The following is a 72089-nucleotide window of genomic DNA, read 5'->3' as shown; positions in this document are numbered from 1 at the left end:
CTCTCTTGAGCATGTCCATAATAAACACCCCTCCCCTGACTCGGCCAAAGCATTCAAAGACTTACAAAACAGCTATCATCACCCATAAAGCAAATGTCTACAATGCTCGCATCAACAATGCAGCATCAGACTCCAAAGAGCTCTTCTCCATCCTCAGAGAACTTGAAAATCCACTGCCGACTGACACACCCACCAACGCAAGCAAAGAATAGTGTACCACCATACAAGATGCACTTGCCTCCAAAATTGCTGTGCTGCAAAATAAAATCAACTCTAAAAGACTACTCCTAGCAGTTAAAACCCCCGCACCCCTAAACCCAGTGCCTCTTCCAGTGACAACTCTAACCCCCCTTCCAATTCACACCCGTCACCCAAGATCTTGTATTTGGCACAATCTTCAAACTAAAAGCGTCCAACTGCAAAGGAGACACTGTCCCAGCCAAACTAGTCAAAGCCTGTGCCTCTACCCTGCCCCCGTCATTACCAAATGTGTCAATGCCTCATTTAATTCCAACACAGTTCCTACCTGCATCAAAGAAGCCTGGGTTACCCCGCTTCTAAAAAAAACAAATCTAGACCCCACCATTCCGACTAATTATCGCCCCATAACCACGGTTCCATTTTTACTCAAAATCATCGACAAACTAGCCTATACCCAAATTCAAACCCACCTGGAATCTAACCAGCTCCGCGGCACCAGACAATCAGGCTTCAGGCCTAACCACAGCACTGAAACAGCTCTCTTGGACCTCAAAATTCAGATGGATGCCATCAGAGATTCTGGGAAACTCTGCATTCTCCTGCTGTTGGACCTCTCAGCCGCGTTTGACCTGGTGGACCATGACAAACTATGCAACTCACTTGCCCGTGAGTTTAACTTCTCTAGTGAAGCCACTGCTTGGGTGAAATCCTTCTTAACCAACCGCACGTCCAGTGTGTCCATAGGCAAAGAAGCAGCCAATCCCATCCCAGTCCCCATAGGAGTGCCCCAAGACTCTTGTACATCATCACACAAAATTGGATGGCGCGAAACAGCCTATGTCTTAACAATGAGAAGACAGAAGTCCTCACCGTAGGATCTCCAGCCAAAATAGCAACCCTTCACCCAGAATACTCAACCATCAATATCGATGGTACCAATATTCCCGTGCTGAAGCAAGTCAAAACACTGGGCGTGTACATTGACGCCAGCCTGACCATGACTAAACAGATCAACGCGCTCGCCTCTTCCACGGCTTACAACTCCAAACTAATTGCTCTCAGCCATCAATTTCTGACTCCAGCTAACTGCCTCACTCTAGCCAGAACATTGGTTCTATCGGAATTGGATTATTGCAATGTATTGCTACTAGGCACCTCCAACACTAATTTAGCCAAAATGCAAATCTTACAAAACAAAGTCTTGAGGGCAGCTCTAGGCATAAAAAAATCAGACCATATCTCCAAGACTAGGAAAGACGCCCACTGGCTCCCCATCAAACCCAGAATTATCTTCAAAACATTATGCATCACATACAAATGGCTGACCAAAAAAGGACCTATTGATCTCAAAAATACTCTACATCCCAAAGTTGACAGGAGATCACTAAGATCTAATGACAAATTCCTCCTGGACCCCCCTCGCTTCAAAACCACCAGAGCGGGGGGTAGCAGTTTCACCACTCTAGCCCCCAAACACTGGAACACCCTACCCCTTAATATCAAAAAAGAATCCTCCTTCACGGTTTGTAAGAAACTGCTAAAAACCTGTTATTGAACCAATATTAGCATCTAAAGACAAGATTCCTTTCCACTAAATATTGTTGTGAATATTTGTAAATTGTATCTTTGCACCAACTGTCCACTAATGATGTAATGTAACCAATGTAATGGTGTTTTTATTAATCTCTAAGCTGTCTTATAACCACGCCGTGACACCCGAGGGTCTGGGCATGTAACAAATTAAATAAATAAATAGATAAATAAATAGATAAATAGATAAATAAATAAATAAATAAATACCAGAGCAGAACATCTGGAAAGATTTCAGCCTGATAGTGAATCTTCTACCCCTAGGAAGTTACAACCCAAAGAGCAAAGGGTAAGTTGAAGAGGCCAAATAAAAACTCACTATGTGGAGGAACAAAACAAAATGATCCGCTTTGAAAGAGAAGAATCCCTGGAGGACTTCAGTAAATGGGAGACCCCTCCCAAAGAAAAATTGGTTCTAAGAGACCCTGAGTTTGACACAGTAAGTAAGGACACTAACCCAGATCAAGAGGTTGCTAGACCCCAACTGTGCAAGCCAGATCATAAACTATATAGGTATCCTCCCCGCAAGCAAGTTCTGAGAACTGTCTTCAGGTAAAAGGGGACAGCGAAGAATCTGGGGAGAAAGTGAATCCCCCAACTCTGCACATTTAGAAATGTCAATTCTTTCCAACAGATTCCTGACCACCAACACGCAAAATGGCTCAAGATCACACAGTGTCGGAGTTCAACATTGAGAAAATGACAGCTGAACTGGAAATAACTCAGACTTTCTCTGTACACTTGAGGAAAAAGAGGAAAGATTGTGTGCACTGGTCAAGGTACAGGGTCAGTGTGAATTATCAGCTCTATTGGATCCTGGAACCCGGGACACCCTTCTGTGCAAAAAGGCATTTGACTAACTGAATGTAGGAAGGGGAGGGTCATCAGATTTCCAATGGGAATGATATTTCCGTCAAAGGGACTGAGGATCTTGAAACAAAAATTGGTCGACATCGATAAAAACACCCGGTGACAGTCAAGCCTCCACACCTTGTTTACTAGACAGCTTCGGCAGTTATCACCTCTGATCGACTGTGTGAACAAGGTCCTCTGAACCCAAACTAACTGGCCTATAAAACTAAAAAAAGAGTACAAATTATATGAGTGTGAATGGCACCTGCCATTTAATCGAACAACTCTCCTAGCAAGTGGAAATTTACTTCCAGAATAATCAAGTCCCAGACATCACTATCAGTGCTCCAAAACTGATCTGTCTCCAAACCGGCCTCTGAGCCAACAGAATTCACATATCCCTTACTATATCTGTCATAAAGGAGCGGACACAAAGTAAGAATAGGCCTTGTGGTTTCAACTGAACTGCTACACAGAGGACAGTGCCTATGAGCATAGCAGATCCCATGCCATGCGCCAACATATTCGAATGTAGGTAATATATTTAGACCTACATAAAATATAAAATGCCTAAGCACAATAGAGCACAACCTTGTCAAATAAGAGCAAGTAGTGTTGGGACGAAAGCCTTGTATGCTATATTCGATGTACCTATGTCTCACACAAAGCTTAGCAATATTTCATGATCTATCCCACACTGCGGTTTTATTCTTTAACTCCTGCAGGTACAGATAGGTATATGCATCATCAGGGATTGCAAGGTCAATATGTTGGCGGTGAGAAATGACCGATTATTTCAGATCACAACAGGCTTGATTTGATAAGTTGTTAACCTCATTCTGTGCGATGGTCCCAAGCAGGGTGTTCGTCCCCCTGCTGGCACAACGCAATTTAAGATATAATTTGGTGCGTTGAATCAGCCATAATGCCCTGTGGGAGTGTAGACCCAGCTCGCACCTAAGTGCCTCCACAGGAACTGCACTAGGTACTCCAAGCAGGAAACACAGTCATTTTCCCTCAAGACGATCAAGCCAATCAATCAACTGAGTCGGCAGACTCTCCAGATCATATAATATGCTGGAGACAATTACGATCCTATATATCTCCAAGAACCCCTTCACTTTGTGTTCACCCTTGTTGGAAATAAATCTACGGTTGACTTACCACATTTAAACATTTTACATTTTATATAGTCACCCAAGAACTGAGCAGTGGGGCATGATTTAATTGGGATACTGAAGTAAATATATGTATTCACCAAAATAGAATTAAATGGGCCTAAAAAGTGCAGAACCTGGAACACTCACTGTGAACTGACAGACAAAAAGGCAGTATTTTACTTGCATCTGCACAAGTGCATGTACATTTAAAAGCTAGTGTGCACACACATTAAGGGCCTGATTCATGGAGCGTTTTTCTATGGGATTGCGCCATTATAAAACACTTCCATGAATCAGGCCCTAAGTGGGGACATAGGCATTAGATTAATAGGACATGGACCCCGGACATTTACTCTAGAGCAGTAGAAATGGCATGTAACATTTATTAACCCAGATGTCAATAGTTTTTGAACCAAGGACTGGATATTAACATTTAGATTTGCAGATGCCTGTATAAATAGTTGAAGCATGTTGTTCCTAAATTTGTTTGCTTACTCAGTTTAGAACTTTTATGTTTTGCATTTTCTTACTTCTCCTTGCACTGATTTTCTTTCAGCACAGGCACATTATTCATGGCTTAGTGCACTTTAATATTGTATGGTATACATTATATTGTTTTCAGATCAGAGGTCATGTGTTGATCCCTTTCAAGAGGCCGCATTAGTCGGGCCATTTGAAATGATTTCATTGAGAAATGCAACTAAATCGAACATGTTTAACTAATTATAGTTTAATGAATGTGTTCTTCTCTGCAAGTGGTAGTGTTGCATTGCAAAGAATAAGCTATCATGTTTTTACTTAATACCAAGGATGACAGGTATGGATACAGCTTCATGCCAGAAGTCTCCATGTAATTATTGTGTTGGTCTCTTGTCCTCAGCTCTTGGACATTTGTCATGACCGCAGCCTCCAAGGAGTCAGGTTTAGCCCAACTGCCTCAGAAGCTGGGTCACAACTTCATTTCCAGGCACCCATCGGCTCCCATAGGGGCCTTATGGACCTTGTCCTGGCGCCAGTGGTGCCAGGCTCATAAGGGGACTCCGTCCCGGCACAGGATGTGCCGGGCTCATGATGTAGAGAATGGTGCTTGGGTGGACCTACCTGCTGCAGACCATGCTGCTCACTCACCTGCAGGATGAAATCCTCATCCATCCATGGCTGGAACTACTTTACCTTCTGGGTGTGGCCAGCACCACTCCCTGGGACTGGATACTGGAACTATTCTGGAAGCTGGGACTTCTTACCTGGGCGAGGCTGCTGTGGAAGGAGACACCTAAGCACTCCAGTAAGCTATTTAAACCACGCCCGATCAGAGCAACGTGCTTCGCGTTATTGTGCAATAGCAGCAGGACGCTCACCGTGTCAGCTCCAGAGAATCTTCAACTTCTGCATGTGGGGAAGAGAAATCCGCAATCTGACCTTCCGAAATACCATCTTCGTCTTCAGCAGCATCTGAAAAGGGAAAAGAACACCAGGTTAGCACGAGATAAAAACCAGCGCAGCACTTACCCAGTCCATCGGTGCATCTCAAGCCACGGGCTGCAGCTTTCCATTTTTTTTTTCCGGCACCCTGTGGAAGCAAAGACATTGGTTAGTAAACCTCCGTGAAACTTTCCTTACCTGCGCTGCATTCTTCTCGCCTCCGCCGACGCTGCTACTCGCATCTGCAAAACAAAAGGACATCATTAAGAAATACAAAACTCCATCTATACGCACGTGTTTTGGGCAGCGCTCATCTTTCTCACTCCTCGGTGCATTCCTCGACATTAATTTTTCTACCCAGCTGCTTCTGCGACCTGAAAAAGGAAAAGAGACATTAAGAAGTGCTTTTAACTTCGAATTGACATTTTCTACTTACTTGTCTGCAATACCTTCGCCATTCCATCGCTCTCCGGACCTTCATATTCAAGCAACCGCCGTTCGTGCTGCTAACAACGGCCTAGCTCCAAATCTTCATCCTCTGCAACCAAGAGGCTGGACAATTAACCAGTGAAGTAACTGGCTTCGGCGCCCCTGCACAGACGCAGGATGAAGAGCTCTGCTTTCACCTACATAAGGTGAGCACATTTAGCCTACGAACTACTTGGGAGTACCAGGAAGGGGAGGCAGCTTACCCAGTCAGGCTTATATATCCATATTAACCCCTTGCTCTCATAATTGCAGACACCTCACCCTTCAGATCAAGATCTCAGTGAGGAAAGGGCCTTTCCAGGGTGGCATTCGAGGCCTGCGCGTGACCCTAGAAGACTCAGAGAACCCCCAGCCCAGACCTGCGCCTCCGAGGGATTCAGGTGAGCGTTACAGAACGCGAAGCCTACCGCAATTTTCCCACCCAGGCGCAATGGAAACCTCAGACACAGATCAACTGGCTCAATTGCTTGGGGAACTAAGGGCAGAAGTACACGCATCTCGCCAAGAAACAAACGCTTTACGAAGGGAGTTGATCATTGCCCAGGAACAGACGGATGATCTGGCCAGACAGTTGCTACAGGCTCAAGCGGGACAGACGCCACTGCCTCCCTATGGAGGGGGCGGCACTCCTACAACCTCAAGTAATCCGGTGCAAATTAATCTGCCAGGGAATGTGCCTTTGGCCCCGCCCGAACGTTTTTCCGGTGATCCAAAGCGATATGCAGTATTCATCAATCAATGCCGCTTGCACTTTCTGTGTAGACCCGCTGCATTCCCAACGGACCAAGCCAAGGTAGCGTTTGTACTTTCCTATCTTAGCGGTAGTGCTGCAGATTGGTCCATTCCTCTCGTGACACAGGATGACCCGCTCCTCTATAACTTTCAAGACTTTCAGACCAGTATGGAAAAGTTGTTCGCAAGACATTCACAGGGGCAGGCCTTGGACAATGAACTCCTGTCACTCAGACAAGGTAATCAGGATCTCCTGGCTTACATAGCATCCTTTAATAGACTGGTGGTTGAGACCAGGTGGCCTGAAGATAAGAGAATCACGCTCTTCTACAGAGGTCTACGTGGGGAACTTAAAGACGTTTTAGCTCAGGTGGTTAATCCGCCGCAAGACTGTTCAGATTATATCGACCTAGTAGTCCAATTAGATCATCGGCTACAGAACAGGAAGACCGATCGATCCAGATTTGAGACCCGGGTACTTTCAAGACCTCAGAGCTCCGCTAAAGGGAATGACTCCGTGGAACCAATGCAAATAGGAGTAGTAAAAGGACCATTAACTCAGAAAGAACGGGAAAGAAGAAGGCAATTACAGCTGTGCCTATACTGTGGGAATTCTGGACATTTCCTTCGTGATTGCTCAGTGAAACCGGTCAAGAAGACCGTAGGGGTTTCTGATAAAAATGCTGAGAAACTGGAATCGGGAAACGACCTCGCCCGACAAGCGTAGAGGTCCGCTTGCCGAGCGTTAAAACCAGTTCCTTGACCTCGCATTTGGTAATGCCTATGGTCCTCATAAGTCCCAATAGACCAGATCGCATGCATGCTATCAAAGTATACATTGATAGCGGAGCAATCGGTAATTATGTGGACCAAGACTTGGCTATCAGGATGGATCTTCCCCTACGTCCCAAGATGGTAAAGGACGTAATCAGTACAGTGGATGGTACTGAAATAGCTTCCGGACCAGTTTCTCATACCACCATGGAGGTAACGTTGTTATGTCAAGACGGACAACGGGAGAAGATCGTGTTTGATGTAATCAAGGCCCCGCAGTTTCAGGTGATTCTGGGAATGCCTTGGTTGGAAAAGCACAATCCTCAGATAGACTGGCGATCCAAGGTAATTCGGTTTCCAGAATGCGCTTCAACCTGTTATCCTCAGCCCGAAATCAAGCTAGCAGCCATCACTTCCGAGGACCCCCGATTACCTCTGGAATACCAAGAGTTCAGCGACGTCTTTCAGAAAGATCAAGCCAACACCCTGCCTCTGCATCGGTCATACGACTGCCAGATAGACCTAATACCTGGGTCCACCCCTCCGTGCAGTAGAATATATGCCCTCACTGAACCAGAAAACCTCCATCTCAGGCAATACTTGGACCAGTACTTGGCTAACGGATTCATCCGCCCCTCGAAATCCCCGGCTTCCTGAGCTTTGTTCTTCGTCCCGAAAAAGGAAGGTGACCTAAGAACTTGTATCGATTATCGCGCCCTGAACCAGATTACAGTCAAAAACCGATACCCGTTGCCCTTGATTCCTGAATTATTGGACCAGGTAAAAGGCGCCTGCATATACACAAAGTTAGACCTCAGAGGAGTTTACCATTTGGTACGCATTAAGGAGGGCGACGAATGGAAGACGGCCTTTCGCACTAAATATGGATTATTTGAGTATCAAGTAATGCCCTTCGGACTATGTAACGCACCGGCCGCTTTCCAGTTTTTCATGAATGATGTCCTCAGAGAACTTATTGATGTGTGCGTAGTCGTTTATATTGACGACATCCTGGTATACTCAGCCTCAGAAACTGATCAGCGTAGACACGTCACAGCGGTTTTACAGAGACTTTGCCAACACCGCTTGTTTGCTAAACTGGAGAAGTGCACCTTTCACGCAAAGGAAGTGGAATTTTTAGGGTTCATCTTGTCACCCAACGGAGTTCACATGGACTCAAGAAAAGTGGATGCTATCACCAAATGGCCTTCCCCAACTTCTGTGAAAGGTGTACAGAGCATGCTGGGCTTCGCTAATTTTGACCGAAGGTTCATTCCTGAATTCTCTCGGGTAGTCCAACCTATCACGGCTCTTCTGAAAAAGAATAAAAAATTCGAGTGGACTCCAGAAGCCGAACAAGCCTTCCAAGAATTAAAAGCCAAATTTATCTCTGCTCCAGTCTTAAGGCATCCCCGTCCAGAACTTCCCTACATCGTCGAGACAGACGCTTCCAGTCTTGCAATGGGGGCGGTGCTGTCACAAAGAGACCCCGAAACGCACCAGTTACACCCTGTAGCCTTTTGGTCTCGCAAATTTTCGGCTCCTGAGATCAACTACACAATTACGGACAAAGAACTCTTGGCAATTAAGTCCACCTTTAAGGCTTGGCGGCATTATCTTTTGGGAGCCCGGCACACAGTAACTGTAGTCACGGATCACCGTAACCTCCAGTACCTGAAGTCAGCTAAAGCTCAATCTTCGAGGCAACTACGCTGGGCTTTATTCTTCGCAGAATTCGATTTTGTAATCACATATCGACCAGGCGTTAGGAACGGAAAAGCAGACGCCCTTTCCCGGATAGGGGTAGACGAACTTACAGCTAATCCGGAGCCGGTGCCAATAATTCCTGAACAAAAGATACTAGGAGCAATCAACACACTATCCCTCGAAGAGATTAAAGCAAGGGTCAATCAAACCATAACTCCCGAAGATTCATCGAATTGGCAATTGAAAGGGAAGGATTTTACAATAGATCAGAACCTATTGTATTTCCAAGGAAGACTATTCTTACCCTGCGTTGACTTACAAAAACAGGTCATCACCTGCTACCATGATTCTCTAATGGAAGGACATCCTGGAGTTGCCAAAACCTCAGAGGAAATTAAAAGGCATTTTTGGTGGCCATCTTGGAGGAAAGATGTTAAAAAGTTTGTGGCTTCTTGTGGTATCTGCGCACAAAACAAGAGTCAGAAGGAAAAACCAGCAGGATTACTACGTCCAATAGACATTCCACCAGGCCCTTGGCACACGCTCTCGATGGATTTTATCACGGATTTACCCCCTTGCTCCGGATACAACACAATTCTAGTGATCGTGGACCTTTTTTTCAAAAATGGCTCATTTTATCCCACTGAAGGGTTTACCTACAGCTTCCATTCTAGCCCGAGAATTTCTTGAAAACATTGTCCGGTTGCACGGTTTCCCTTCAGTACTAATCTCTGACCGAGGGAGCCAATTTATTTCCCATTTTTGGCGGAGTTGTTGTCGTTTAGCACAAATTGATGTACGACTTTCCACCAGCCATCACCCTCAAACCGACGGGCAGACTGAGAGAACTAACCAAACTTTAGAACAATATCTGCGCTGCATGTTGCATCAATCCGAGGGTACTTGGAAGGATGTCCTTTGGATTGCTGAATACGCTTACAATAATTCAATCCATTCTGGGACGGGAAAAACCCCTTTTTTCCTGCTGTATGGAAGTCATCCTCGAACCTCAAATCTGGACCCACCTCAAGCTCTCGGAACACCTGCTGTTGACCATCTGCATTCAACGATAACTCAAGCATTTAAAGAAGCCACAGCTCATCTTCAACGAGCTAAAGAATCATACAAAAAAGGAGCAGACCAACATCGAAAAGAGGCTCCTCAATATCAAAAAGGAGATCAAGTCTGGCTGCCCACTAAACATTTATCTTTAAAAGGGCCATGCACCTTCAACCCAAGATATTTAGGACCCTACTCGATCACGGCCGTGATTAACCCAGTGGCTGTCAAACTAGAATTACCTACTCGAATGAAGATACATCCTGTCTTCCATCTTTCTCTCCTGAAACCTGTGCAACCCGGAACCCGTTTGACTAAACCTCCTGAGCCAATCCAAGTTGACGGAGAATCCGAATTTGAAATTCGAGACATCTTGGACTCCAAAATTTCCAAATCAAAACTATACTACTTGATTGATTGGAAGGGATATGGACCCCAGGAGAGATCTTGGGAACCCTCAGAATATGTACATGCACCTCGTCTAGTCCGAAAATTTCATTGGGCTTTTCCCAACAAGCCAAAACCTCCGGAAAAGACAAGCTTGGGAGGGGCCTTGAGGGGTGGTGCTGTCATGACCGCAGCCTCCAAGGAGTCAGGTTTAGCCCAACTGCCTCGGAAGCTGGGTCACAACTTCATTTCCAGGCACCCATCGGCTCCCATAGGGGCCTTATGGACCTTGTCCTGGCGCCAGTGGCGCCAGGCTCATAAGGGGACTCAGTCCCGGCACAGGACGTGCCGGGCTCATGATGTAGAGAATGGTGCTTGGGTGGACCTACCTGCTGCAGACCATGCTGCTCACTCACCTGCAGGATGAAATCCTCATCCATCCATGGCTGGAACTACTTTACCTTCTGGGTGTGGCCAGCACCACTCCCTGGGACTGGATACTGGAACTATTCTGGAAGCTGGGACTTCTTACCTGGGCGAGGCTGCTGTGGAAGGAGACACCTAAGCACTCCAGTAAGCTATTTAAACCACGCCCGATCAGAGCAACGTGCTTCGCGTTATTCTGCAATAGCAGCAGGACGCTCACCGTGTCAGCTCCAGAGAATCTTCAACTTCTGCATCTGGGGAAGAGAAATCCGCAATCTTACCTTCCGAAATACCATCTTCGTCTTCAGCAGCATCTGAAAAGGGAAAAGAACACCAGGTTAGCACGAGATAAAAACCAGCGCAGCACTTACCCAGTCCATCGATGCATCTCAAGCCACGGGCTGCAGCTTTCCATTTTTTTTCCGGCACCCTGTGGAAGCAAAGACATTGGTTAGTAAACCTCCGTGAAACTTTCCTTACCTGCGCTGCATTCTTCTCGCCTCCGCCGACGCTGCTACTCGCATCTGCAAAACAAAAGGACATCATTAAGAAATACAAAACTCCATCTATACGCACGTGTTTTGGGCAGCGCTCATCTTTCTCACTCCTCGGTGCATTCCTCGACATCCATTTTTCTACCCAGCTGCTTCTGCGACCTGAAAAAGGAAAAGAGACATTAAGAAGTGCTTTTAACTTCAAATTGACATTTTCTACTTACTTGCCTGCAATACCTTCGCCATTCCATCGCTCTCCGGACCTTCATATTCAAGCAACCGCCGTTCGTGCTGCTAACAACGGCCTAGCTCCAAATCTTCATCCTCTGCAACCAAGAGGCTGGACAATTAACCAGTGAAGTAACTGGTTTCGGCGCCCCTGCACAGACGCAGGATGGAGAGCTCCGCTTTCACCTACATAAGGTGAGCACATTTAGCCTACGAACTACTTGGGAGTACCAGGAAGGGGAGGCAGCTTACCCAGTCAGGCTTATATATCCATATTAACCCCTTGCTCTCATAATTGCAGACACCTCACCCTTCAGATCAAGATCTCAGTGAGGAAAGGGCCTTTCCAGGGTGGCATTCGAGGCCTGCGCGTGACCCTAAAAGACTCCGAGAACCCCCAGCCCAGACCTGCGCCTCCGAGGGATTCAGGTGAGCGTTACAACATTAGGGGACATCGCTCCAGAATATTCATTTTAAAATATTACATTAGACATAGAAAATAATCTGGCTCATAACTTTGGAACCATACCAGTTGCAAACATGAGACTGAGTGTATTTTGAAGCTGAGAGTCTCCCTTTTAATCTGACAAATTCCATACTTTTATAAAAAAATGATTCGAATTATTACTATTTATACAATTATGAATACATGTGCTATAAATTACGTTTCACACCCATACGTGCGACTGCAAGGTCTGATTACAGAAATCCATATCTCTTTGAGGTGGCAGGTTGCTACAGTCAACTGTGGAATAAAAACAATTTAGCATTTAAAGTATTAAGAGCAGATTGGGCCCCCATGTTTTTCTGGTCAGGGCTGCAGATGTGAAGATTTCAGTCCTCAAGGGAACCTGCAGGGAGGAGATCCAGAGAAAGTCCTAACTTCACTAGAGAAGATCCAGAGGGGTTTGCTCACTGAGCCTTCCATGGGAACACTTAATGGTTTCTGTTGGCTCCATGCCTTTAAATATAAATCCAAAATGAGTATGTGAATTACCCACATGAACTGATATCTTCTCTCTAGCCATCAGTTTTATTTTTCTTGTTTAATCCCAGAAGGGCGTGGTTTGGCAATGTGCTGCCAAAATAATGAACAGTACATTCTCACTTTGTGTAAAATCAAGTTGAGAGGTCATCTGAGTCCAACCCAGATACATTTCTGAGCTGTGTTTGTAGTGGTATAGATGGCATTTTAAGCAGTTTGTGCACAATCTTTTGTAAATTATAATCTCATTGACCCCAGATATTGAGACATGATGGGGGTGAGGCTGGGATGTATCCTTGCCTCTGCCCTTTTCAATTTCTTTATCTCTGATTTTGGAGACTCTTTTGTGGATATTTTAGCTGATGCGCCCAATTTAGCTTCTAGACCAATATCTGCCATTTTGTATGCTGATTACCTTGTTCTTATTTCGAAATCACCACAGACATTGCAGAGAATGTTGGACGCCCTTCTTTATGTGTACATGAAAATTGACTATCAACTTGACAAAAACTAAAGTCCTAATGTGTCACAAAAATAACCACAAACGAAAAAGGAAATATAAGTGGCTATTACAGGGTGAAGTGTTGGAACAAGTACATCATTATATATACTTGGGTGTAACTGTAGCGGACCAGGCAGATGACAAAGCTCACTTTCAATGCTTAGAATTAAAACTGAATAGATCCATTCCACAGGCCACAATTATTGATGGCAAATATGGAAAATTCTCACTTGTATCCACTCTGACATACTTTTTACAAAAGACAGCTCCCATAGTTTTGTATGGTGCAGAAACAAAACATCCTTTGGCTGAAGTGATGTGGAATAAGCTGGAATTTAGATTTTGGAAATGTCTTCTTAAATTGCCTAGATGTGTTCCAGGTGTAATGATTAGACATGAACTGGTAATTATCTCATTGTATGCACGCTATATTTGGCTGACTATTGCACTTTTAAGGAAGTGCCTCATGGTGATTGAATCAACATTCCTTATAGGTATTCTATCAAGGCATATGTTTCGATCTCATGATTTTTTTGTCAGAAGATGGAACCAGACAGCCACTTGTGCTTTAACCTATGCTAATATATCCCTGGACACCTTGATACTCAACACCACTAAGATGAAGACTCTACTATTCCAACTAGACTGGATACAGACTAGACACAAATGTATGAAGTACCAAGATTTTTGTAATCACCCATATGCCTATAAGAAATATAGCCAACCAGAAAAATATCTGGAGTTCTCCCCGTCTACACAGCATAGAGCTGATAGTATGCGATTACACTTCAATTTGCGGCCTACCAAAGAAATACAGAATAGGCGTAACATAATGGTAACAAGTGTACCAATTTGTCGATTTTGTAAAATAATTGGAGAGACAGAGACTCTGAAGCACATACTCACATCATGCAAAAACTTAAGTACATTTTTATTGTTAAAGGTTTTTACTGGTCAGATTCTTTATTTTTTAAACTTCTACCAACTAAAATTCATTTTTCTTCTTTCTTTCTTTCTTTCTTTCTTTCTTTCTTTCTTTCCTTTCCTTTCCTTTTCTTTTCTTAGTAAGACATTTATGTTAGCAAGATTTTATATCATGATCTGAGTTTGGACCTTTTGTTTTAAATCAACAAGCTGCCATTTGTGAGAATGTATTTAATTCTGTTCTTCTATTTTTTGATATATATGTTAAATTAAATTGTAAAAATTGATTATATCAGCAAAAAACAATAAAAAAAGAAAGAAAATTATCTCATTAAATTGTACCCAAAGTGTTTTCTCTGAAATAGTTAACATTACGCTGCGATATGAAGATGCCTGCAGCATAGGCTATGGGCTATGCCTGATAATGTGTGTTCTGTGATGCCATAGCTATTTAATAAGCAATGGGGAATGAGAGCAAGTTTAATTGTGTTATTTGTACTCTGATAAAAATGATGCAAATATAAATCCCATATAGGCCTCATTTTTGTAATTGTTCATTGACATTCTGTTAGTGAGGTGAGAGAGGGGGAAATGTATACATGTTAAATAAATGTATCAAATCATTCTCTGGGGGTGGGTGGGTGAGTTGAAATTGTCTGTGCATTCTAAATTGATGCCATCACAGCTAAATATATAACCTTTAGTGAACATCTGCCCCTGAATGCAGTTTTCTGCCCGGTGCGCGTAAGAAATCATTCACAATCAAAATCAAAATCAAAAATAACATTGATTCCCTAACTCAAACCTGCAAAATTCACATGAAATGCATAATAGACTACATTCAATTGCAAGCACAAACTAGAAACCCACAACCCCACACCTTACAGTAGGTGGTATGTATAGAATTATTCTGATAAAAAAATATGTATATAAACGTCATTTTTCTATGCACAGTTCTTGGATTCCATACATTTCTAATGTTATTGGCAAAGGCAAAGTTCTTGGATTCATTTGTAAATATAACTTGATGCGCGATATTTATGGCTGACAAGTGGCAGAATTAAGTCTAGAATGCTTACTGATATCCAGAATGAAACAGAGATTTGATTATATAAAAGCATGTTTGCGTGAGATATTGATATTGATATTTTATTTGTATCGCGCTCGTACACAAGTGTTTTAGAGCGCGATGAGGCAAGGGAGGAGAACAAGGGAGAACAAAACAACGATCTTACTAGGCCCAGTGAAACTGAGAACGCGCAAGAGTGCATGGGAGAGGGAAAGGGGAAAAGTGCATGGGGAGAGGGAGAGGTAGAAAGTGCTGAGCAAAAAGAATAAAAATAAATAAACCCTAAATAAATACGAAAGCAACAAACAGTGGTAGTGCAGCCAACAAGTGGCAAGTGCTAGGTTTAAGGCAACAGACCGGGTGTGTCTTATAAGTGCAGAAAAACGGGGGGGTTGTGGGGGAACTGTAGGGTTACAGATACAGACCCCAGTGCAAGGGATTGCCAGGAGGCAGTGCGGGTGGGAAGCAGAATGAGCAGGTACCTGGGACTGAAAGTCAGAGGGTGACCAGGTGTACAATGCCGAAACAGAATAGATCAGCAGGGGAGAGGAGGAGAGAAGGCAAAGGCAAAGAGGAAGGTCTTGAGGTGCTCCCGGAACTGGAGATGGTTCTCCTCAAATTTCAGAGTGGCAGGGAGGCTGTTCCAGAGGGAGGTCCCAGCCGAAGACAGAGATCTACTGCCAGCTCGTTTCTTCGAAAAACGATTGACCCTGAGGGAGTTAGAGGTGGAGGAGCCAAGAGCTCCGGAGGGAAAGTATTTACGGAGGGACAGCTAAGGTATTTTGGGCCCAGGCCCCAGAAAGCCTTGTGGACAATGCAAAGGGTCTTGAATTTAATCCTTGCAGCCACTGGAGTCAGTGGATAGATTTCAGGGCTGGAGAGATACCATTGCAGGGCTTGAGACCAAGGACAAGTCTTGCAGTCCTGTTCTGGATAAGTTGCAAAGGGTGGAGAGTAGAAGCAGGTAGATTTAGAAAGAGGGCTCGAGAGACAGTCAGCTTCTGGGGGGAGGAGAGGAAAGGCAGAATATCTCTTAGGAGGTGCAGTAGGAAGTTTGACTTTTTAGAGACATCGGAGATGTGGTCAGAGAAGGAAAGCGTCGAGTCAAAGATGACCCCGAGGTTCTTAGCCTCCAGGGTTGCTCGCAGGTGGGGGTAGGAGGAGCGCCAAAGGAGGCTGGCCAAAGAGTGACAGGAAAAGAGGGTGAAGGTGTGCCGGTGAGGAGGATCTCAGTCTTGCTGGCATTCAGGCACAGATCATTGGCGACACACCAATGATCGAATGAGATAAAGTGAGATTCAAGCAGGCAGGTTATTTTGATTCTTTGTGGACAAGCTGCCTGTGATTTTGTAATAATGTAGGGACTTCTATATAAAGCTTGGGGACAACGTTTAATTCATTTATTTAAATAAATGCAATTTTTTTTTATTAAACTGCTTGTTTCTTGCCCAGAATTGTGGGGTGGGACTGTATATTAGGGGCATTAGACCAGGGGTTCTGGCTTTGTGAAGAGGCCAAACATTAACCAAAATAGATCTTACAGACCCCTTTGTGGTTTGAACCTCTCCTCTGGACTGCTCTAACTATGCCCCTTCCTCTGTCTGCCCATTTCAAATGTACTCCAGCTATCAGCTGTTTGTGTGTGGGGTATATTGTCATACCAGGACTGTCTTTGAAGTACTGGTTCCCATGGGATCCCTTTGGGAAGGCTCCTGTTCCCTGTAGGATAGTGTTGACTCTCCACATGGAGATCAAAAAAGATTTCTTATGGGCTGGGTCCCACATAGTTGTGGGTACACCCAGGCCAGATGGCTAATATACACCCAACCCTGTCATGCATGAGTCACTTCTCACCAAGTTAACAATATATGATATCCACATGCCAGTGGCTGTATAATTGTGTAAGCTCAGTAGCCACCATGTAAAACCCAGACATGGGATGCATTTAAATATTAATAACTGCCACCAGGGTTGCTGGGTTACACAATTATGATATTTCGAACCAGAGGGGAAGAAAGTGAAGAAATCACCTCTAGCAGCTGTGCGCAGGAATGCAAATGCGACCTTTAAACCTGCCCTGCTGCCATTGGAGGGCAGCTGCTGCGGATGTCAGGAGAAGGCCACAGCATGATTAAAGTTTTCTTATTGATTGATCGATTGATTGACATGTTTGTAACTCCGAATGGTCATAAAGCAACGCTAGTGAATAAACAACAAAGGCCATTGGCATAAAAGATGGACTTGGGAGGATAGCTCAGGGGCAACGTTCTCGCCTTGAAAGCAAGCCCACAGGTTTGATCCCCGGGTCCGCACTTAGAAACCTCAGGGTATTAAGCGCGTTATAAATAACCTATCAAATCATATCATGAGATTTTAGAGTTTTGGCATGGAGTAAATGGCACGTTCGCATATGGCCCAACTCCTGCGAGAGCTACACTGGCTCCCCATTGAACAACGGATCCTATTTAAATCTATGTGCCTTGTTCACCGGACCGTCTATAAGGCTGTAGCTGAATATTTGCAGGAGAAGTTTATCCGCTATGTGCCTAACCGCCCTCTGCGCTCCCAGACTGCGCTACTCCTTCTGGTGCCTTGCGTCAAACGCACTCGAACTGAAGGCTGCGCCTTCTCGGTGGCCGCAGCCAAATAATGGAACGGACTTCCTTGGGCTCTCCATGCTACTGCTAATCATCTGGCCTTCAGACGTGCTCTGAAGACTCTTCTTTTCTAGTAGTCTAAGAATCTTTTTTTTCACCTGCTACCACCTAGCCAAGATGCCTTTGGCGTACGCTGCGCTTTATAAATCTACATAACATAACAGAACAGTAATGGAAGTGGGATCTGATTAGCAAATCTCACTTTCAGAAACAGAATTACACGCATTATTTTATAATTAAAAATAAAACAAGCTACACAAATGCTCAGGCTATTTTACACTCGTAGATAGCACAGAGAGAAGGAAGGCAATTCAGATATTTGTATGTTCTGGGTGTGAATGGAACGCCATGGCAGATGGCTTTTCTCTTAAGTGCTAAATACCGATGGTTGATGGAGGAAGAGTGAGTGAGTTACGGAGAGTGAGATGGAGATGGGTGAGAAGGAGGAAGAGAAAGAGAGAGTGAGAGTGAAAGGGAGAGAGAGAGTTGGATGTCTGGATGGATGAATGATTGGCTTGTACAGACCAGCCCTGCAGAGTACACAGCCTGCAGCCAGTTCTGGCCTGGAGAAGGGATACCACAAAATGGAACAAGACAAGGCCGCGGTATAATTACAAGGGCTTCAGAAAAGCAGTGTGCTAAATTCTGCTGTTGGCAGGTATTCTTTAAACGCCTGGAATGCCCCCCCCCCCCCCCCCCCCCCCGCCATAGATAAGGCAACCGACACTTACACAGCAGGCTTCCTGCATTCAAGTTACATAAGTGCACAGGAGACATGAACGGATGTGACACCCACGGGAAGCGGAGAACAAGCAGTTTTGAGCGGTGTTTCCCGGGAAACATCAGGCCCCATAGAGCTTCATTCAGCCATGTTTTGCCGCCGTAGGCGTTCTTATGTAAAATTAAATTCTCCTCAGAATGGAAATGCAGCAGGCTTTGCGGATTGTATTATATAAAATATAAATAGGAACTTATTACATTTTTAATTTACTCCAAAAGGTAATATTATTTTACACGTTATCTGCTGAAAATATGTGTCAGTGATAGGTGGAAGCATTGTGAGGCTGCGCTGTAGCTGCTGTACTTGGTATGCAGAAGGCGTGTTAGGTATTCCCGCACTCAGTGGGAAACCCCCCCTAGGCTTTCCCAGGAGCTCTCCGGCGACAAGTCTAGGGAGATTATTCTCTTTGCTTTAATAATTCAGCATCGCTCTGTGCCTAAGAAGGGCTTTTCTAAAAGACTGAAGAAAAACATCGCGTGCTCTGTCTGCCCCCCCCCCATTATTCCTAATACAGACTTTCACGTGGGGCCGTTCAGTAAGCTGTATTGACATTAGCTGACCTTATTTGTTGCCACGTGCAGCAGGGGGGGAATAGCATAACGATCTTTGCATTCATTGTGAAGTACAGTAAAGCAAGCATTGCCAAAGTGAACAGTTTTGAGGCGTATGAGAGACACTGACATTGTGGGGGTGGCGTGGGGGGTGGGGGGGGGGCTACAAGGCACCGCCTGGGGTGGGGAAGTTGCACAGTGATTTTCTTGATAAAGAAAAACTATTTCAGTGCTTTAGAGAACGATACATCTTATTTCCCCACTATATTGGTAAGGCAATTCTTAGACGGTGCTATGTGCTTTTGGCTTGTTTAAACTGCCCTAATGTTCACCATAGGCTGGTTAGGGTAGTTTAAACGTTGCTGGTAACACTATCAGAAGCCAGGGGAATGTGTTTCCTTTTATAACTTTCAATTTAATTTGGCCACAAGACGCTGCTGTAATTGCCAAAACATGGGCTCTGTTGTTAGTCACAGCAGAGAGGGCAACCAAAGGTTGAATGTGCATGGAGTCCAAACTCCCCTCAATCTAACTGTGGCAGATTTGAGGCGCATACATAGAGCCTCCTTGTATGGATATTTGTTCCCCTAACATAAATCCCTAATTCTTCTTACCCTTTTGGATCCGTGTGAAAGATGCAGAAGTCAGATGAGCAGCTTCCCTCACAGAATGTACAAGTGCTTAAGCATGGGACAAGGCAGCGATTGGAAGCAATGAGCCAGCCACACACACCACACCATTGCCAAACCAAATGGATCAGGAGTTTCCAGCAAGGGTTACGTACCCGCACATAGTCTGAGATTAGAAGATGGCCATCGTTTTCAAATGGTTTTGCTTTTAGCGAGTCAAGTGACTTTGTGATGTGCGATATGTGTGGATGGTCGCTATTGATATAAACCAATGAGGCAGCTTTGAAGAGCATACACTGAGAACAAAATCACACTTAAGGATTATTCACTCTGGGACTGCTAATGTTGACAGTGTAGGCACTGTGAGATGAAATGAGTTGCCCAAGGCCCAACACAGTGTTAAGGCTGGGATCTGAGCACAGTCTGTTATTTCGGCGCTTGACCAGATTCTTTCCCAGTTGTTGTCATACAGCAAGATGCATTTACGTTTGACTGTTTGACTTCTAAATCACTTTGAAAGTATACCTAGGGCACACGATGAACCAACATGACACTATTTTTTAAAAAAAAAATCTTTATTGAAACCTGTTCTGCAAATGGAGGGTTATTGTAGATATATTTTTTCATTATAAATGGAAATCTTAGAGAACCGGAATCGTAGCTCATGTGAGTTTATATAAATCTCCTCTGAGTTTTACTACTGTATTTTAAAGCTTTTGTGTCTCTTTTCAAATAGGTATTGTGTCTAGCCCCTTGAAGCATCGCGTGTGCTAGATGGAATTACCAATACCAATAATAATCTCAGACCCAAACCAGACAGACTCAAAGAATACGGGAAAGTACTACTTTATTGTCCGCTCTAATAAAGTAGGGCAATCTAGCAAACATAAAACTGTAGTCCACGCACTCACACTTCGGTTTCGATAATACAGATGCTTGATACCTCAATGTAGGTTTTATGTTGCAAACTGTAAAACCTATTGAATGGAGGCATTGCTTAAGGGAACATACATACCTATAGATTATATAAGTATTAGTAATATTACTGGATGCTCCTTATCTAATAGGCACGGCTTGAACCACCTCTAAATACATACAATACATATAATACAGATTATAGCAGAATGACAGCAATGTGTTGGCTTGTACAACACTGTACAGTATGTTGATATGTAGGCCCTCTGATTGATTGGCATTCTCTTCCAAACTTGAACTTCCGACTCGTTAGCAGCATGTAAGCAAAACGGAACTCGGGTGCAGAGAGCAGGATTAGACTACTACCCTTTTGCCCAATTAGTCCATCATCTCTCTTCGGTCAGGCCCAGAGCCAAGACTTCTTTTATAGTTGATGTTTCAGCCTGTTCCCTGTTCTGGGACTTTTAAGGGAATGTCGTTACAACATTATCTTTGTCTGGAGCTTAATGAATAGCCCTCGATTTTGACTTCTGAATCACGTGTGAGGAGACCACGATTTTGTCAATTTCAACCTCTTTTTACTGCTATTTGATGTAATTAAGCTGTGTGTCATTACTCCTCTTGGCCTCTGGAGGCTTGGTTGCTCTTCCCCACAGAAGCTTTTTGCCTCTCAAACTGTCCACTACTTGGCTTTTGCAGATGTTTTCATCTTTGCTTAATCTAAGAGAAATATGTCTTAGGTACATGGCTTATCCTCTTGACTCCCTTTGTGCCTTGCAGTCATTCCTTGATGTAGCATCTTTGATCCTAGGCCAATATACTCCTCTTTGTTCCTCACACAAGCCTGTTATTTCAGCATCATGTTTTCTTCTGTTGCAAGCTTCTATATATCTCAACTACCTTGCGTTTCTGTATATATACATTCACTTCATATTTCCTTATTTCTTTAGCGCATATGATTTCTTTGTATTCGATTCACATTTCTCTTATTACTCCAGTTACATCTTCATTCTTTAAGTATTTGCATATCGTTTTAGTGTGTTTGTGTCTTTCCTTCATGACATCACTCTGCCCTTGTCCAATTTCACATATAGCTCTTCGATGTCCAATGGTGTGTGCAGACATCCTTCCACCCTTTCAATGTGGGAGTACATTCGATACAGTTGTCTGAGTGCATATCATCTTTCATACACTCGATGCGGTAGTGGGATGATACCTGGCATCCCACCTAGGCCTCATCTCCCACTGTTCCAATATGATGGAGGTGGAGGGCGGGAGCTACGGATATCGTGTCTGCCTGCTCCTCTGCATTCCCCCCTCTGGTCGAGTTCTTGACCACCTATTCCTCTTCAATCTTCTTTATTTTCTCTTCACACTGTGTTTTCTTTGGGATCCATATCTTCATCACCCCTCTTCGGTGACCTGCATTTTTATATGTTCATCCACACTCCAAGTCATATAGCAGCACTCCCCAGATGGTGGACAAAATACCCAACATTCTACATATTTATTTTGCTCCTTAGGGTAATTGAACTTCGTTCCTGGGGGTACCAGTGGACTTCTTTTTATGTTCTCATGGGGGCTGCTCTCGTTTTGCATGTATTCACCAGTTTCAGCATCCATACGGATCATTATCTTCATCCCAATAGCTTTATTTGCTGTCTTTGTGCATTGTCCTATAATGATCCTTATAATACAGAATCTTAGCAATACCAACACTAGTATTGCTCTAAGTAACTTGAAAGCATTTGCCAGCCAAATTGGAATCCATGAAAACAGAGACGAAAACTAATTATCATCTTCCAGATCATCAGCTTCCTTATCCATCTTCGTATGCAGGATTGTCAGCATAGATATTGCTTCTGTCAGGGTCCTATTTCTCCATCATGGGCAGATTTGAATGTGCAGCAAGAAGTCTTGATCTTGGTGCACACGCGTCCTTCCATTGCTGTAATTAGGTCCACAGCATACCTATTCTGCAAGGTCAGAAGCCTGATGACCCTCAGTTCTCCTTTGATTGCATTAAATCCTTTTGTCACGTTGATCATTTGTAGCAGCTCTCATCTGGTTATTTGTAACCACTTGGCATTCACTGCAGTCTGGAGTCCTGGCATAAATATAGATGTAAATATAAAAGCATCTTCTTGAATAATCTATGCACTGCTGGAATATCGTCATAGGCTGCTATTGATTTTGATGAGAAATAAAAATCCCTCTTCAGCCGACGGAGGTTGAGCGACCTCTTCTTTCTCTGGTATTCATTTACTTTCAGGAACTTGTCAATATGAAGGCCACTTTGGGGGATCACTAATGCAGGAAGATGTAGTATCACAAAAGAACTATTGCTCCCCAATTCTTGGGCAACTGCATATAAGCTCTGGATCCACAAGCCCAACATCGATCCATCAGCATAGCAGTTCCTCCATTCATTCCTGGTACTTCAAGTATCTGCTTGCATCCTTTTTTCTCCAACTAGAACCAGGCCTTTATTTCTGAAGCATGTTATTGCATTATTTATTGGTATTATGGACACTGGTTCTGCATCATTGTCAATCCATGTTAGTATCTTAGAATACTTGGCACATGAGGCCAAGCAGGGCTGTCTGTGCCAAATTTCACCTTCCAAAAAGAGCGCGAAGGCTAGCAAAAGAGCGGGGACTCCCCTACTCCAACATGGACGGCCCGCTTCTGAGCAACACTGGCCTACCAGGTGACTCCTTGCCAATGGAGATGCATGCCTTCTGATTGGGCATTGCAAGCCCTAAGCATTCAATCACAAGCCGCCAGGCTGCTGAGCAAGCCTCCGCAATGAAGGCCCACACACAAAGGCTCTGTCTGTGCCTGTCTGGGCCTTGCTGGGCCTGGGCTCACATTTCTTGTTACTTCTGGTAAAGACATGGATTATGCTGGGCATTACATCCTAGTGCCCCTGGACTGTGGAATCCACCCTGCCATCACGCGAGTGTTGACTACTGCTCATTGGCCTGTTTCATCTCTCATGGACTCTACCCTCCTCCCTCCTAGCATTTAATTGCCCTATCTCTGTTGTCTTATGTTCCCTAATAGGGACAATCTACCTCTTAAATGGATTCCTTCCTTCTGGAGCTCCTACCACACTTCTGTACTGCAGTGCTATATTTAGGTGTGCTTCCTTCTTGCTTTGATTGTGATTGTTAGTTTAAAAATCAAATTTAGGTGTGCTTTCTTCTTGCTTTGATTGTAACTGTTAGTTTAAAAATTGAATTTAGGTGTGTTTTTTTCTTGCTTTGATTGTGACTGTTAGTTTTAAAATCCAATTTAGGTTTGCCCTCTTCCTGCATTTGTCTAGTTCTGCTAGTTAAAATCCTACTTACTCCCTCGATCTCTGTTCTGTTTCTGTCCCTTGTACCCTCACACCTTTAGCACCCACTGTTTCTTCCCATTGCCATTGCATATCTTTGTTACCATTCCTATTGTGCTTCCTTGTTCGCTTACACCCGCCTGTTGACTCCCTCTTGAGCCTCAGCTGCTCAGCCAGGTTAAGTGTAGCATGTTCTAAGCCCCCTCACTATGGCACTTTCTATCTCTCTTATCTTCTCCAATTGTTTCTCTATCTCCTACCCTTCACCACTCACCAAGTCAGGCAGGAGGAAACGTATTAAAAAAAATGTTTTTTTAATGTATATAGTTGTCAAACTTTTACACATAGTATACACAAACAGAATATCACAGAAAAGGAACAAGAACATTACATTTTCAGGATTAAAAGCAAATCAACAATTAAAATTCAAAATATTCAAGATAAGATTTAAACTAAGTCCCATTTAAACAACAAGTCATGCCTCTATACAATATATAAAATTAGACAAAATAACCAATATAGAAAATCACAAAGAAACCATACAGACTATATAAAAGAAGGATGGTAAACATATACATAATTTTTAGCACTAGCTAAATATAGATTAGAGATTTGACACAAGCTTTACATCTTCGTCGAATTTGAACAGGTATCTATTCACACTTTTCCACACCTGTGAAATAGCAATTGTTAATCCACAGATATAGTCTGACACACATCTGAGCCAGAAGATTTCACTGGAGATAGATTCAAAATTCTCCACGTACTTAGTCGGATAACATTCATAGACAGGTCTCATAGTAGAACACGATGTCAAGACATGCCTAGCTGACTCAGTTGCTTGCACATCATTACCAATTCCACAGGTCCTACCTCCAATCGGGATATCCATCTAAGCCATCTAAGCCTCTTTAACCTCCAAGATATCCAGTCTATTTAACCTTATGTTCATAAATATTCTCCATGTAACTGGAGATTGTAAAAGCCTAAAGTAGGCTCGTGGTTGTTTATAGGAAAAGAAGATCTTAGAGAACATATTTACACACTTCATCCTAGCAACTTTTTCATAGCTCATGCTCCAATACCATTTTTCCGCACAGTTTTTAAGTCTTTAACACAGTGCCTTAGCCATGCTCCCAATGGGGTTCCCACCCAAACTTACCAAGGAACTTCTCATTCTTTGCTTCAAATTTCTGCAAGGTAGCACAATTTTTTCCAGCTAGAGAGGATTTCAGGATAAACAAAAGGGAGTTAGGTTCAGCATATATGATCTTTATATATAGTTTGCCTCTGTTCATCTCAATGAGGGTAGACAAGGATATTAACCCCTCTCCAATCGTATACCTTCAATTGGGGTATAGTTAGTAATTCCCAATATCCTTCTCCAGATTAACCCCTCCATACGATCAGACCAGTCTTCATAAGATTTTTCCATGGCACATAAGAAGGCTGCAGATAGTTCCTGCTTGCATATGCTCAATATGCCAAGCAGACTGTACCCAGCAGTCCGCTTAGAAAATGACATAACAGCAGCCATAGTTTATAATTCTTTAGCCCTCTTGTTTTGTTGTACCATATTATTTTCTTTTTTCCTTCCAGATGTAACTTCATAACCCAGGTACTTATACCAGGTGACCCTTTTGGATATTTCCGAGAGGACGAGCTATTGTGAGCTTTTTACAACACTTCCGACTGACTGCCATTAATTGTGTTTTTTCCAGAATTATCTTCAGGCCATTCAATTCCGCATATGCAAATGTAGCCTTAACAGTAAGACAAATGCAGATAAAGGTATTATCTAATATAATCAGATCATCGTCATAGCCAATCCATCCCAATTTATTGCTCACAATTTTTGGAAATGCATTCAGTTTTTCAACAAAGATACTGCCAAAGTCGGCAAGGAACAAATTAAATATTATAGGTGCTAAAGTGCCGCCCTGTCTGACTCCCTTTCTAATAGGCATCTGTTCGGACATCAGACCTAGGTTATTCAGACTGACTGTGGCAGTATTACATTCGTACATCATCTTGCATGCATATAGTAAGTGCTTAGTCATAACCATCTTTTCTAGTTTAGCCCAAAGTTTTGATCTGTCAACTATATCAAAATACATTAGATATAAGCAGTGAACTGCGCCAATTGACAATAATACAATAATATGCGCACTCTCTCTTTGTACATTGTTGTTGCCGGAAGGCTGTAATTAATTAATGGTTATTGCAACCGCAAGTAATATTAAGTTTCCTTTGGACAAGGTTCAACGCCTTTGAAAAAGAGCTTTGCTCGAAACACGTGTCAGGCTGTGGAATGGAATTAAAAACATAATTCAATTATTATTGTATTATTGTCAATTGGCGCAGTTCACTGCTTATATCTAATTTACTTCTTATCGAGGGTCCTTGGTCCGGGTTCCCTCACACTCTCATGTTGAACGCTGCCTTTTTAAACTTCTAACTCTTGTGCAGTTGCGCTGGTCGTTCACATAGGCCTTTGGACCATCTTGTTTTACTGTATATCAAAATACAGACGAAAAGTCCACAAATAATAGGCAAAGTAGCAACTAGTCATTACATTTGGCTTGATCAATAAGGGTATATAACGTAAAGATTTTAAAGCTAGTACAGAATCCCCTTGTATAGACTGAAGGACACACTTGGCTCGAGTCCAGGCATTCCTATCGCTGACACCTATGTCAATGCTTCCACCAGAGAGACTATCACCGACACATTTGTCGTTCCTTCCCCCGACCTATGGACTCTTCATATAGTTGCTTTGCTCTTTCCCTACTCCTCCTCACACACCAATAGTGGCACCTGCTGGGAGGTCCTTCTTGCTTTCTCCCCGACCTCCAGGGTCATCCTAAATGTCTATCTTAATTGTAATGTCTTGGTATAAGGGCCTCAACCCAACCTTCTTCTTTTTGATAGGCTTCTCCCTTGCCTTATCAACTTTCCACCTTCCTATTCACAGGCACCCTTGCCAACTGCCCCTATGGCCTCACTGGCTCCCTTGCCTGCTAGGCACACCTAGGACCCCTTGTCTCCACCTGGTCACACCAGCGCTCTTACTATGGCTCCTTTCATGTCTTCTAATATCTTGGCTCCCTTGCCCACACTCTTAGCACCGACATCCTTCTCAGCCTCTCCCACGCTGTTGCACCGGCCTCTCACTGCCAGCGCTTATGGGGCTCCCTTGCCCTCTGAGGCCCCTCCTTCACTGGTGCCCTTGCCATCTATTACTGTCCCGACTCCCTTGCCTGCACTCCCTTTGACCCCTCTGCTTCCTCTTGGCTCTATCTCTTTGGCGCCCCCCATGCTTACGGGTGGGACCTCTGTCCCCTGCAGCCCCCCGTAAGTCTTTCAAAAATGTCAATCTGCTCCATGTTGCCACACTTATCTCTCTCTCTGCACTGAAGTCAAGCACTCTTCTGACATCTGCCACCACCTTGAACACCTGGACCTTGATGTTCTTGCTCTTACTGAGACCAGGTTTAAGAACAGCTCTTTCACAAGTTTTGGCACACTTCTCCCTGAAAGTTACAAGATCCTCTCTGAGCCCAGGCTTAACAGGCCAGGAGGGGGAGTTGCCCTGATCTTTCCAGAGTGGATCCCTGTCTCTACCATTCCCATCCAGGCCTACTCCTCTTTTGAATGCCTGGTCTGCAGGCTCTCTCTCCCTTCTGTCTCCTCTCTTACTCAGGCCAGTCCACCCTCTTTCTCTCAGAATGGACTGACCTAGCATCTTCTCTCCTTATTCCTCCTCCCAACACCATGTGCTGGGGGATCTCCACATCCACCTTGACTCGCCTGATTCTTCAGGAGCTTTCTGCAACCTCTGCGACTCGCTCTCTCTCTTCATCTACCTTCTGGTCTGATGCACACGGCTAGCCACACCTTGGATGCTCTCATCTCCACAGACATCCAACTCTCTTTCCCTCTTTCTACTTCACTCTCATGGACTGATCATTCTCTTCTCTCCTCTCACTTGAAGCTTTATTCTCCATTAACACTGGCACACCCTGCACTGCCTCCCACCTTCAAGGTCTTCCGACCCATGAAAAAAGTGTCAGTGGTTGCCTTTGCCTCCACCTACTCCCCTCCTCCTAGTACTGCGGCCGACTCCCACCCTGACACAACCCTCTCTAACCTCACCTTTCCATCTCCAACACTCTCAAAATCTTTGCCCCTGTCATGAAGGTCTGGCTGAAGCCTCCCAAAAAGTGCAACTCTTGGTACGACTCTGATTTGGCTGACTTAACCGCAAGTGCAGGGCAGCGGTATGGAAATGGGGATCTTCAGGCGCATCGTTTGATAAACTGGCATGCCGCCTTCTGCAAAGGCAATATAGACTCTGCATCTGTGTCAAGAAAAGAGTCCACATTCAAGCCCACATCTCTGCGGCATCTAACAACAAGGCTGAACTTTTCAAAGTCTGTAAGGAGCTGGCCAACCCTACTGCAGCCTCATCCTCTATTGCACCCACCCAGGCCCTTTGCGGGGCCCTGGCAGCACACTTCACCGCCAAAACTCAGGACATCCTGTCCTCTCTCTCCACACCCCCTCATGCACCATCATCTCCTGGTCCCCTTTGGCCGCCCCACCATGCCCCCTCTTCTCTCCTCCTTCTGCTCTGTCACACCTGAAGAGGTTTCTAGACAAGCCCAGTCTATGAAAGCCTATTCCAAACAGGTGGACCCTTGCCCCTCCTAAACCATCAAGGACAACGTTGAATCTCTAGCTCCAGCCTTAGCAGACCTTGGCCCTTGGAGTTTCCCCATTTCTCTCAAGCATTCTCTTGTGCACCCTCTTCTCAAAAAAACTTCTGCCGCCCCCTCTATTCCAGAAAACTATCACCGATCTCCATCACTCCTTTCATGGGCAAACTCCTGGAGAGGCTGGCTATCTCTCAGTTTACCGTCCATACTATTGGTTGTCCCCATGACCATCAGTCTGACTTTAGAGCATCCAGAGGCATGGAAACTGCTCTTCTGAACATCTGTGAAGACCTGCTTGCAAACGTTAACTGTAACTCTCCCTCAGTCCCCATTCTCCTTGACCTCTCCTCTGCTTTGGATACAGTAAACCACAACATCCCGATCTACGTGATACCATGGGCATCTCAGATCAGGCCCTAGTGTGGCTTGCATGCTTTCTCTCTGGCCACCCTTCCCAGGTGGATATTGGGTCCTTTCTCACTGCTATCACTCTCTCTACTTGTGGTGGCCCAGAGGTATCTAATCTATCCCCCTGGTCTTTCAGCATCTACATGACCCCTTTGGCCCACATGATCTCTGCCTCACCTCCAACTTTCAGTGTTATGCGGAAGACATGCAACTCTCTTTCAGGCTATCCTTGGCCTCCTCTTCCTCCTCGCTCATTCCAGACTGTCTGTCCGCAATTCAGTCCTGGTGTGCTGCTAATGATCTCTGCCTTAATGCCAGCAAGACAGAGATCATCCTCATTGGGACACCCACTCCATCCTTCCCACTCTCGCTCTGGCTGGCCTCCCTTGGTCCTGCACCCTCATCCACCGGTGAGGCAAAACATGTGGGATCATCTTTGACTCTACTCTCTCCTTCTCTTCTCACATCAGGGACATGTCCAAAGAATCTCGCTACCAGCTGCACCTCCTCATAGCTATTCTACCCTTTCTCACCTTCCCCCAGAGGCTCACTGTCTCCAAAGCCCTAGTCCTCTCCAGACTGGACACCTGCAACAGTCTCTGTCTCAAACTTCCGACTTCTTCTCGCCGACCTCTTCAACCTATCCAGAACAGAACCACAAGACTTATCCTTGGCCTCAAGCCCAGGGGCTCCATCTCTCCGGCACTGAAATCTCTCCACTGGCTCCCTGTGGCTGAAAGGATCAAGTTCAAGTCCCTCTGCATAGTCCACAAGGCTTTCTGGGTCTGGGCCCCCCACTATCTAAAACACTCTCTTTCCAAATACTCTCCTTCTAGAGCCTTCCGCTCGGCCTCCTCCAACTCTCTACGGGTGAGTCGTTTTGCCAAACAGAGCTTTTGGGGGTGGATCCTTATCCTCTGCAGGTGCCTCCCTCTGGAGCAGCCTACCTGCCTCTCTCCTTCTTAAACCGGAGATCCTTAAGATCCGGAAACTCCTCTCTTCCTTCCCTTCTTCCTTCCCTTCCACAACCTGCTCAGCTCTCTGACTGGTCTCCTAGTGCACCTCCAGAGCCCATCAGGTCCCAGGCTCACCCGCAAGTCCTGCACTTGCCCCCGGCCCGGGCCTCTGCACTTTGCTAGGCACTACTGCATTATGCTCCATGAGAGCAACCACTCTGTTCTTAAGGTTATAGGTTAAATTACCGAAAACAAAGGACCGAAAAACAAAAGTATCGAATCAAAAGGATAGAAAGTAAAAGGTTTCACATCAGGTACAAATAATGTAAATAGGTCATTTGCTCGAAACAAAAGGATCGAACATTAAAAACCATAATGAATGAAAGTGAAATCGAGAAAGGGTTAAAAGACGAGATCTAAACGAAGAGTAAAGAACCTTGTATAGAAAGCATATGCACAGGTGACGGTTGGAAACAAACTGTCAGTGCGTGAGGGAAGGTGAAAAGGAGAGAGCAGCTGACACAAACGACCAAGACGATAACGTATTTCCTGACTAAAATAAAGTGGTAAGTAAAACAAATAGAAAAGACGAAATAATTAAATCGTTAGCACGTTACAGTCAAACACTAATAATAATCTATAAAATTGACTGTTTCAGATACCTTTTGATACGGATATGGAATACATAAAATCGCAAATGGGAGGTTCGCAGTTAGTATAGGAGGGCTACATCTACAGTAGAGAATCTACACAGAAAGAAACAAGTTGCTGGAAATGCACGGAGTATAAAAAATGACAATGTACGGGAAGAGCAATAACTGAGAATGAAAATATAAGATGTACAGGGGAGCATAATCATATGCCAGACACTACAACTATATTAATTAAAAAATCGATAAGTGAAATGAAAAAAAATGTGGATGAAAATAAAAATGAAGCGACCAGCTCGCTAGTAAGCAGAGCATATGAAAAATTGCCACTACATGTTGCTGCACAGATGCCAAGCACCAAGCTACTGAAAAGAAATGTAAACAGACAGAAACAACACAAGGAGAATTTGCCGATGGCACCACAGACATATTTAAACATAAATGTACCAGAAATTGTACAGAAAACGGACAAAGGTGAACAGTTTCTGTGGAAAACATTTGATGTTAAAAATGAAAAAAACGTTGATTTTTGCTATTTTAACTAATTTATCGCACCTGGGGGATTCAAATATATGGCACGGGGATGCAACTTTTAAATCATGTCCAGCACCACTTCATCAATTTTATAGTATTCACGGAACAATCAATGGGACAGTTATACCGTTAATTTATGTATTAATGCCAGGAAAATCAGAGTAATTGTACAGATAAATATATACATTAATCAAAGAATCATTGCCAGAAAAAATCACCAAAGACAAGAATCATGGATTTTAAACAAGGACAAATGAGAGCTTTTGAAACAATATACCCGGACACTCACATTCAAGGCTGTTTTTTTCATTTCGGACAATCATTGTGGAAAAAAATACAGAAAATAGTACTGAGAACAAAATACGCAGAGGACAGTGAATTCCAACATCAGATCAAGAAATTGTATGCATTGGTATTTGTGAGAGAGGACAGAGTAGTAACATATTATGACACATTGATTTCATCACAGTACTTTACCGATCATGAAGAGGATTTATGTAATTTAATGGACTATTTAGAAAGTACATGGATTGGCCAGCTAACACGACAAGGCACTAGAAGAAGAGCAAAATACGAAATAAAAATATGGAATTGCCACAAATCAGTTAGAGAAAACTGGCCAAGAACCAATAACATACAATAAGGATGGCATAGCAAAATCAATAAAGAATTCAATACAAACAATCCAAACTTGTGGCACTTTATCAACCACCTTAAATCAGAACAAACCACACAGGAAATAAAAATAGCGCAAACAATCTCAATGGAAAACAACCCTAAAATCAAAAGAAAATACAGAGACTACGAGGAACGTCTAAACAGCATTGTAAACAGTTTTGAAACAATTGAACCAATGCAATACTTAGAGGCAATTCCATACAACTTAAAATGCTAGTAAAACTTAAAATAAACTCACCAAAAACCACCAGTTCTGTACACCGGATAAAGTCACCAAAGGCAGGAAACAGTGAAAAAACACATCGAAGAAGGTACAAAACATAATCCAAGTGGAAAAATCCATAAAAAGGTACAAAAAAACCAAATAATCCATAGAAAAAAAACATAAGAAAAAAATAATCCAATTCCGAACTCGGTAGTAAAAAAATCCATGAATCCAGATGAAAAAAAGCATACGACCATAAAATCCATGCAAAAAAGCTTCAATCCAAAACAACAATCCACAGGAAAAAATAATCCAAGCAGAAAAAAAACCCAGAAAAAGCATTCCTTTGGAAGAATAAAATCAAATCCATTGAAAAAGGGGAGCGCGTACAAAAAGCAACCGGATCAGGAATGAAGAACTCAAAAAATGGCGACTACGTAACGTTACGCAACGTAAGACATCACACGTTGGACACAAATGAAAACATATACAAAATTTTAATGTACTAAAGTAAACCAACAGCACCATCCACTGGTGAAAAAGTAATACGTTTGTTTAAATGTTACGAAATAGTCAATATATTTAATTATTTAACAAATGTTCAAATGCATTAAATATATATATTTAAAAGTGAATAAAAATGTTTAAATGACTACATAAATATGAAAAATACGGTTTGCATTAAACAAACTATATTATATTATATTTAAGCAACATTTAAACAATATATATATATATAACAAAATACATACATAATATGCAAACAATAAAGTGTGTAGTTCATTATTTTTATGTAAAAAAAATCAAAAATGTTTCAAAAAACGTTTCTAACAATTGACCATTCGACCCTATTGAATTTCGAAAAAATGCACTCTCACCTTTGGCATTCGATCCTTTTGTATTCTGTACTTTAACTGGATACCTGTTCTTAACTTGCCGCTGCCGGACTGGGCGCACTTGTCCCCCTCATCCCCTGCTCACTTCATAACCTCAAATGTACTAAGCCTAGCAAGTCTGTCTATCCGGCCCTCCCTTTGTCTCCCTTCCCTAGCCAGGCTTAGTACTGTAGTTTATTGTACTGTACGTTCCCCTCCCTCTTCTCCCCTTACTCTGTCACGCACTTACACTAGTAGGTATGCCTCTGGCCTAGTGTGCTAGTTACTGTTGTTAGATCATTCGGAATCTTCAAGGCCTAAGAATGACAACTGTAATCCCTTGTTCCCTTCCTGCCTTTGAAGCACTTCACTTGTTTATAAGCACTTTATAAATGAAGCAAACTCTTAGCTGAGAGCCAGGGTGATACCTAAAGCGTCAAGGTGTTGGAGCCGCACAGAGAACAAGGAGTGGCATCGGGGAAGAACGTGAAGAAGGCGGGGGCAGAGCACCCCAGTCGAGCTGGAAGAGGAGCGGGACGTGGACACTGCTGTCTGAACCGTGCAGCAGAGAGCGAAGCGGGAAGGTCAACAGAGGAGGAGGAAGACCGGACCCAGCACACCCCAGCTGAGCTGGAAGATGAACAGGATGCAGGCTCTGCCGCCTGAACCGGGCAGAGAACCAGGAGCTGCATCGGACCCAGCGCACCACAGCTGAGCTGGAAGAAGAGCGGTACGTGGATGCTGCCGCCTGAACCATGCAACAGACGGCGAAGCGGGAGGACCAACAGAAGAGGAAGAAGCCCAGACCGCGACAGAGGGAAGGGAGAAGAACTGCTGGAGGGACGGACTTAGCAGCGTGGCGGGAAGAAGACAGCAGGCAGCGGACAGTGATGCCCCGTTGCCTGGGTATGATACGCCCTGAGACGGACAATAGCCAAGGAAGGAGGCTACTGATGCCAGGGAACAGAGACACCAGCCAAGAGGAGGACTGGTCTGGGAGATACGTGGTCGGCCAATGACTACAACAGCGGAGAAAAGAAGAGGCACGGGATAGAACCGTACAACGGACCCTGAAGGTCGTGACCTGCTGCTGGACCAGGACAAAGCTTGCACTGGTCAGATAGCAAGGGGATGTGAACAGGAAACCCCTCGGACTGCCTGACATCAACGAGCACAAGGTGAGAGCCGTTGCAGGAGAGTGAGCAACAATTCACTGCTGGGGGCAAAAGCTGCAAGGCCCGGGCCCATATAGTACTTGCAAGTCCACTAGATACCACTGGGCATAAGTAGAGAGGCGCAGCGGGAAAGGAGACAATGATGCACTGCTGGGGGCAAACACTGAGAAGGCCCGGGTCCAACCACACAGCACCTCTAGGTCATCAGGCGAAAGGAGCAGAGTGGCGGTGCATGATACACGGCCCCAAAATAAAGACATCAACTAATAGCGACGCAAGACATAACAGCAAGCAGAAAATACAAGGGGCCATTTAGGACACCAAAGACAGCAGATCATCTGAGTAACCTCAGCACAAGAGCTAACGTGACTGGCCACAAAGTCCTACCCAGCAGTCACAGAGCACACAACTGGACCCTACTGCACAGGTAAGTGAGGCACGACTGAAAGACAAGGCCTGGAACATTACAAGAAAGACCCGGACACAAAGCAGGGGCAGACAAGATCTCCAGCGACGTTCCTACATGAGAAATCAAAAGAACAGCAGACAACACAAAGGATCGCATAGCTCCCCCTGCTAAAGTAGGGAGTAAGGAGGCGGTTGGATCCGCAATTCCCCAGCCTCGCAACACTGGGACAAAGCATCCCCTCTGATCCCCTGAACCAACTACATAACCATAGAATTGGCATCCATAACACTAACACGCTATGCCTTCCACCAAAGACAAGACAAAGGCGTCAATAATGGACTCATTTGCAGCAACCAAACAGAAATCCAAACCGCAGGGAGAAACGGCAACACCTGAAACACTAAGACCTGCTGAAACAGACAATAGGGATGGGCAAGTGCTGGAAGCCATAACTGCCCTGAGGTCCATCATAGATACGAAAATCGATGAAGTAAAGACAGATATGCAAATAATGAGGCAGGATGCAAGAAACCTGTCAGAAAGAGTAACTGTGACCGAAACCGGACTGCAGGAGACAATAGAGGCTAAAACTGAACTAAAATCCAAGGTATTTGAGCTGGAGAGGAAAGTCACAATGCTGGAGGCAAGGGCCGAGGAGGCAGAAGGCTGGGCTAGACACATCAACATTAGACTGCTCGGTATCCCAGAAGGAATGGAAGGCCTAAACCCGACCAAATAGGTGTAATCCCTATTGCAACAAGAAATTTGGAGCGGGCAAGCTTTCACAAGGCTTTGCGGTGGAAAGAGCCCATAGATCTGCCCAGCAGAATCCACCACCGGTCTCATAGCCCCGCCCAATAATTGCAAAAATACTAAACTTTCAGGACAGAGAGATTATACTCAGGTACTCTGGAGAAGGCGGGATAATACAGCGGGGAGAATCCAAAGTAACTATATACCTGGACTACACTCAAGCCGTGCAGAGAGCTAGAAATTCGTATGTCCCGATAAAAGCACGCCTCAGACAATTGAACCTGAAATGTATGCTAATCTGCCCTTCAAGACTGAAGGTGATTCATAAAGGGCGAGCAATATTTTTAGAAACCCCTGCGGCTGCCAACATTTGGCTGGAGCACAATAATCTAGCTGATGGGAAAGAAAAAGACCAATGAAACACTCCACCGCAGGACAGCGAGAGACTGGGGCGAAACCAACAAGAGAACAGAACACAGAAAAGCAAGACAGTGAACACACTGGCAAAACGGCTGGGGAAGAGCTTGGCCGCCTAACCTGCGTGTTAATACCCGAGCCTCGTAATGACAGAGCTGGCCGGTTGCCAGCACAACCATACCCCAGAAGGGGCTAGACTGTGCGGAGACACCCGAGCATGACACCGGTTGTGAAGCTGCTGGGTGCAACTGGTTGGACTGCATTTGTTGTTGCAGTCGGTTTTTCTTTGTATTGGAGTCTTCACGCTGCACGATAAAGAGAAAAGCTGGCCGACAAGTCAAGGACACAAGAAATGAGGTGAGGGGGCGGAAGGGAAGGGGAGGCCTTGAGAAAAACGCACACAACTGGAGGAGTGGAGAGGGAGGGGGCCTGGAAGCACCACAATACCAAATATGGCAGCGCAATTTAACATATTAACGTGGAATGTACGTTGGCTGGGGTCCTATTTGCGCAGGAACAGAATCAGGTCCTATCTGCACAGGAAGAAAGTGGACATTGCGCTCCTCCAAGAAACCCACCTACTGGGGAGGACAGGGGCAAGGAGTCTCATACTCTAAGTATGCGAGGGGAGTGTACACATGGATTAGCCCTGGGGTGCCCTTCCGACTAATGGGGGCAGAGGCGGACACAGAAGGGAGATACCTGATCATGTGGGGTGCAATTGAGCAGGTGGAGATCTGCATAGTAAACACGTATTTCCCTAACCATGCTACAGCATCATACCTTGACAAACTCCAACCCAAACTGGCTGGGCACAGGGAGGGCCTCTACATATGGGGTGGCGATCTGAACTGCGTGAGCGATCTGGACTTGGATAGATCTGAGCTCCCACAGAACAGGGCCGAAAAGACCCCAATTGCACTGAACAAAACACTAGGACACCTAGACCTTGCGGACGCCTGGAGAGAACACCACCCCAAGGACAGGGTCTACTCATACTACTACTCACCGCATGGCCTCTACACAAGAATTGATTATCTGTTCATCGACAAGGCAAACCTAGCACAGGAGGAGTCAATACAATATATGGGCTGATCCATCTCTGACCACTCGCCCCTGCTAATGCACTGGGCAATGAAAGGCCCCAGACCCCCCATCCCACTGTGGCAAATGCCCGCAGAGGCACTAACGGAGCCAGCCTCCAGGGATGAGCTAGAAGAGAAGCTCTTAGAATACGTCACAATCAATAGTGGCAGCCTAGACCGCTGGTACACAGTGTGGGAAGCCCTGAAGGTGGTAAGGAGGGGAGAGATCATAGCTGGGGCAGGGGGTATCAGGAAGATGCTGAGGAAGGAACTAGAGGAGCGCGAAGATTGAAATAAAGCAAAAGGAGACCACAAACTCAGGGACTAAAGCGGAGGAGGAAAGCCTGCTAGAGGTAAGAACAAGCTGTCAGCAGGCATGGGGATGGCTGGCCAAATTTGACTATATAACACGCACCACTAGGACACATGCAAGCGGCGATAAACCAGGCAGGCTGCTTGCATGGCTATGCAAATGAGAGCATCCGAAACACCCAACGGCCATGCTGAAAGATGAGGCTGGAGAAACGAAGAGGGCACAGAGCTCAATAAATTACACTTTTGCAGATTTTTACTCTACACTATATGCACACAATACCCAAGTGCCACTATCAGATATACACAACCCCTTAGAAGAAATTGGGCTCCCCAAGCTAGATGAGCAACAACGGGAGACACTAGAATAGGCAATCACAACAGAAGACATCACAGACGCCATTAGATCCCTGGCCACATGCAAGACCCCTGGGACAGATGGGCTCCCTCCAGAGTTCTACAAAGCATACGAAACAACGCTGACCCCGGTGCTCCATGAGGTGTATCAGGAGGCCTGTGAGACAGGAACCCTACCCAAAAGCATGAGAGAAACACTAATAGTCCCAATACCCAAACCACACAAACCAACAGATGAGTGTGACTCATACTGCCCCCTGGCATGTGAAAACATAAAAATTGATATGAGGCTGGGAAGCCCAAAAGAAACACACCAACACAGGTTACAAAGGACATACAAGTGCTTTATTAAAAAGCTACAACAGTTACCAAAGTCAATTGACAAATGGATAGCTATTCGGCTCTCAGAGTAACGTAACGAACTTCAACGAAGGTTCGATGCATTAGTAAAGAGGCCGTACATTCGGAATACTTGGGCTTTTATATCCTTTATCCAGCCCTTGGCCAACCCCCTCGCGGGTTAACCATTCTTGGGATCAGGCCTAGGGTTCCTTGCCAGGTCAATCCTATAATGTATGCATTTTGATCAGTTCCGCTGATACAGTTGTTCATTTACACGTAGGTCAGTAATAGGACAAGGTCTCAGTTCGCGACCCTGACAAGTGGCCTGCAGGCATATTAATTATTCGTGTGTGCGGAGGTCACAACGGCCAGAATCTCACTCAGAATGTCATTCAGCCTGCATTTTGATGTTCAGGGTGACTTCCACATTACAAGAGAACCTAAAATGGCGGCTAAATCCAAGATGGCGACTTACATTACTTTTCTTTAAGGTCAAGACCTTGCCGCAGAGTCTATTCACATGATATTTTAGACAACTTGGCGTAGGCCAATACACATTCAATTACTCCGATAGGAGGCATAATATTATTTCAATTCCAACAAACCCTCCTTTTGGCCTATGCCAAGTGCTAATATCATTTCTAATACTTTTGCAAATAACTCCATGTATTGTCATCCGTACATCCCGAATCATTGTCGGTAATATCTATAGCCATTAGGTCATTCATCAGAACCTCTTGTAACACAAACTCTTTGGATGCTGTATCTGGGGCATACATTCTATGCCCTATTGTGCTCACTGCTTGGGCACAACATCCCCCTAGCATTCCACATATACTCGGAAGACATTGAAAACAGCAACAAAGAAATAGCAGGATCCCCAAAATAACCAGAATAACAGAAAGCACCTTCCAACCCCAAGATCGTAAAGAATCCCAGAACCAGGTGCTAAGATTCCAATCTCCTACAGGGGTACGTACTTCAGAACTAAGGATATGCAAGTTCTGTATTGCTTTAAAAATTGTCGGCGAGGAATCTGGTACGAAAGCACAGCAAGCGGACCCCACCAATTTGCATACTCCACCTCGTTCTGCCAAAATGACATCTAATGCCATCCGATTTTGGAGTGCTACCAATCTAATTGCTTTTTGTTCTAGTGTCATATTGTAGAGTATGTCCGTGGTCCGGTTGATCGTTCTCTCCAGTACCCTTGCTAATCCCCTAATGTTCTCAGAGTTTGTTATTTGTCCCCAAAAGGGCACAACTGATTTTGCTATATCTCCCAATACTTGCCCAGGGGTATCTCCGTTCTTGTCCCGCCGTGGGCGAGCCTTAGAAACCTCCAATGTACTAGCTACAAATGCCCCGGGTAACAGGATTCCTAAATAACAGGTTCCCTGCCAATCCTTGGGCAACCAGGGAAATGCTAAACTACCACAAACAAAATAAACAGGCCCCCCTACATACAGAGGCCTGTTTTCTCCAATCAAATTTACAGTGTTCATACAACCTTCAAAATCTCCCATTGGCCGAGTGCCATTTCTGTGTACACAAAAGGGGACCGAATCAGGGCTATGATTTATAGAGTAAGAAGGAGGCACGGTGTCCTTATTGCCTATCGGAGCCATTTTAAAGGAAATTAAAGTTTGAAAAGGTAGAGACAGTTTATCAGACGGCCTAATAGAAGCAACATTAGGTTTACTTCTATTTGCAAAAAGCGAGCATCCCAGGGGAGTTAATTCACGTTTCTCGAAATCATTCAAATTAGTTCCATCAAAGTTCCCTGAGATGCTGTCATTCCAACGGCCAAAGAATAGTGCTCTAAGAGAGGAATAGCAAGCAGTCGTTAAAGGTAAAGGGTGACTATAGCATCCTAGTCCCTTGTTCCCATGTTGCGGTAAATGAGTGCAAATCCAACAATTACTCTTATTAAAAATGGCATGCGTTGCATTCATGACTATCATTAGAGTGTTATTATGATACTTTTGTCTATGTTGTGAGTCTCTAGGGGACAGAGTGTGGAGAAGTACAGAGGGAGTCAAAGCAGTTGGTACAATCTCGGTTGGTAGTAGATGTTTTAGAGGATAGATTTCTTCAAAGTACCAAAGTCCTGCAGCAGTAGTTGCAAAAATAACAATTATCATTATCAAAACACAGTAATACGTTTTCGGGGCCCAGGCACATTGTTCATTGTCCAAGTTGGTCACTCCCTTATTCACAAGTCCAGTGCGGGGAGCAGCAGTGGAGGTGGCAGGCATTGTAGTTCCTCAATCGACGACCCCAATGTTCGTTGCTGGCGACGCTACGGTCGCGCAATTTCTTAGTCCTTCCGAACCCTAGCCAGCAGAATCCCTTTTTCTTCCTGTTGTTCAACAGAAACTTTCTTATACAAAAGAAAACTTTCAATCACTTCTCTTTCCCAAATGCACGGAAAAAACCGTGCCGTAGTTCTATTTTCTTCATCGAAGGTTGTACCTGGTGGTACCCAAGATTGTTTGATCCGAACATAAGGTGTCGTCACTTCCTGAGGGAAGCGACGTATCGGAGGCGACGGAAGTCGCAGAACTTGAAACAGTGTTTTCCGGAAGTGATTTTTCAAAAGAGTGCGGAGACAAAATGGACTGTTCCCCAAGCTCCACGGGCTCAGAGAAATTCTCCGACGCACTCACAGCGCTGTTTGCTACTCCAAGATCAGGGACTGTAGCATCAGCGAGGGGATCTGCTTCTTCTGTAACGTGTGGCGTCGGGTGAGGAAGTTTCTTGACATGCGTCGCGTGGATCCAGTGTTTCTTCCCAGCCACCCGCACTGCTGTCTGGGTGACCAACAGCACCTGGTAGGGTCCCTTCCAACGAGGAGCGAGACAGGAAGACCTTTCGTAGGCCTTCACTAGGACCCAACTTCCAGGCTGTATATCGTCTCCTGGGCCCGTCAACCGTACAGGTAAAGCTGAATAGACCTGGTGATAAATGAAATACAGGTTTTTAGTTAACTGGTTACAGTAGTCTACAAGCAATACATTTTCCACCTCTCTCAGGGATTTAGGTTTTGGGAAAACCCAAATATTAGCAGGTCTCCCCATCACTACCTCAAATGGAGAAAGCCCAGTCTTAGTTTGAGGTGTGGTACGCATAGCCAATAATACAATAAGTAAGGCATCTGGCCATTTCAGCTTGGTATCGGCACATGTTTTTGCAAGCTTATTTTTTAAGATACCATTATGTCTTTCCACCAACCCAGCACTTTGAGGATGTCTAGCTGAGTGAAATCGTTTCTCAATATGTAATGCTGTGCATATCTGCAAAATTACTGCTGCAACAAAATGAGGACCATTGTCCGACCAAATTACCCTTGGGAGCCCAAATCGAGGAAAGAATTCTTTTACCATAATCTTTGCAGTGGTCATGGTGGTAGCATCTTTAACGGGGAAAGGATCGACCCATTTACTAAAGGGACAAATAATTACAAGAACATATTTCAGATTGTTACACCGTTCCATCTCAATAAAATCAAAGTGAATGACCTCGAAGGGAACAGAAGGGGGCCCAAAGCTTCCCCTTGGAGTTACTGTCCCCTTACCCACATTGTGCTGTAAGCAGATCATGCAGTTCCGAACATGATGTTTTGCAGTCTCCGGAATCTTGTTATTCACCCAAATTTGTTCTAACATTTTCGTGATCTGCTGAGCACACACATGTGTAGGACCGTGTGCCATCGTAACCATTGCCAGTACATATGAATCAGGGAGCAACCATTTTCCTTCAGATGTATCCACCCAACACCCATCATCATCTAGTTTCCCCATTCCTTCGGCCCCCCTTTTAGATTCTTCTACTGTAGCATCAGTTTGAATATCCCGCACAGACCCAATACCTTCATCCATTACATAGGCATCTTTTGTTTTTCTTAGCGCGTACATGTCTGTGCTAAGGTCTGTGGCCGTTTGCCTGGCTATCAGGTCCGCAAAGGTGTTCCCTTTTCCCACATCATCTATGACCTTACAATGTGCTGCACATTTCATGATCGCTAACTGCCTAGGGAGCGAGAGTGCCGAGAGCAATTGCACTATCAAGGGGCCATGCTGAATCTTGGCCCCATGTGAGGTCAGGAACCCTCTTTCCGACCAGAGCCTCCCAAAGTTGTGAGCCACCCCAAAGACGTACTGGCTATCAGTATATATATTTACTATACGCCCTTCGGAGAGTTCACAAGCTCGTGTCAATGCTATAATCTATGCGGCCTGCGCGGAGTTATGCAAAATTCTCTTAGTTTCAACAACTTTACTGAATGTAGTAACTGCGTAAGCAGCTGTAGATGTCCCATCTGAAAGTTTGAAGCAGGAGCCATCACAAAACAGCTCCCCGTCTGCATTGTCCAAAGGAGTATCTATAAGATCTATCCTTCCCTTCGTTTCTTTTTCAGTGGTATACAGACAGTCATGTAATTCTTCGTCACCGCAAACAGTGTTTTGCGGGAAAGGTAAGAGTTCAGCCGGATTAAGAACACAACACCTCTTAATTTGAATGTGCGGGGCAAACAGAATTAATTCATACCTTATTAACCGTGCAGAGGTGAGGTGTTGCGTTTGGGTTTTGTTCAATAGGATATCTACAGAGTGAGGTACCATCAAAATCAAATCATGGCCTAGGACCATTCCCTCACTCTGTTTTACAGACGCGGCAGCAGCAGCGACAGCTCGCAAACATTTTGGCAAAGCACATGCGACAGGATCAAGGGCGGAGGAGTAGTAGCCGCACGGCCTATTCTTCCCTCCGTGTTCCTGTGTTAACACAGCCAAAGCACATCCATCACATTCATGCACAAACAACACAAAGGCCTTGTCATAATTTGGAGTACCCAGAACTGGTGCAGAGCATAACACGGTTTTGAGAAGCTCAAATGATCGTTGATGTTCCGATTTCCATGGCAGTGGCAGAGAAATGCCCTTCTTCGTCAAAGCCAACATCGGTTTTATCACTAGCGAAAAGTTTGGGATCCACAACCTACAGTAAGAAGCCATACCTATTAAGGCTCTGACTTCCTTCTGTGTATTTGGAACAGACATGCCAGAAATGTGTTTTATTCTTTCAGGTGTCAGTCTTCTCCCCTCCTTTGACAGGAGGTACCCTAAATAGGCGACCTCCTGACAACAATATTGAAATTGTTTGAGCGAAGCTTTATGACCATTTTTTGCTAGATGAACAAGCAACAGTATAGTGCCTTCCTTACAAGCACTTTCAGAGTCTGCAGCCAAAAGCAAATCATCAACATATTGAAGCAGTGTACAAGTAGGTGGCAACTCAAGGGTGTCGAGCTGCTCTTTCAAAGCTCTACTATAAATGCTTGGACTTTCAGTATACCCTTGAGGTGCCCTAGTGAATGTAAATGAGCGTCCCCCCAAGGTAAACGCAAACAAATATCTACTTTCCCTATGTATAGGAATGCTAAAGAAAGCATTTTTTAAATCCACAACGCTGAAGTGCGTAGCCGTAGCAGGGATCATTGTTAATATTGTCGTTACATCAGGCACAATTGGAAATTGTGGGGCGACAACTCTGTTAATAGCACGAAGATCAATTATGAACCGGTATGGGATTGCATTGTCGCCTTTCTTATATACAGGCAAGATCGGACTGTTACACAAACTACCTGTAATCTCCTCGATCACCCCACGATGCACAAAATCGGAGACAATGCATTTCAAAGCACGCTCGCCCTCAACTGATATTTTATACTGCGGAATGTGTGGTAGTTTAACTCCATGCTTCAAAACTACTTTAACAGGCTCAATCTGTAGTACCCCGACATCATTGTCGTCAACCGCCCATAAACATTCCGGGACAATGCTAAACTCAGGAGGTAAAGGTTGAATCAGAAACTGAGAATTAGGAAGTTGCTGTGGTGAAACCGTCAGCCGTACTTCATCAGAGGAACAATTAATTACTGAATTCAATTTCTTTAACAGATTCAGGCCCAGCAAATTCTCTCCACAGTTCGAAGTCAGAACAAAAGGGCAATGGTCCGTAAAGGGACCCAAAGAAAAGACACCGGTGAAGAAACCGGACAGACAATTGGTATACCAGAAAACCCTACGGAAACATTCGTTTGCCCTGACAGTGGAATGTTTGGAACACGAGAATGATCAATGGAGCACTTCTGTGCTGCAGTGACTATCAAAAACAGGTGTTTACTATTCCCTACTAATAATTCAACGTAGGGGCCTTTCTGATTAACGGGAATAGGTGAAGGTTCCAAACCCTGCTTTGGGCAGTCCTAATGAAATAGAGTATCGTCAGAAGGAAGCTCTTCAGAAAGGTAGGCAGCAGAAGGGTGATCAAATATGTTCCTCGAGTCCACACTCGAGGTCTGATTTTCCTGTGAAAAAGGTTGCTGAGGATCTTGCAAAAACTGACCTCTATCAGGGCCCCCTGCTCCAGGACGGCCCCTAAGTCGTCTAGCCATGCTCCCAAACGCACTGTTTGACCTTTGTTGAAGGACGGGGCACTGTGCTCGCCAATGACCTTCCTGGCGGCAATAAGCACATTGATTAATATTCACAGAACCCAAAGGAGCATTTCCTTTTGGGAGAAACTGAGCTCTAGTCTGTGTCGTGCCTCCTCTGGAGTTTCTAACAATTTGTTGTAATAATACTTTGGTTTTCAAATCTGCTTTCCTCTTTTCTATTTTCTCCTTCTCATTATTAACATGGTTCTCATAATACTGAGCCATGTGCAGGACCCCACATTGAGATTTTGCCTGCCAAGCGCTCTCAGAGGACATAATCTGTGCCTGGATGTCGGGCAACAATCCACGTACAAATTTGTCCACAAACAACCTTTTCCCAGACTCTGTACCCAAATCCTGCCCACTGAAGTCGGAAAATACCTGCTCGAATCTGTTAAAGAATTCGGTGGCGCCTTCAGTTTTCCCTTGAACACAGGCCGTAAGCTTGTCTCAAATAATTCTTTTCTCTGGAATTATAGTTTTTAATTTCGCGACAATTCTATCAGGCAAAGTAAGTATTACCTGTGGTGGTTTCTCACCTGGTGGTGTTTCCCCATCAATCCTAATCATATTAGCCCACGTATCTCCCAACCCTGGCACATCATCTATTGCCCGAACCTGCTTCCATACATCTATGGGTAGGAGTACTGGGAATAGCAAGTCAATGGGCCTCATTCCGAGTACGGCGCTAACCAATGGCACTATTAACGCCTTGGTTGACGCCGTACCCGGACCGGCAGCGCCTTGGTGGATGGCGGAATTACCGCCCCATTCCAAGGTTGGCGGAGCGGTAATTCCCCATTCACCAAGGCTCTTCCCCATTCCCAAATGAGCCCCCATAGGGCTCAATGGGAATGGGGAAGATGCAAATAACGGTGACCGTTCATTACGGTCACCGTTATTGGCTTGGAGGCCCCTTTGCGCCCTCGACTTTAACACCTGCTCAAAGCAGGCGTTAAGGGCGAGGGCGCAAAGGGAACTCGGAGTATGGCGGTAAGGGATCACCGCCACCGGTCTCGTTACCGGTGGCCGCTATCCCTTACCGCCATACTCGGAATGAGGCCCAATATAACTTAAGGTGAACACAGAGGACTGCAAGACGGACTCTATCTCTTTGTAAAACCCCGTCGGGTTTTTCCTGATAACGGGAACTGATTGTCTAATCGTGTTCACTTCCTGTCGTGAAAACGGGACGTGAACGAATTGCGATACATAATGTGCAGGGATATCCACAGCGGGTGCACCAGTCCCAGCGTTGGCGGGAATCTCAACCTTTGGGACAAAGGTCGGAGGGACCTCTCTCATAGGCAACTGAGATATAGGCACCTCCGGCCGCTTACTAAGCAACAGAGCCAGGTCGGGCGCTAAGGCAGCCGAAGAAGTGTCGGGCGTAAAAGCCCTTTTACAAATCCCCAACAATTCTATGGGGCAACTAACCTTCTTTCTTACACATTCTTCTTGCAGGTACTGTACCATTACCTGAATTACCTTTCTTTGCATTTCTACTGTATACTGACTATACGTGTCATATACTTCATCTGGCGGAATCGATGAATCCGAGATCCATCGAATCGCATCTTTGGTACAAATCCGTACTTCCTCAGGTGCCGATCTATGACACGGAAGGAACCGTTTCTGTACATACATACTATCGTCTTCGTCATCCTCATCTCGTGACTTTTCAAAGTCCTTCCTATACCCAAACAATTTTTCAACATGACCATATACTTTCTGCTCTGTGTCCCTCGAAAGTGCCAAAGCATTTAGATCTCTCACCCCTTGTGGAAGATCCAAATTTTGTAATCTACCCCACATCACACATAAATGAGTCCCCAAACCTTGGATAAAAACATTTTTCTCGGGAAAACTGTTCAAATTGGATAATGTGGAAAAAACGTTAACTTGATCACCTTTCTCCATACAGTGCTTAGCCCATGCAAACAATTCCTGTTTCTTATCTGCAGAAACAGTATTACGAGTGACGATCTTTGATCCTGCACCTTGATCAACTTCAGTCAATACGGGACTACTCGGGAGCGAAGGTGCAGGTAAATTTAATAAAGGTGTAACTATCGGCGCAGGAGGAAGGGGCGGTGCGATAGGTGGAGGAACAACAACTAGAGGAATAGGAACAATAGGTTGTACAGAAGGGAACAGGAATAACAGCAGGAACAACAGCAGGAATGGGCAAAGCGCCCAAGAAAGGATCATACGGAGGTGGCGCAGAGGCACCAGGCCTGCGTTCGTTTAACAATTTTTCAATAAATTCTTCGGAAACATGAAAATCTTTAGAGGGGTAAATTTTCTGGATTGCAAGTGAAAAAGCCCTATCCATATTTTTAACTGATTCTGAATGTTTTTCTTTATCATACAACAACACTTTTTCGGCATTTGTTTTATGACGGCGTGCATGTTTATCCCTACTTTTAAGCTGCTGTAACGCTTCTTTTTTCCAATTCTGTAAAACATCAAAGGCTGCAGGTCTAGCCTTCTTTTTTAGCAAGACCGATTCTAGGTATTCAATATGGGAGATCTCAAAACTGCCATTGATTGGCCACTGAAATTCTGAGGCATGTCTGGTCTGTCTGTGCCAAATATCATTAAATACTATACTACCAATGCCATACTTACATTACATAGTACATGCCGGCGACCCCTCCTGTGGTTCCGGGTGGCTAAATTCCAAAGATTGTCGATCGCTGCGGAACAGAGCCCTAAGGCAGCTAGATAATTTCCCAGGCATTTCACAAAAAATTGGTGTTACCTGGTCAATAATTGTGTCTGCAGATACAATACGCCAAATTCAAATTGTCAGGGTTAAATTAAGAGCCGGGTCACGACCAAACCTAAAGAGGACTGTACGGTTTATCAAAGAACTTACCTAACGAATTTTACCTTTTGTTTGGTGGTTTCGACAAATCTGCCCGCCTCAAAAATGGACCCTCGTCAAGATGCCATGTCAGACCACACGACTATCGTCCAAGGATCGGATCGTGCAGCGCTGCCGAGGTATCGCGTCTCGTTCGGTCGGGCCCGCAAAATCACACCGTCCGATCCCGGTTCGATAGTCTGCGTCAACCTTCAATGATCCGGCATCAATCTTGAGGGTCCCTATTCGGGCGCCAACTGTGAAAACATAAAAATTGATATGAGGCTGGGAAGCCCAAAAGAAACACACCAACACAGGTTACAAAGGACATACAAGTGCTTTATTAAAAAGCTACAACAGTTACCAAAGTCAATTGACAAACGGATAGCTATTCGGCTCTCAGAGTAACGTAACGAACTTCAGCGAAGGTTCGATGCATTAGTAGCGAGACCGTACATTCCGAATACTTGGGCTTTTATATCCTTTATCCAGCCCTTGGCCAACCCACTCGCGGGTTAACCATTCTTGGGATCAGGCCTAGGGTTCCTTGCCAGGTCAATCCTATAATGTATGCATTTTGATCAGTTCCGCTGATACAGTTGTTCATTTACACATAGGTCAGTAATAGGACAAGGTCTCAGTTCGCGACCCCGACAAGTGGCCTGCAGGCATATTAATTATTCGTGTGTGCGGAGGTCACAACGGCCAGAATCTCATTCAGAATGTCATTCAGCCTCCATTTTGATGTTCAGGGTGACTTCCACATTACAAGAGAACCTAAAATGGCATTCAAATCCAAGATGGCGACTTACATTACTTTTCGTTAAGGTCAAGACCTTGCTGCGGAGTCTATTCACATGATATTTTAGACAACTTGGCGTAGACCAATACACATTCAATTACTGCGATAGGAGGCATAATATTATTTCAATTCCAACAGGCAGTGCTAAACTATGACAGCAAAATACTACCATGTCATATCACTGTATGCAGACAATGTCCTTGTCTACCTGAGAGACCCTCAGAACAATGTCCCAACAATACTTGAGGTACTGGATAATTTTGCACACTATTCAGGAATACATTTCAGCAGACACAAATCCTGCATGTTCCCACTAGCGGGCCTAAAGGAATTGACAATAGAAAGCTTAATGGAGGTGGGGATAGAGTGGCAGCCGGACACATTCAAGTACTTGGGGGTAAAGATCAGACACACGTCAGAACTCATGCATGAGTATAACACATTGGTGGTAACGAAGGGACTTCGCAACTCAATGAAGTTCTGGTCCAAACTCCCGCTCTCAATGATGGGGAGGGCATCGATAGTTAAAATGATCATCCTACCAAGATTCCTACACTTTTTCCAGAACATCTGCCACTACATCAGACCACCTTTTTTCCGCAATCTAGAAGTCCAGATCAGAGACTTTATATGAGGAAGGACGTGCCACAAATTGGGACTGACCACATTGACCCTACCATACGGTGCAGGGGGCATACAGCTTCCAGACTTTGAAAGATACTATCTGGCGGCCCAGCTAAGTCACGTCACCAGATGGCTGTTAGATAACGCCACCAATGAAACAGGTCTCCTGCAGGACCTAATCAAACCAACAAACCAGAAAGAAATAATGTGGATAACACAAGACCACACCCGCAGTACACCAGCGCTAGCTGAACTGGGCAGACAAATACGGGGAAGAGTGAAAGCCATTACACAACTAGAACACCCCTACTCCCCTGACATACCAATCATGGCGGGGATGAGAACAACACTAGCCGACCTCAACACCATCAGGCAATGGGAAAGAATGGGTGTATACACCTGGGGGGATATGTACGAGGAAGGAGAATTCAGGGAACTGGAATCACTCCATGAGAAAGAGGGGTTGCCAATGGGGCAATTCCTGTGGTATCAGAAGCTCAAACATGAGGCCAAACGGATGTGGGGAGACTGGCCATAGGAACCAACAACAAACACTCTAGTGGCGGAAATGTACAACCTGTGTGACGGGTGGAGGCCAGTGTCAGAACTCTACGCTCAATTAAACAACAGGGCCAACCACTGCAGCACCACACTAAAAAACAAATGGGAAGAGAACACTGGCAAAAGCATTACCGCAAATGAGTGGGAGAGAGCGCTGAAACACCCAGAGGTAGTGTCCAGGAATGCCAGATTCAGACTAATACAAATAAACATCCTATACATAACGTACATGACCCCCAAGAAAGAAGCAAGCTTTAGGAGGCAAACAGTAGCGCAATGCCCATGGTGCACCTGCGATGAAGCTGACTTAATGCACATGATCTGGGGATGCGAGAAGGCGAACAACCTCTGGACAAACATCGAACGGACGTGCAAGAAACGTGGAATCAAGAGGTACACTTGGACCCCAAAAGAATGCCTCTTAGGCACGTATCCCAGACTAAGCAAGATCAAACACATAGTAAGGGTAATGGACATGGCATGCGTAGTGGCAAAAAGAGAGATAGCAATGACATGGAAATCAAAAAGAGGCCCACAATAAGCACGATGGAAGAGGGAAATGGAACGATGGACAGCAGCAGAGACAGAAACATGGGGCACGGGGATTGCCAGCGGAGAGGGCGACAACAACACCAAATTCGAGGCATGGAAAACAATAGTAAGAGACATGTTCCTCCCGTCTGACGACATGCCTCCGTGAAGCGGGGGGCCGGGAAATAAACAGGTGCCAAACAAGGGTCAGAGAATGATACATCTAATTGCCCACACAGCCACACCAATAATGCATGTAGGCAAGCCACCAACTTAACTCAAGGCAACAATAAAGTCACAACTACCAAAGCGCATGAAGACAGTTAATGTTTGTAACTGGTTAATAATGTTCATTTAATAAGAGTTGCAAACGAGAGAATGGCAATGTATACTAAGAAGGGGAGGGGAACCAATTGTTATGTCATGTACGATCATAAAATGCCAATAAAAACATTTTAAAATAAAATAAGCGCTTTATAAATAAACGATTGCAATCCAGTCTCTTCATTTCAAAAGTCTTTATTTGTTCTCCAGCCAGGGATGGATATATAAGCATCTTGCTTGTCCAGCCTATCTCCTTTTCCATCTTTTGTTTTTTCACATAAGCATCTTCATATGGAAGTGTTCTTCTTGATTGCCATTGTAGGGTTGTCCATCTTCTTTTGAATTGGCCTTTGGTTGTGTGTGCTGCGAGATGACTGAGGCACTTTGCACCATGTGAAGGCATTTCTCTTGCAATTAATGTTCTGGCTGTGTTCATGGCATAGGGCATGAGAAAACACACATAGCCGCTTTCATCTGATTTTCTCTCTCCCACCTCCTTCATGTGCTGATACCACATGCTATAAATAGATGTCTTGTTCTCAGATAATTCACTTGAATTATAAAATAGTATCTCACGGAATGTAAAGACCATAAGAAAATACAAACAACACATAAAGCAAAATGTAGTTGGAAGAAGTATTGCCATAGTATTTAAAGGCCACACAATCTCCTGTGGATTAGCTTGTCTCTGTTAGTTTGCGTTTTGTATACTGGAAAATTCCCATGTTCTTTTAATTCAATATGCAATATTGCTATTTCTTGCAAATCACACATTTATATCAAAAAGTGTATGACAGTGGCAACAATGATTCTGAAAATGATATGATTGTTTTTAGGATTGCCAGGAAATGTCACAATGTCCACATGTCGTCTTATCAGAGATGGGTAAAACTGTAATATATAGATAAGAACAGCATACAAGAATGTGTGCAATGTTATTGTGTGTCTTTTTCTTTGGATCTGGTACATCAACACATTGGTGCTCATTACAAGTTTGCTGGTCCTGAAACAACGGTGCAGACACCGGCACTGTTGTTTCTGGACCGGCAAACTACGAGTCTGTGGGCGGGTGCCGTACCGGCTTGAAGACTTTCAATTCCGTGGTCCCCACTCAATGGGGATCAACATTTTACAGGCACCTGACTTACCAGACCGCCAGGGTTGTGATGCCCCAGTGTTTCCGGCAAGGCAGGTAGTGGTAAATAATTGTGGGTCTGGCGGCTACCTGCCGGTTTTACCCGCACGGTTACCGCCAGACCCGTAATGAGGGCCATTGTCTCTTGTTCCTATCTAAAATAGTTCCCGGATAGCTGCAAGTCCATTCATTCCTTATTAGATTTAAGAAATGTCAAATTTATTCCAGTGTGTTTTTGTACTCCATAGATTCTCTATCTTTATTTTATTTATTATATCGGACATTTGTATGGCGCCAATATACAAGTGTTTCCAGGTGCCACAAGACAAGACGGGGTGGGGGGAGGAGGTACATGGGAACAAAAGTAGAACAACAAACAGTTCTATTGTCCTTGTGACAATCCTACGGTGCAAGGGCATGTGAAGGTGGTAAGTGCAAGGGGGCGGGCGTAGAGGGAGAAGTGCATGAGTGTGGTGCCCACAAGGGTGGGAGAGGGCAAGGGCTGGGCGGGCCAAGGTGGCAAGTGCCAGGGTAAGATGGGTGAAGGGAGGATGAGTGCATTGGACAGGGTGGACCAGGTTGGGCTAGTCTGGGAAAGGGAGCCCAAGGGAAGGTGCTGGCAAGGGATGCTGGGGTGACCATTAGGGGGCGGTCTGGCTCTTGTATGACTATGAAGGGACCAGGCTCCAGTCAAAGCAGCATAGGGAGAGTTAGCCAGGGAGGGGGAGAGGGAAGGAAGAGGAGAAAAGGAAAGTCATGAGAAGTTTCCGGAACTTAAGAAGATCCGGCTCAAGTCTGAGGGGTGCCGGGAGGCCGTTCCAGAGGGAGGAACCAGACGAGGAAAGGGATCTACCTTCCACTCTCTGCTTGGAGAAACGTTTGACCTGCAGAGATTACGAACTAGAGGACAGAAGGACTCTGGCTGGCAGGTATTTAGGGAGCAAGAGCTTGAAGTAGAGAGGTCCCAGACCTCAGACAGCCTTGTGGATGATGTAAAGGGTCTTTAATTTGAGCCTTACCGACACTGGGAACCAGTGGAGTGATTTTAGGGCTAGAGAGATGTGGTCCCTGGGCTTAAGGATAAGTCTTGCAGTCCTATTCTGTATTAGGTGAAGGGGGCGAAGGAAGGAAATAGGCAGATTTAGGAAGTGGCTGTTGCAGTAGTCTAGCCTAGAGAGAACTAGGGCTCTGGAGGAAGGTGAGGAAAGGTAGAATCCCCCTGAGAAGTCTCTTGGTAATTGATCTGGTCTGCATATGCAGAACCTCTTCTCACTGCCCGCAGATGCAGCAGTGGTCAAGGGCTCTCCTTTGTACGGTTTGATGTCATGCAGGTGCAGCTAGACTTGCCTTCCTTGTCGCCCTTGTCGCTTGACAACTGTGGGAGTAATTTCTTCCACTTTGTATGATCCCTCAAAACGGGGGTTATTCCAAGTGCAAACACATTTTCGTACCAGCACCTGGTCCCCCGGATATACATTTGGTTGCTTCAATAGATTGTCAGGATCAATTGGTTGCCTGTCTTCTACAATCCTCTTTGACCCCCTGTCTCTGGTTCTTGATCTGTTGAGAAATAAAAGAGACACTAGCGGTCATAGTTGCCAAATAGTCACGCATCTCATCACCTAATGTCTTTACTACACTGTGGGCATCAGTTTCTAACCTAGTAGGGGGAGCAAGTGGTATTCTCATGGTATTCTCATGTGGTGTACAGTCACCAACTCATGTGGAGTTAGCTGGTGATCTGAGCCATGCTGATTTTGTAGGGCATATAATGCAAGGGGTAGGCAATCTAACCACCCCTTCTTTAGAGTAATCTTGATTTTTGCTATCCTCTCTTTGAGGGGTTCATTTAAACGTTCACAAATCCCATTCACCTTATTTATTTATTTATTTATTTATTTAGAATTCTTGTAGAGCTCTTAATGCCCATGGGCCTCAAAGTGCTGACAGAACAACACAACAAACCAACAGAACAAACACATAAACAAAAGCAAAAAAGGAAAAAAGGGAAACAAAACACTTTCATGAAAACACAGTATGAGAAGGTACCAGGTATATGAAAATGACCAATTAGTGACCCATCAATTCTCTATCCGTGCAGCCTGACCAGGGTCAGAAAACTAAACTGAGGTTCGAAGAGCCCATGGGCAAATATTTGCTTAGTCTCAGAAAGAGAGGCAAGGTACTGCCTTCACACCCCACCAGGATACAGTCCCTATTCCCCTGGGCACGCCAGTTGCCCAATTCAATCCTGCGTAGGAACTTCAGGTCGGAGCAGTGCACCACCCTGGGCCCAGTTCTTGCACGAAGCCAGGCAAGAATTTTGTTGCACAAAGCATCTCTGGGATTTCTCAGCAGGCGTTTCGTAACGTTAGTAATATTGAAGTTTCTACTGTCCATGACCAGAGCTCTGGTAATGTCATCTTTGGGTGTTGGCATATTGGATTTTCTCCAATGCTGACTCCTTAGGTTGGCCGGTGTAAAAGACTGATGAGAACTATCTACACGAACCTCGGCAGGTGCAGAGACGTACTCTGAGGGGATGAGTCTGTGATTCAGTGGTTGTTTGCTTCCTGACAAGGAGGGAGATGGTGGAGAAGCTTCTTTCATAAGGGATCTGGTCTCAGGTCCGGAGCCCCCTAGAAAAACAATGAGATGGGTACCTGGTGGTCAGCACTCGGTAAGGGCAAGTCTGTTTGGGATGAGCAATTTGCGCTTTAGGAATGCTGAAAATTTAATGCAACCAGGGATGAGCCTGGTGATCCGCACCCATTCCGGACAACTTGGTTTGTGATGCACAGTTCACTTTACAGGGAAGTTGACAGTTTATGGGTGAAATGTGGGCTGCATGATGGTTTTAAAAAATAAAATAAGGCATGATAACTCTCAACAGAAATATCCAGCGACACTAACCAAGCGTCAAAGTCCTGAGAGGTATAACAATTCTTCAGCTCTGTGATGAGGGTCTCCTTCCAGTGCCTCCAAGGCTTGAAAGCAGTATTAATTTCCGAGCCCTCTAACCGCTCAAGAGCAAAAACAAGGTTGGTATTACCAGACCCTTCCGCCAGAGGAGGTGGAAATTGACAAATCCCCACTATTTGCATGGGCTGAGGAAGAGACATAGTTGACAATGGCAGCCCCATCTACCCTACAGGGTGTTGCCTGAGGGGTGAGGCTGCAGTTCAAGGCAAAGTCCTAGGGAGGTGTTGGGACTAACTGCCCCCTGTACTGTGATCAATATTTCCTCAATGGGGCTAACTGCCCCCTGTGCTGTGAGCGATTTTTTAACATTATCCTTGAGTACTGGAGTCATTAGGTGTTGGGCTGGCTCTGCACATGTGGTGAAAACTGCCAATGGTGTGTCCTGTGAACCCCTCAACTCAGGAGATATCTCTGTGTGCCTAGCACAAGCACACTCTCTCCTACGAGAGCTAAGTAACAAGACTTCGGATAACCGATCCCCTATCAACAAAGATAAAGGGGCCAGGGAGTCAGGCGTTTAATTCATTAATACCTGTTTTTTTGGCGTCATTATAAAACAAGGATAGGAGCCAAAATAATAGAGCACTGTAAGAGGCAGCAACAAGCTGTACTACAAACAATGGCAAAATTGTTTTTTTTTTAAATTACAAGCTAATTACTGGCAGCGGATGGGAAAACACGCTGGAGCCAAGCCTTCCACTTGGAAACCCATGTGTCAGTGCCGACTCGAAGTTAGAGCCGGAGCGTGGGAATCTGCACACCCAGATGAAGGCAAGGATCACTGGGCAGGGCAGAGCAGCCACCACCACACACCGCTCCGCTGTGTCACCGCTCCCAGAAGTGGTCCCGAACTGTGGATGAAAGGCAGAAGAGAACTTATGCTTTACACTTAATGAAAGAGTAACCTGCTCAAATAGTTCATTTACAAAATGTGGTCCATTGTCAGACTTCAGGACTTCGCACACACCCCATCTTGGAAATACCTCACGCATGAGGAACTTGGCAGCACTTGTGGCATCTGGGTGCGTACATGGTCCTGCCTCAATCCATCTGGAAAAGGGGCATACAAACACCAGCATGTACTTATAACCATTTTATATCTGCAACATAGCCACATAATCTATATGTAGAGGCTGAAACAGGCCATTGGGTCTTTGGATTGCTCCTCTCACTGTTTGCAAAGTGTGCCCTGCTGTACATTTCTGCCACACGATGCAGTACCAATAAACTGTGTCACATGTTCAAATACATTTGGTGAAAACCAATCTTCTGCAATTTCAAGACTCTCTCAAGTCATATGCGCGGGGTAGTGAAGCTGCTCCAGCGCGAGCCTCAATAATGCTACAGTCATATATGGCTTTCCAGTACTGTTATGTCTCCATATTGCCTCAGTGGGGCATAAAGAACATCCCTGCTTTTTCCACAAATCCTGCTCTTCTTGTGGGGCTCGACCTTGTAACTTAATTAACTGAACGATAGACAACGTATTAAAATCCTCCTTTTCCATCACACACCATACTGACATTTGTTTAACACTTTTTACTTCAAAATCAGAATTATTTGGGAAATATGCTGCCTTTTTTTCTTCTAAAACTGTGGTTTCGTTACCACGAGCAATCGTATCTGTTCTTTTAGTGTGGGCTTTGCATTTCACGACTGCGATAGCCAATGGGAGTTTTAGTGCCTCAATATGTCTATCCAACAGGGATGCATGTTGCACTGGTGTGCCTTCTGTGCATAGGAAGCCCCTCCTTTTACAGCATGGCAAAACTGCATGTAAAGTTGATGTCACATAGGCGGAGTCAGAGTACACCGTCACTTCGTCATCCTCATATCTTTGAAGTGTGACAATAAGCGCCACTAATTCTGCAGCCTGTGCAGAACAATGCAAAGGCAATCTCACACTTGTCACTACTTCAAATTCACCCTCACGGATCAGCTTCACTGTTGATTCAGTATCCATTTCAACAGTCATTTGATAAATTTCTGAAGAACCATCAATAAAGGGAATGCCCCCCTCTGAGAACATTTTCTCTAACACAGGGAATGTCATCATAAAACTCAGTATTTGTTGTGCAGTCATGTACATAGTCATCCTTTCCTACTGGTTCTGCTATGAATATTTCTGGGTTTACTCTTCTGCATCTAACAATTGCAGGGTTCGAAATAGTTACCTCTTACCCAGATGATCTTTGTGTAGTCAATGTACTTTTGGGGTGTCTCTAGAATAGCAAATAATGCATACTCAACAAATAATGTCACTGAACACACCATTGTAATACTTCTTGAAGCTTTTTCAATAGCAAATGCAGCAGCAGCTAACGGGTGTTCGCAGTGGTAAGGCCATTTCATTACTGGATCTAAAATCCCACTCTAATGGTTTATGTCCATGTCGTAATGTCGCTTTCTGTCTGAGGACTGCTGTCATGACTTCTCCATTTGAATGAGAAAATAGATAACAATTCTTCATGATAGTCTGGAATTCCTCACACAAGGGCTGTACTGATCACCATTTTTAACTCTTCATATCCTTCAGTGACTTCATCTTTCCACGTTATCTTACTTTTGCCTACGTGTGCGTCTTCAAGTCTTTTAAAAGTGGTTGAATATATGTGCAGTAATCGAAAACCCAGACTCTGCAGTAGTTACATAGGCATTAAATGTTTGTATTGCCCTCACTGTTTTAGGTTCTGAAGTCTTCATGATTGCTTCTGCTCTTTCAGGTGACACTTTTCTCCCTTCTTGAGAGATTAACTGGCCTATATACAGGAACTCTTCCTGACAATATTGTAATTTGTCTTTGTCTACTTTGTATCCTTTCTCTGCTTGTATGGTCATGAGTTGAACTGAGTCTTCTCTGCATCTTTCTCCTGTCTCGCTGATATGATATGATATGGCATTTATAACGCGCCTATACACAAGTGTTTCAAGGCGCGACGAGGCAAGGGGGGGGAACAAAAGGGGGACAGACAACGATCCTACTAGGCCAGGTGTCATTCAGATTGTGCAAGTGCATGGGTAGGAGGGAAAGGAAAAGCACGAGGGGAAGGGATAGTGAACAGTGCAGTACATGGGAAAGTGGAATAAATAAGATAAATAACGGCCAGCTAGTGGCAAGTGCAAGGAAGTGCAGGCGTAAATGCTGGTAGGGGGACTGAAAGGGTACAGAAAACAGTCCCCCGGTGCAGGGGTTGCCAGAGGGGCAGTCCAGGTGGGCAATTGACGGGGCCTGGGCCAGAGATCAGAAAGGGTGGCCAAGTAACCAGTGCAGTTTCAGTCAGAAAGTCAGCAGGGGCGAGATGACTGCATACTAATATGTCATCTACGTACTGAACTATGCACTCTTAAGCTGTAAATTACCCAGGTCCATCTGGAGGACCCTGTTAAAGATTGAGGGGAACTCACAGTACCCCTGGGGCAAACGGGCATGTTTCAGGTGCGTATTTCTATACAAAAATGAGGTACAATCCTGTGAGTCCTCATGAAGGGGAATTGAGAAAAATGTGTTTTTAAAATCTATAACTGTAAACTATTTGGGCTTTGATGGGATGTTGCATAATATTGTAGTGGGATTTGGAACTAAAGAAAACTCTGCTTCAACAATATTTTTTAGGGGGTGGAGATCCTGAATAAATCTCCACGACCCCTGTTGATTTCTTCACTGGGTACACAGCCATGTTACATGGGGACACATATGGCACCAATATTCCCAACTTCATTAAAATGGAAATGGTCAGGGCGCTAGAGAGCCCAGCTAAGATGGCCACCAGCCTGTGAGTTCCAACACACCTCCATAGATTGGGCGATTATCCAGAGGTCCCCCAGCTGATTTATACCCCCCTGAGAAGTGTCGTACTGTTACACTTAGGTTATAACAGCGGCACAATCTCAGAGCACCCTGTGCTTCAATGACTCGATTTCAGATGAGGTGGTTGAGGCCCCAGAAGCAGTGATCTGGCAGAGGAGGAGCCGCCTAAGCATGCTGCGACTTGGTACATCCTGCTGTGTGAAGGGGAAGTGCTTCCGGGGGAATCCGCAGGCTTGTGAGAGCTTCGCAGCGGGACAAGACTCCAGCCAGTACCTGCCCGATCGGCGTATGGTGGCTGGCTACTGACTCCAGACCGGGAAGATGGGACGTGTTGGAATCACTGTTGGGTGCCACCATGGGTGAAGGAGAGCAGTGTTGATGAGCGGACTGGCGGTCGGCACCGGCAGGTGGAGGTGCGCGGCTTGTGGCTTGCTGTGTGCTTGCAGCCGCCGAGGAGCAGCGTGGGAGCCCGGCAGGTGAGGAGACGCTGATCCTGGCACCCTGGTCTGGGTGGCGGTGCGTGCCACCTTGGGCGGTGCACGGACTGGAGGAAATGCTCAGTAGAAGCCGGAGCAACTTGAGAAGTAACATCCAATCACTATCGGGCAGCCCTGGGAGAAGGGCACGCCCTTCCACTGCTGGCTTCCTGTGCTGTTGCCCGGGGTGACCAGACGACTGTGCTGTGAGGCGACAGTAGTTAAAAGAGCGAACAGAAGCATTAAAACAGACGTTAGTGGTGCCGGAGGAGAAGCAGGCAGACCAAAGAGTAGTGTAGAGCAGTAGAAGAAACGTGAGAAAATTAAGGAAGAAACAGAAGTTTAATGGTGTTAAACATGAGAAAAAGATGAGCTTTCTGGATTTTGAAAAGATGAAATCGGCAAGAATGGGAAGCAATCAAAATATAATTAGAAAAAGTTAGGTAAGTGTCAGCTAAAGACCAAAATTACAGGCAGCGTAAGCAATAGAAAGAGAGGAGGGCGGGAAGGAGAGGAAGGAAGAAGGAGAAGGAGGAGGGAGCGTGTTAGCCAGAAAAAAGAGAACCTCCATTTTGGAAGAGTTCAGAACAAGAAAGTGATCAGACATCCAGATCTTGATGGCTGATAATCAGGCAGTAAGATTATTGTGAATAGAAGATGTGAAAAAGGAGAAAGACCAGAAAGGTTGTGTATCATTTGCATAAAAGTGATGAGAGATACCATAGGATGAGATAATATCCGCCAACTGGGAACTATAAAGAGAGAAGAGAAAAGGTCAGAGCACAGAGCCCTAGGGAACACCATGAAGAAGAGGTAGAGTATTAGAGGAAGTCCCCGAACAAGCCACCGAATAAGTGTGATTAGAGAGATGGGAACAAAAACTAGAAAGAACAGATCCAGAAAAACCAAAAGAAGATAGAGAAGTTAAAAGCAGAGTATGATCCACTGTGTCAAAAGCAGCTGATAAGTCCAGTAAAATAAGAAGAGAAGAAAGTTTAGAGTAGCGAGCAGCAAGAAGAGAGTCGCAAACTGAAAGAAGAGCCATTTCCCTAGAATGAAAAGGATGGAAACCTGATTGGAAACATGGAAGGATAGTATTCTCATTGACAAAAACGGAAACCTGTGAATAAACAAGACATTCGAGCAACTTGTATAAAAAGGAAGAACCGAAATTGGGTGAAAGTTTGCCGGTAAAGAAGGATCTAAAGAAGGCCTTTTCAGAATAAAAAGAATTATAGCATGCTTAAAAGAGGAGGGAAAAGCTGATGTACAGGGAGAGATATTGAAAAGAGCAGTTAGACAGGAAATCAGCGAGGGATAGACTTTAGGTATTAGTGAGGAAGGAATAGGGTCAGAAGGAAGTGCTGGAGTGTGGGCACAGGCTGTAGATTTAGCCGATTCTCTTATTTGGTTGCAAGACATTTTTTTACCAGTTTCCTCTGTGCACAGCCTACTAATTTGTCTTGGCCTCAGTATTCATCACCACCTGGTTCATAGTACAACTTAATCCCTGGACATCTATCCAGTCTAAAACATGCTCACTCGCAGCACCCGCACTTTTCTTTATGGATGTTTGTCAGGATTCAGACACTAGGATGGAGATAATGGTTGCAATAGGTAAACAGGCATCTGTAAACTGTCTGAGCTGCCCTTTGCACATTTAATGGGAGTCATGGTTAGGACATCTAGGTCAAAGTCCCCCTAGTGGAGTGGGGTGGTACAAGACACACTGATGCTTGGTATGATGCCTTCTGGTCATGTTCCCTGTACCACACATAAATGTGGCCTCAGTGGAAATGCTTTCTTGGGCTTCCAGACCAGGTAAACAAGGGAAGAAATGTTAAGGATTTCAAAGCTGCTAGCTGTTTTTCACACCTGGTGTGGCTAGGGGTGGAAGGGGCTAGTGGGGTGCAGATGGTGAGAGGCAGAGTCTTTGGGGGCAAATCCACAAAAGGGGGCAAAAAAGGTGGTGTGCATGTGCAGGGGCGAACCCCCAAAAGGGACAGAAAAGGTGGTGTGCATGTCCTCCTGTTCAGAAACAGGGTATTTAGGGAGTGAGGGAGAGAGGTGTTTGTTGGGTGAGGTTAGTGAATGAGGTACAATGAATTCCAGGGGGTATACCCTGCAAATGGGGAACAAAGAGGATGGTATTAAGGTAAGGGTTAACTCACATGTTGAATTCGACCAATCATAATTATGTCTGCATTGTACCATACATTTATTGATGTATTCATAATTGTTTGTGTTGCATCAATTACTTTTTTTTAAATTATCTGTGAACTGCATCAGTCCCTATACCCCTTCTTGCGATGAAGTAATATGCGGCATGGTCAATGTAAGGTCAAGTGCCCTGGCAACAATAAATCACAGCACACACATCTGTATGTCACATCAGCTGGTGCTTACGCTATGCAACGCCCCTTGCCATGACTTTAGTGCACAACTCAGCTAAACGTACTGTCTTTGCATTTATGAAATCCAGTTTTGGCACGCAAAATACAGAAGACATTTAATGCATACCTGTCATGATTCCTGCCCCTCATGTCCCCAGCCCTCCAAGATGTCAGGCTGGAGCCAGGCCACGATCACCTACATGGCCGTCAAGGGCCTCTCCATCCCTCCAAAGACCCACTTGGAGTCAGACTTGGCGCTTGCGGCACCAGACTCACTCACTCCCATAGGATAACATTGGGGATTGGACTTGATGGGAACAAGATGGATACCCCCACATATTTCAGTTCCCAGAACTGCATGTGCAGTCTAGTCTTTTGGGTGTGGTTCAGCCCAGAGACACCTGGGATACCCAGAGACTATTTAAGCCACGCCCAGGCTGAGAAACATGCTTTGTGTTTTCTGCACCTGTTTCATGACACTCACCTTGTTCGGATCGGTCTCCAGTAGGCCTGCATCTTTCTTCTGGGCTCAGCTCCTGCAAGAACAAGAACACCGTTAGGAACAGCCTTACCTTGCGGCGCTTCTTCCCATCATTCATCCCTCCTTCTGTTCTGCGGGCATCTTCGGCGGTGTCATTCCCATCATGGCACGCCGCTTCCTAAGGAAAAGGGAAAAGAACAGAAAAAAGGCATTAGTAAGCATTCAGCAAATCTTCGCTTATTTTTAAAGACTGTACGAGCTTCAAACGCGTACCTGAATCCCAGCCGCTCTAGGGGAACTCTGTCTCCGAAACTTCTCATCCATCTGCAAGAGGGAAAAGACACTCCAGGTTAGGATGGAAACATCTAGAGGCGCTGCATAGCGTGTTTAATCACTGCATTTCTTTTTCATAACCGCATCCATGCTGAAAACGTTGCAGCACCTAAAAGACACAGAAAAAGAACTCAGTTCAATACAAATAAGAAAGGGTCACATCGCGCATCGTGCTCTCACTCACCTTCAGCGCTACTCATCTCAGCAGTACGTCGCCATCCCCGGACGCCCGCCATCATCTAAGGAAGGAAAGGAACAAAGTTAAAGAACTGTTCAAAAGACTCATTATACTTACCTGTCGGACTCTTGCCAGTGAAGTAACTAGGCATCAACGAGCCTGCAACAATCAACGCGCCCCTGCGCTGAAAGCAGGATGGAGAGCACACTTTCCAAGAAAAAAAGGCCCAGTCTCCAGTCGAGTAGACTCCAGGGAAGGGTTCGAGGTCGTAAGAGGTCAGAACAGGCTGAGTGACATCCCCGTGGATACCAGGTGAGCGTTACAATACCCACTTTTTTATTCAGTTACCTCTCACAAAAACACTTTTTCAGTATTATTTTATTACATGCAGAGTGAGTCAAAGGAGTTGATGCTATACTAAATCTGTAATGGTTTGCATTAAAATGTAAATTGTGAAATACATTGATGGGGGGCATTTAAATAGAGTATCATGTATCATTACTATCTGAAACACAAAGCATCTCTTAATAAATGCAGTCAAAAACAACACAGCTCCAAGAAAGTACGTTTCCACTTAATGCTAATTTTCATTTTCAAATGTATGGTGACTTAGCCAAAATTTGCCTTTTCACAATATACAACATTAAATAACATTTATATTAAAAAAGAACATACAGATAAACACAAAAAAGCAGAAGCATAATAGACATAACCAACACATAGTTAACCTAACACATTTTTGTGTGGGTCTAAAAACCATCACAACTGAATCAGTCCCAATTCATTGAAAATCCTCAGTATACCCAAACTCAAAAGTGTTTCATGTACACAGATATTCTCCACCAAAATTCATCTGTATCTAATGTCATGATGCCTACCCCCGGAGCACCAGACCAGGCCCAGCACCCCCGGGAGCAGGCATCATGCCCCCGGGTAAAAGCCCAGCGGCCCCTTATAGGGGCTCTTTGGACTCTGTCCTGGCGCCGTTGGCGCCAGGCTCATGTTGGACATCAGTCCTGGCGCCATAGGTGCCAGGCTCATAAAGGAAGGTGTTTTGTGCACTTACCTGATGCAGACCATGCTGCAAGATTCAGGCCTCCCTGAGACCTGAAAGGGACTATTTTTTCATTGGGACTATTTTGCCACTCGGGCGTGGCCAGGGAAGGATACTTACCTGGAACTACTTTGGGGGGCTATTTGAGCCACGCCCAGACAGTAGCTCACGCTTCGCGTTGTTCTGCATCCAAGCAGCTGAACTCTCACCGTGTCTGCTCCTGCATCTGGTCTCCAGCCACGCCCGCCTCGATCCTGGGACACCTGTAAGGAAAGAAGAGAAGAGAAAGGTGAAAACCAAGAATTTTATCAAACTTCTTACCTGCATCCGGAACCTTCACGCCAGCGTTCCTGAGAAAAGACTTTCATTTAAAAGCACCGCGTTGCTCGCTGCAGCGTCGCGCTTCACTCACCTGTCCTCGGGAGTTCTTCTGGCTCCACCGCGACTGTCTGCAAAGGTCGCCACATCTCTGCGACTAGGGGAGAGAAGAAGAGACAAAAGGTGAGCAGAAGGAACATATGAGGAAAGCCTAATTTTCCGCCATAACACTCACCGGTCTTCTGTTGGTGGACCATTCCTCATTTCGGGTCACGCTGCTTCGTTGGCAGATACTGCACCCCGGCCCCTATGGGGAAAGGACAAAAGACATTACTGGAGGAATATAAAGACATTAAGAGGGATCGCCCCCATCGCTAACTCACCTGAGTTTACCATCGGCAATTCAATCCCTCAACGCATCGCCTTCATTCTGCACCTGAAATAAAGGACAGATCACAGGTTAGGAAGGCAACAGAAAAGGAGGCTCAACACTTGAACTTTTGTAATCTTCATACTTACGGTGTTCCGCTCGGAAAAGTCAAGTGGATTTTGCCAGCGCCATTCTGAAAACCAGTGAAGTAACTGGACAAACACGCGCCCCTGCACCAGAAGCAGGATGGAGAGTTCATCCTTTCAAACCATAAGGTGAGCTTCAACCAGGGATTTCGGAGGAAGTTAGAGAAGAACGAAGGGGGGAAGGGGGGAGCAAGCACACTATTCTGCAGACTGTTAATCTCCTTTCTCATCTGCAGAAGGATATCCCTACGGGCCAGACAAGCAAGATTTGAGGGTCCTGTTCAGTCGGTGTTCCGAGTTCTGCGCATCACGCTCGAAGAGGCCAGAGCAACCCAGACTAGACCAGCGCCTCCGTGGGAGTCAGGTGAGCGTTACATCTAACCAGTCCTCACTCGAATCTTACTAGATGTTTTATTCTCAATGATTTTGTTGCAACAATTCTACCAACAGGTGCTTCAGGTTTTGAACAGTTGAGCTCTCACATAGATCACAATTCCTTTCCGTCTTATTTACTTTTCTACGAAATTGGAGGACCTCCATTGTTTCCACCAGATTTAAGCAAAATCTCAGCAGTTGTGCCATGCATTTAGGATGAGGAACACACCAAAGGTATGGCAAAACAAATCCCCTAGGTGTATCTCCAACTGCAAACGATTCTAAATATATTGAGTCACTAAATTTGGCCTTGATGGTTATCCAATCAATTTCCATTATAGCTTTCTTCACTTTAAATAGATTTTCTATTAAATCAAATTCAGACTGATCACAGTTTTCCAAAATACTCATGACGTTTTTCAAATCAGATAGAATTTCACAATTCCCACGTTTCAGATTAACTTCAATATCTGTATATAAGGAATTCTTTATTGACCTCAGTATCAATCTATACAGAGAAACCTGCCTCCAGTGATAATATGCTTGCAACGATTGTAGCCCCAACTCATAGTGCAGACGAACTACAGATAATGACATAGGGAGGGTCAAAACATTCTTCCAAATTTGACCCTCTGTGGTGGTCCAATTTATCTTTCGGGCGTTAGGATCAATTTCCATGCCATAGAGAAGAAGTGGCACTACCTTCCCGTTATAGAATGTTATCAAAGGGAGAAGTAAAAATCTGCAGCAGGTGGCAAGGATTATTTTCATTTGGCAACATAATTGTTGGACCTTTTTCCCAATATCTTTCTCTAACAGATTCTCTGATGGAGACATCCTAACACTAAAGACCAGGTATAGAATTTCCTAGTTGACTGGAATTATTGGATCACCCAACTTTCATTTGAACCTAAAGGGATTTCTCTCTGGGTTGCAAAATACCATAACGTTAGATTTCGCAGCGTTGATTTGGAGATCATTCAACACAGCATATTCTTGGAACCCTAACATCATTCGCTGGATGCCTATTGGTGTGTAGTCTACAAGCACCACATCATTGGCATAGGCCATCCAGTTAATGACTCTATCTCCTATCCTAGGGCTTGCAAAAGCCAAGGGCACAAGCCGATCTGCTAGGTCAGCCAGATAAAGATTAAAGAGGCAGGGTAGCCAACAGGCACCCCTGCATCGGTCCTTTCTATGTAGACACTTTAGATGACAAATGACCTTGCCTATCAAGCCTAACTTGTATATTTGAATTAGTGAGAAGATAGATTATAATAGCAAGTAGACCCTTTGGTATTCCCCACTTTTCTAATTTGGCCCATAGTTTCCCCCTATTGTCTGTGTCAAAAGCCTTTTACAGGCCAATCCACGCTTCCCGATGGTTCTTTTTCTTGGTGTTGTTGTTAATGATATTTAGTACAATCCCATTAAATGCAGTGGAAATACCTCAGTGAAAACCAATTTGGTACTTTGATAAAAGGCCCTTTTTTTCTGCCCAGTCTTCCGATACTCTAAGTACTATGGCCGTAAAGATTTTGCTTTCTGCATCCAGCAAGGCAATAGGGCGGTAGTTGGCTGGACCCCCCTATCATCCCTCTTATAGATGGGAATAATTATAGCCTGTTTCCAGGACTCTGGGCATTTTCCTGATCAAATTATTGCTTTAAAGAGCTGAAACAGGACTTGGGTCCATGTTGGCACATCATTCTTTAGTATCCTATTTGATAGGCCATTCGGCCCCGCCTCTCTAGAGTTCGATGTTTTAGCTATTAAATTCCCACTCACCTCACACGACAGCGGGAGGGCCCACTGGACCTCATTCGATATGACCTCAGCTGCCACTCTTGTTTCCGTGAACACCCGGCCAAAATAGCTCAGCCAATCTCCTTACGATACTGTGTTAGATTTGCATAGCCCCTTGCAATTGCTTCTGACTATTAATTATTGTCCCAGAAATTCCTAGAATTACTGGCGTGCACTGCTTTCAGCATGGAGTGGCCATCTTGTAGATTCTGCTTAAATTTCTGTGATCTCGACCAATTCCTGTAGCCATTACTTAATCTCTTTTTATTTCTGCGCCTGTATGGATGGCAACAGACTCTGATTATTTAGCAGGCGTATGGCCTTTCTCAGCTCTTTCTTCCTCCACATAGTCTCTGCATCGTAGCTATGACTCTGTGAGATCTGAGAGCATCCCTTCATTGGTCCGGGTCTATCTAGGTCCCAAAGGAATTCCACAAAGCCCTCTGGTCTATATAATTTGTGCTAGTCCAAGTCTGAGCCTAATTCCATTACTTCTTTCAGTTTTTTATTAAGACCTTTTCCCTCCCTCTCAAATGTTGAGATCCTGTTAGCTCCCACATTTATAACTAAATGTACACACATTCCACTGCTTGTTTCCAGCAGTTCAAAGATAAAAGATGCCATTAGGGGGGTTATGATCACTAGAACCCATTTCTCTGATGGTCAGAATTTCACAACATTTGAATATTTCAGGGGATAATATCAAATAGTCCAGTATTGAGCTAACCCTCCCATTTGTCCAAGTCGCTCTAGGGACTAGATCACCCATTCCAGTTGCATTCACAAATTGTAGGTTCCAGTCCGCCAGGAATTGTTGCCATATCTCACCTTTGCATTTCCCAGTTGAGACTTTATTTAAAGTGTTCATATTCCCAAGACAGTGTGACTTGAGATCACCTGCTAGCAGCACACCATCTGAGGGCAACCTAATATTTCCTTTTGTAAGGCTAGTGGACACACCCTGCCAAAAAACGGACAAATTGTAATGTGTGGGGTTCCAGTAAATATTAATGACTATTAGGGATTTAGTACCCTTCCTTTTTTTGCGAGACAGTCTCATAGCCATTATTCCTTGGGTATTGATATCAACCACTTGATTTCTAGATATAGATACATTTCGTGTTGCTATAAGCATACCTCCCGATGGTCTACCCCCATAAGGGCATATAGCCAATTGGTCCCCGACCGTAAAGCCATCTAATTTAAAACTCTGCTGCAGCCACGTCACTTGGAAAAAAATCAGATTGTGGTTGCAAAAAATCAATTCACCCATTGCTCTGTCTCTAACAGAACCTGAACCCTGCATGTTCCAACTTATAAAGTGCATCCCTGATTTTGCTAAAGCAACTTCCCATCCATGTTTAATTCCTGAAATACCTGGGTCAATATGTGAGGACATGTCAGCAAGGAGAGCCCAGATGTTCATCTTCTCCACAGAGCTACATTCCCCTTCATTCCTCCTCTCCTTCGGTTTTTCAGTACAGTGCTTCCCCCTTCGTCTCTCCTCTCTACATTGGGCAGGGTATGACCCTCTAGTTTTCCTCTCAAGCAGGGGAGAAAAGTCAGGAAGACTGGGAACTACTTCTATACCCAATTTATAAAAGTCCCCGGCACAGTCCATAACTACCATAGCACCCATCATTGTTTTTAAGGTCATCTCTGCCATGTGTGTGGGTTCTTTGTATGGGAACCTTATACGCTCAAGGTCTTGTGCCAAGAATAGATATAAATCAGGAATTTATTTCATCACTGACAGAATAATGCTACAATTTAACGCTCTGCCACTTTCCCTTATATTCAGCTGTGTTAGCCAAACTTGTGGTTTGGCAAAGGGTTCAGGGGCTTGAACCTTTCCATCAGTATGTATAGCCAAATTGGCTGTCCCATCTCCTATATTTGGAGTTCTTATCTCAGACTGGTCAGGTGGAAAAACCACTGGCTCAACCTCCTCCTCTATTGTCAAACCATGCAACATTATTTGAATATCAGAGGGAGTATGGTAAACTAGAGGATCAGAAGACGATCACCTGCCATTGTAGATGTTAGCTTCTCTTTGTGCAACTCAGCCATCGAGCCGTTGGTCGGATTCTTGCTTTTCCAACAAAATATGAGGGCCAGTCATAATGGATATGAGCCCCCTGGACCAAAGGCTGCTCCTTTTGTAGGCCAATTGTAGTTTTTCTCTAGGCCTCCACCTCAACAACAGTCTCTGGATCTTTTTGCCATATCAGTCTGTTGGCTGAATGACTTGTTTCTTTTTTGCTTTTCCATATTTTTTTCCTTAGCTTCCTTGTTGCAGATTTTATTTAAAACATTGAAGACGTTTTTCCTTCGTCCTTTTCTTGTTTTTCCTTGGAAGTGCTGTTTATTCTTCACAGTACTTGTTGTTTTTTCAATTTCAGCTCCCAGCACTAGGTTTTTACTTTCTTTTTCTTTGCTCTCTTCTTGTCTTTTGCTCCCTCGTTCTCACAGACGACTGAAGCACTAGTCACTGGTTCTTCTGTTCTTATTTGGTCAATTACCTCCGAGGGCTGTTCATCCGCTATCTGCGCAAGCCTGACAAACTCCTCCAGCACTTATTGGGAGAGGGGTGTATTATTCATTGAGAATTCCTCATTCGGTGTCACTGAATCCAGGAGATTTTTTATTAGTTTCAGACATCCAGGTAGCATTAATCGCTTTTAGATTCTTGATTTCACTACTAATTGCGCCCAACTGTATATTGAGGTTATACACATTTTCATTAAATGACCCAGTGGTTACTACCTGATCATTATGTGATGAGATCATGGTCTTAAGGGCGCCCATCAAAGAGGTGGAAATCACTTCCCTAAGATCCACCATTGAGGCATCACTGCAGCCCATTTCTTTTGACATTTCCAGAAGAATACCTGGGTGCGTTTGAACTTCATTCCTCTTGAGCTCGAAAAAATGTACCACCGAGTTCAGGACAAAACTAAATGCAGCCAGTGGGGACTCAGAGGCGCTTTTACCATTTAGGGAACTTAGTTCTTCTTCACTCTGAGTAGTAACCCCTCTCGTGTTCACTGACTCGTTGTCAGTGTTTGTCTCAGTGTTTGTCACCGATACAACTGATTCTGCCATATCTTTTACTGAGTCTTTATTTTGATTTGAGGAATCCCCCTTGTGGCACCACGATGGTCTAGCAGGCATGGAGACCATGGCATATCCCTCTCCTAGACTGCATGCTCTTTTCCTCAGGACAAGATTTGTTATTGTTCTTTTAATAGAGGATGTTGAAAGCGTATATTATGAATTGTACCATTACTGCAAAATGTCGCCCAGTTCGAGAAAATGCGCCTTTGCGCAGTCCCAAAATCCCAACCCCCATTACACAGACTAAGTTGAGTGGGGGTTTTGGGGGTGTCCCCCACTCTCTTCAGTCGGTGTAATGGGGTCAGGAGTTGCAAGGGTGTCCCCCGCTTCCATGACATGGAGAGTGGGGGATGTAGTTTAAAAAAGTGCCAGCTCTGACTCACAAAAGTGGGTGGGAACTGACGCTGCAGGGGATAGAGGCGAGTTGGAAGCATATTTCTGTGCTGCTGAGACGGTAAGTGTGTTGGGGGACGTGTAGGGGGATTCGGGAGACGAGTGATCTATTTGATCACTCCGTTGCACTGAATGGTGGTCGACATTACGGGCGGCGCAGTTATCACATAGATCCGAATATTCCAGAGTATTTTTAAGTAGATCCCCCCAGTGGGCAGGCTTGCGGGGGTGATTTAGGGGCTAGTGACAGGATATGCTCTTCTGAGGACAGATCTAATGCTCGAGCCCAAATGCAACCCTCCGGCCCATTCACACCAGCAGGTAGCCTCGGGCTATCCAAGGACTCTGGAGCTCTGATCACAACATACTGTGTGAGCCCATCCCTCTTTGACACCCTACGATCGCCTTTCAGACTTTCACTTCTCAGGTAGTACTTGGTAGGCATACAAGCACCACCTCAGACGATAGTCCTTATTTAAAAATCAGTGTTGAATAGGTATGTAGTTGTGAGCAATATAGATGGACGGAAGGATAACTCGTCCGTGGCTCAAAGGGTATCAATGAACCCGCAGTCACCACCTGATTGCTTAGTTGGCTCAAAATAGTTGAGGAGTTATGCATTTTATTGGCTCAATTGTTCAATTGCACACTGCCCATCATTGCAGTCTTCAGCAATAGTTCAGCTAAAGGGCCAGTATCGAGCAAGCTCAGTGTGAGAGCCAAGAGACTACGAGCAAAAGCCTGGATTGTTAGCATAAACAATCGCCAGAGGAGAAGTTCAGATAAAATCTCAGTACAGAGCTTACTTGCAGCCAAAGTCCTTACTTGATTTTCAGCTGTTTCCTGGATGCACCTTTCCAGAGCACCGCCAGCGCCTAGAAGCACAGAACACAAAACACTCGATACAATGTGCACCGCTCCGCACAGATATTCCGTCCTTTGGTCTCCGCTGCTACATCTACGCAGATGATACCCAGATTGTGGCGCCTTCCAATCTTGCCCTTTCTAAAGCCTCAGCAAATCTTATGAACTGTCTGAATGCTGCTGGTGACTGGATGAGTCGAAGCTGGCTTAGACTGAATCGTGACAAGACCAAGGTTTTAATAGTTGGTCCTTCTTTGCCGGCTTCAGTCTGGAGATCTGAGAGTAGGCCCTCTTCTTTGGGCCCTTTCCCCAAACCTGATGTCATAGTTAAGGACTTCGAAGTCAAGATCTCGGCTACCCTATATATGGACGTGCAAGTGAGTTCAGTCTATCAGCGAGGCTATTTCAAGCTTAAAATCTTGTTGAAGATTCTCCCATTTCTGCCCTTCCAAATGCATGCCTCAGTGTTGGCTGCTTCTACTTTTGGAAACCTAGACTTCTGCAGTGCTCTTTTCTTGTACCCGTCTTCTTATTTACTCAACCATTGTGATGCTGGAAATGCCTCATGGTGGGACAAGGCCTCCTAGCCCTTGTTCTACCACTTCTCTGTGTGTGCCCTCTTTATGTTTTCTGCTACTGAGGTCCAAGCTGGACCTCTGGCAGTGCAGCTCTTCAATTTATCTTTGGTGAGCAAGATCCATGGGATACCCTTATGGCACCCATGGGTGGGGGTATACTCTTGTACCTCTTATGTGTGTTTTTGGGCACCTGCGTGTTGCCCACAGAGCAGGGTATGGGTTGGTGGCAGCTACCCTCTATCTTGGCAGTGGCTCTGAGTATCATTTTTTGGGATACCCAGGCCCTACCAATGGAATCAATGGATTCCTGATAGAAGGCAAGATGGTGCCTGTGGCCTCTTGGCTTCTATAGCCTTTTACCTTGTTGCCAAATTCCTGGGAAGCCCTGACTCTGTCCCTTCCTCCCGAATGTTTGTGGGTGGAAACACTACATATGTCTCTGTTCCCTTTCCCCCTGACTGGTTGCTGGGTTGAAATACCATATTTGGCTCTGGGGCTGCCTGCTGTCGGACTATCTAGAGCCTTCACAGGCATTGTGTGTACAGCCTAGGGGTGGGACCTGTGTAAATGGAGTTGGAAGTCAACTCACATTCTCTGTTGTGGGTGTCTGGTTTCAATGTGTGTGAGAGACACAATGGTCTCCTTCTTGTGCATATTGCTTAGACACATTAAGGGCTACATGTACACAACTGTATTTCTTTTTCATTTGTCTAATCCCCTGAACTCTTGAATTATTAATGCTTTCTTTATGTATAAAAAGAAGCTGATTAATTCTCAGCAGCATCTGTGTAGAACAACAAAAACTACTAGGCTCTGGGTATACATGATTAACTGTGTGCATTCATATTGTTTGTTTCTACTGAGTTTTTTACTTACTTTCACCCCATCTAAGATCTGTGTCAGTCACAACTATTACCACTGGATGGGTTGTTTTTAGCTTTGTGCTTTTCTCATGCTTTACCTGACACATGTATTTAATATTACTTTAAGTGTATTATAATTTGTAAATGTTTTGTTCTTTACCAGGTTAACTCAATTATGTCAAATAAATGTTAAGTTGTCACAACCTGGACACAGAGCACTGCGTGCGTTGTTCTGATTCATACAGAACAATTTATAAGGACCCCAAATGCCATAAAGGTTCTAGAAGTGTAAATCATGTTTGCACAGGTTTACACCCCTTTGCATATAAAGGGATTTTGTTAATTGTAACTGTGCCATGCCTTTTCCCTGTCAGGACACTTCTGTTGTATTTAACTATAGTTACCCCAGTCCCTAACAGAGTAGGGGCCGACTCTCATGTGTTGCAATGACAAAA

Source organism: Ambystoma mexicanum, chromosome 6p (assembly GCF_040938575.1).
Source record: "Ambystoma mexicanum isolate Mex_15411 chromosome 6p, UKY_AmexF1_1, whole genome shotgun sequence".
Lineage (NCBI taxonomy): Eukaryota > Metazoa > Chordata > Amphibia > Caudata > Ambystomatidae > Ambystoma > Ambystoma mexicanum.
This window is presented reverse-complemented; position numbering follows the sequence as displayed.